The following is a 72,089-nucleotide window of genomic DNA, read 5'->3' as shown; positions in this document are numbered from 1 at the left end:
GTGAAGCAACATTTGCAGCTGACTCATTGGAAACTGGGTTGATCGTAGGAGGTGGAGGTGATGGATAAGACGAGAAATATTCGTCTGGTTGGGAGGTAGGTGTCGGTGGCGAGGTAGGTTGACGAAATGGAAAGAAGTGTTCATTAAAGCGGACATGACGAGCAATATAGAAAAGTTCAGACTCTTGGTCAAAACACCGATACCCGTGATGGGAGGTGCTATACCCCAAGAATGTGCAAGGAGTAGACCGGAAATCCATTTTGTGTGGATTATAGGGTCGTAGATGGGGAAAACATTGACAACCAAAAACACAAAGAAAAGTGTAATTGGGTGTCCGTTTGAACAAAAACTCGAAGGGAGAGGTGAGTGATGTGTTTGAAGAGGGCATGCGATTGATAAGGTAGACTGCAGTGTCAAAAGCAAAGTGCCAGAATTTAGATGGGACACCGGATTGAGAAAGAAGAGTGAGACCAGTTTCAACGACATGTCGGTGTCGTCTTTCAACAAGGCCATTTTGTTCACTTGTGTGAGGACAAGAGAATCTGTGGATGATTCCTAGATTTGAGAAAAAAGGAGACAATTTGCGAAATTCACCCCCACCATCGGTTTGGACTGATTTCAGTTTTGTTTTAAATTGACGTTCTGCCATAGCAACAAATTGAGTAAATATATGATAAACATCAGATTTACGTTTCAAGAGAAAGAACCACATGTAACGTGAAAAGGCATCAACACACAACAAAAAATAAGAATGACTATCAAAAGAAGGGACGGGTGAAGGACCCCAAACATCACAATAAAGAAGATCAAGAATATTCGAAGCTTTATTTCGAGATAATGGTAAATGCAGTTTGGAAAACTTGCCAATAGAGGAAGCAGTACAATGACTTAAAGAACTATTACTAGAAAGTGGTAAATTAAATCTTGATAACATAGAAGAAAATAATTTTGAATGAGGGTGACCTAGTCTTTGATGCCACACGTCCGGAGAGACTCGAACAGTAGTGAACACAGATTTTTGGATAGGTTGGTAGCTCGGTAAACAAAATGAGTAGAGACCTCCATTACTTGGACCAGTGAGGAGGGTGGAACGGGTGACTTTGTCCTTCACAGAAAAGAAAGTTGCATGAAATTCAAAAAACACATTGTTGTCTAAGCAAAACTTTTGAACAGAAAGAAGATTTTGTTTAATTTCAGGGACATGAAGGATATCTCGTAAAGAAAGTCTTTTATTGGGTGAATAAAACGTTGAAGAGCCGATATGTAAAATAGGAAGACCCTTAACGTGTCAAAATTAGAAAGATTAGGAGTAACATGGAAATTAAAACCTGAGTCAGGAAGCCATGAAGTTGATGCATGAAAGCGAGAATTAGCAGCATAGTTCGTCTGAGCAAAGTTAGCATACGGCTGCCTATTACGCATTGTAGAGGGGTCCCGATTTGGGCATTGTGACGGGAGATGACTAATTCCATACTTGTTACAAGTACCATATATAGTGTTTTGATTAGTTGCCCAAGAAAATAGATTTCGATTACCTCCACCGCGATTTTGGGAATTCTGATAATTTCCGCGGCCTCTACGGTTGTTTTGATTGTTGCCTCGGTTATTGTTCAACCTATTTGTATAAAAAGCTTGTGGCGATTGGTTGGATGATGGCTGAAGTTGAAAACCAAGACGAGCAACTAGTTGTTGAAGGGCTTCCATAGTATCACTGGGAAGCGAAGATGAATTTCCACTAGTGCTCGAAGATTGTGGCAATGTAGCAGTCGGGAAAGTTTGAGCGGGTGTTAAATCGGCCACAGGTTTCTTCACCATGTAGTCAAGATCTAAGAGAAGCCCGTGCAGTTCGGAAAATGCCAAGGGGGTCGGCCGGCCAAGTATTGTTGATTTCAAGTTGTTGTAATCATCAGGAAGACCTGTAATAACATGCATCACAAGATCTTTGTCTTTCACTGGTTCGCCAATATTTGCAAGGGCATCAGCATACTCTTGTGCTCGAGTAAGATAATTAGACGTTGATTCACCTTCCTTTATCTGAAGTCAAAGAAGTTGAGATTTAAGGGTATATTCCCGAGACGAGGTTTGTGGGGCATATGCGCGAGCAAGGGATAACCATAGTTCACGTGAAGTACTTCCTTGTACATGTTGGAATGATACTTCAGACACAGTAGACATAATGAGCATACGTATATGGGCATCATTAGATAACCAAATCGGATGATTCGGGTTTGGTTGTGAAGTGGAAGCAACGTCTTTGTCTTTGTCATTGTCTTTTTCTTGTATTGTTGGAGACGGACACGGAATTGTGCCATTTATGTACTCAAAAAGACCATGTGTGGTGAAGAAAGCTTCAAGCATGGATTTTCAATATCCATAATTAGTTGGAGATAGTTTGAAGGCAAATTTGTGGGAATTGTGAATTGCTTTGTCTTGTGTGGAGATAGGATTTAGCATTGCCATTATAAAATCAAGTTAATTTTCTGTTTTTTTTTTTTATAAAAAAATTAGGGTTCCGGCGTGGCGGTCAACTGCGGCAGCGGTGGTCAACGGCGGCGGCGGTGGTCAACGGCGGCGGAAGTGAAATTAAAAAGGTGGGTTTTGTCCGGAATTCGTCTAGGATAACAATGGTGGTGGAGGTGTACTCTGACGCGCTGAAAAAACGAGCCAATTGGCCGGATTTTGAATTTTCCGGCGAGTATGAAGGCGGTGCGTGGCGGCGCGTGGAGGCTCCGGGGGTCACGAAATTTTGGGGTTTTCTTCGGAAATTTATTCCGGGTATATTGGTAGTAGAGGTGTCGTTTAATTCGAAGATATAAAAGGTTAATTGAAGATGGCCGGATTTTGGTTGATTTGTAGGGTTATTGGTCGGAATTTTGTGGCCGGAAATTATGTCCGGATTTATGGCTCTGATACCATGAAAAACCTTATAGGTTATTGTATTTGATTGTGATTAATGAGGCTTACAATAGGTTGTATTTATAGAGTCTATTAACCTAATACATGGAAACTAATAATATGTAAACTAACTAATATGGAAACTAATACTATCTTAATACCCGACACACATTAATACAAGCTAAAGATATAAATTTTTTGGACCAATACTAGAATAAATGTTTAAATGAAAAAAATATAAGTGAATAGAACCCTCTTTTTTAGGAGAAAGTAAATATGAGGTTGTCTCACATCCAATTTGGGTGAAAATCTCCCCGCGTGATGATTTTTTATTCCATTAAAATCAGGAGGCCCATCATTTATTTATTAATATTAAAATATCATGATGTGTGAGGTTTTTTACCTAAGTTGGGTGGTGTTGTCTCACACCTTCACTTTTCCCTTTTTTTTTAATCCCATGTATCGTTTTGATATTTAGAATATTAGAATAAGTGGGTAGGAATAAATGTTTAAGTGGGTAGGAACCATTTGACCGCATATGTAATTGTTTGACCAATACCAGTATAAATGTTTAAGTGAAAAAAAAAAGTGGATAGGAATCATTTGAACCCATGTATCGTTTTGATATTTACAGCGTATATCGTCATAGAACTCATGTTTAGTGAAGCATTATACTCGTACATAAATTAACAAGATATAATTTCCCAATTTGACTTTGACAAATTTCGAACATGTGACTTGCAACATGCGGGTCCATATAATCACACGGTAACATTGGTTCCCGTTTGGTATAAATGTTCAAATATAAAATAAAACTTGTGACATATAATACATAAAACTTGGCTATTATAAAACAAATACTTTCTCCATCCCACTAAATGTGTCATATTCTGAATATTCAAAGTCAATCTTTATAAACTTTGACTTTAAATATTTAAATTTGTGTTATATATTATTTGATAAAACTTATACCAATAAATTATACATTTACAACTCAATCATATATAACTTTTATCAAATATTATATAACCTAAATTAAAATATTTAAGGTCAAAGGTTATAAATGAAGACTTTGAAAATTCAAAACATGACACATTTAAGTGAGACGGAGAGAATATTACATTAAAATAAATATGATAATAACATCATCTTATATACAGTTTATCTATATTTTATTTTAATTTATATCTGATCTTAAAAAAAATTATGTCAAAATTCATTGATTAATTAACGAGTAATGATAAATCTTCTTAATTTATCCTCTTAATAATTTTTTTAATACATCAAATTTATGACAAATGGAATCTATTAATTTTCCTTAAGTAATACATAGATTGTTATTTTATATCAGTAAAACCAAATATTTAACGGTTCATTGAGTTGATTATATTCTTTCACCTCATATTTTCATATCATTTTTTTTCCCACCAACCAAAAAAAAAAAAAAACAACCCACCCAAATGAAATATGGAAACCGAGGTGGAATAAAATTAAGAAACGGATAAGAATTACAAAAAAGAGAAAGAAGTTTCTAGACTATTTGTCACCAACATTTTTCACTTCCTCAAATAGAAATAAAAAGATTTGTTGGATCGCCTACCTACTTTTTAGACATCGTCGTTTTTCCCCTAATTTCACTCACCAGCACTGAAGGCAAAGAAGGGGGCTTTCGGTCATAATTTCACAGCAGCTGATTCCGTTGCTGACGTCCAAATCCGCATAACCGAGGACCGCAAATTAGACATTTTCCGCAATGCTCTTTTTTCTGTTAGGGGTCTCTTTCTTTTTCTTTTAACAGCAAACATCCCTTATCTTCTAATTAATTTTACTTACATTCCATTTTGGGTTTATAATTATTGCCTAGCTAGATTTCTCCTATGATTTCTCCCTTTATCTAGTACATTTAGTTATTAAATAGTTGCCTTTCAAAAAAAAAAAAATGTTATCAAATAGTTATTAATCTTAACCTTTTTCCAAATTTATTTTTCCTTTCCTAAGTTATTATTGGTACTAGTACATTTGGTTATTAAATAGTTACCTTTCAAAAAAAGCAAAATAATAAATTATCAAATAGTACGTTTTGGTAACGAAAAGTGGTTTCTAAAGTTTTACTGATCTTGTTTGTAAGTTCAATTCAAATCAAAATTACCCAAGAGTTTTAGCTAGGCAATAATTAAACCCTTTTTTATTTTTTTGTTTCTTTGCTGGTTACTTTGTGTCTATATTATATTTAACAAGCATAATACCCGCACGTTGTGGCGGAATTTTGTTTTAAGAATGAGATAGATTCGGGGGTAGTTTAGTCCAACTGTAGAGGTGGGTATAGAAAGATGTTTTAAGGTGAGGGGCATTTTAGACTTATCAGGTTTTTATGACTTAAAACTAGTTTGCTTTATAAGGGAGTATAGATATATTTATATTTGTATTTGTACTAGACTTAATACCAATTTGACCCAATTTTTTATATGTTATTATGTTGACTGAACTTTATTATAATTCTATATGGTTTGTTGAATAACATTGATTCTACTTGTTTTAAGAAAACTAGCTTTATATCCGTGCGATACGATGACCACAAACAACTTCCCATTTTTATTGATATATGTGGACCTTTTTGAATTTGTTGATACTACTAATCTTCTATGAGTTGGTAAAATTGAAATTTATATAAGTTTAATGTACTTTTAGTTTGTTCTACATTCACAATTTGCGTATATATAAAAAAATTAATGATTATTTAAAATAAACTTGATGTATAATATGTTTATTTTGAGTTTGTTTATGTATGTCATTTCCATTCTTGAACTTTAAGTAATTTTCATAGACTCCATTAACCTGTTCAATTTTAAATAAACTAAAGAAATACCCGCGTGATACGGAGGCAGTGGGTGGTGGCGGCGTAGGTGGCACTAGTGGTGTTGTTATTTTAAGCGTTGTTGATGTAAAAAGGGTATTGTACTTATTTTAAGCGTTGGGAAATGTATGTCGTAAATAATTTCATTAAGGATGTTACATGTATATTAGATGAAGATTTTTTTTAAATTAGATAATAAAGAAGAGATGTAGTTTAGGTTTAGGTAGATCAAGTTTTTTTTTTCCGAGAAGATGAGGGGGGTCATATGCTTTATAAGGTAAGTATTGATATTGATATTGTTTACTATCATTTTTAATGGCAGCTTGTTGGTTTGTGTTGATAATTAGGTATATGATGAACTAGTATCACCTGTATCCATTTTAACCATTTAACCAGGCAAATTTTTATGGCCGTTTAAACTCTAGTCTGAGTGGTGTCACACGGAAACAACCCTTCATCTTTTTCTTGGTTTTCATACGGCTGCTATGATTTCGTTCCATGTTGCCGTTTGGTGGTCTCCTTAATTGGCATGTATACTGGTTTAGTGGCTCTGAAGTTTAATCTGGTTGTACAAACAGACATCTTTAACATTTGGGATAGTAGAAACTGTATTTTGTTTGAAAATCTTACTACCCGAAACGAACTACTCATCAACATCAAGATTGCTTCTTAAATTTGGATCGGCAGTAGACATCCCTCTAGTAAAATGGATTGAGACAATTGGATTTTAAATCCTAATTCTAATTCAACTTGTAACTTGTAGCTTGTAACTTTTTAGCGTCCTGTTAATTAGATGGTTGATTTAAGGTATAATGATTGTGTTGCTGTTAAAAATAAACAACTAAAACCTTAAACTTACAATACATATCAATCAAGTTGTTGAAAGTCTGTAATCTGAATTATATGTCATTTGTTTTTACCGAACCTGTTCATATTTTTACCTCCTGAAGTCGTAGTCCTTCGTGGATCTCCCAATCTTCATAGATTGGTGTTCTTAATTTCCCAGAGCATACTTTATATAATAATAAATGGTGCAATTTTTTGAAAATTTCAGACAAGGTTAACCGTTACACAGCAACCAGGAAACTCACGTGGACACTTAATTGGCTGGAAAGTGATCGTAAGATACCTCCACTCAATACCCCACCCTTATTCAGATTCCTAAATATATCTCAATCATTCTTGCACAAACCCTGCACTCCGTGGGTTGTGAAGGAGAAGGCTGAAGCTGTGTGCCTAACCCGAAAGATGTCTGAATGCTGTGACAAGGGTGTGGAAATCTCAGTTGAAAAGCACACTCCCTATAAACCAGTTAATTATGTACTTGGCTATTCAGAAGGTGTGTTCTTTATTATAAAAATATATCTTTGTTAATTTGTTTCATTATAAGTAGTATCATTTATGAGTACACATTACTTATTATCTTTATTATGAGTTACACTTTGTACAGAACTCAATTTTTTGTCTTGTCGTCTATACGAAAAGATGCTGCTTCCGTCTGCTGATCTGGTTGTCGAACTCAAAGGACAGAAAAAAACACAGATAATGAAGATCGGGTTACCTGGTAAAATGTACAAGACAGATGATATCAATATTGAGGTCAAGGATGGACTCTTAGAAGTAACTATACCCAAGGTGAAAGTGAAGAGGGTTGATGATTTCGAGGTCATGTTTGCCTCATATAATAATCAGTCTTAAATGAAATCGATCAATTGCAATGGTGAATAAAGTGAGCAGGTCTGTTGATTTCCAATTTTAAACAGATGGTTTAGCCTTTCTTTGTAAGATGTTTCATCATTTGGATTTCGAATTTGAACCTGCTATTTTCCAGGCATCCATAGGTTAATATTTAGCGTTGGTTACATTTTGGTGGCACCGAGTAACAAGTTTAGTGAAATCTGTTATGTATTCAATGAAGTCTCATCGTCCAAGCATTAAAAAATTTGTGGTAGATTCGTATGAATAACTTTATTTGCAATAAGTAGGATTAGTAGTCTGTATTGAAGTTGGAATTCTTAAGGAATTGAAAGCTAAGTTATATGGTTACTAAGCTAAGGTAAATGCAATGACAAGTGAGAGTTAAATGGAGATTATTTTTTTTGTGTACATGCTATGATTCAAAAGGATCTGATTTAAAAAACTGGATGATTTAGAAATGGGTATGTTTGCACCATCGAGTTTACCAGTTGCTAGTTGCGATGATGATCGTGGCCTTAGATAGGAAAGTGGATTTCTCAAGCTTGCTTTACCCATGTTCAATACCCAAAGTAAGACATCTGTAGGAACTAGAAATAGTCTAAGAACGTTTTTTCCAAAAATCATTTTAAGATCGACCAAAAGTTAGAGGTAGATAATAAGATAAAGCAGGTAAAGCCATCGGCAACACGATTTTGAAGAAGCCAAAGTTCAATGTCATTAGGTAAGCTAGTCAATTCCAACAGGTAAGCTAGGTTGTCGAAACGAATATAATGGATGATGTTGATCATTTTCATACATTCTCGAGCATTGATTCAAGAAAACCTATAGTTCACAGTGTGTTTTGCCATGGAGTTTAACGCAATTTTCTTATGCTTCGATCAACAAGGCAATGGAATTGTAAATCATGACCTCGCGTTTGGTACGAGTGAATCGTAGATAATGGAATTGTAATGGAGAATGGAAATGGTGTGAATGAGAATGAATCCAAAAAAATATTTCAATTCAATTGTTTGGTGTAAACAAGAATAAGAATGAAAAACAAACCACTAGAAATGAAAAACCGATGAATAACCATGATAAATGTCAATGATCAGCAAAAAACTAAAATATATTATACCAAATTTTGTTCTACTAGCCGCCATTGAAAAACCTTAATTACTGTATATTTTATAATTACAGCAAAGACATATACTTTACAAAATTGATTTACACCAAAGCGAAAGAGGTGCAGCAGCTTCAATCCAAGATTTGATGGGTTTTCGAAATGTGGATCAAATTTCATGGGATCCAATAAAAAGAATATAAAAAATAAATAAATAAATTTGGATGCAAAGGCGAATATTAATGCTCAACAGAGAAAAAGAAAATAAGTTATAAAGATTTATCTTAAATTTGATAAAAATATGAAAAGAAGGTACTTTTGTTATATATGTATCTCCTTTTTGAATGAACATTTTTTCATTCGTAGCAAAGTTTGTTACCAAAGTTTTCTTAACTTTTGCCACACTAATTTCATTTATTTTTCGGCTTAATGTTTTTTAACTTTTGTCACTAAAGTTTTGCTTTTTTTCCCGGGGCAACGCACGGGTAAAAATACTAGTTAAATCTAAAAGTTAATTGGATATGTTCTATGTCGTTTTAAGTTCAATACTTACATTGGAGTTTCATCTAAGAACTTATATAAAATTCTATCAACGAAGTTTTTGTTCATATGTCATGATGAATAGTGAATTCATTAAAGAGATGGAATGTTACGATTTCAGATACAATTTACCCATACACACCTACCAAGAATCTGAGGTGGTCACTGAACATGATGAATCATTTGCAGTCACCATCACGCCATAAATCTCGTCTAGGGTTTATCGAATTTTTCCTCGTTGGCAGTGGGTGGAATGTAACCGAGACAGCTAAGACCCTGCGCATTTTCCGAGACATGCGTGGACTCGGGCAGGATGTTAAGGTCTGGGTTGAAGAAGGCACTAAATTCACAGAGTATGAAGATGTCTGGGTCGAAAATGGCAACTACGTTAGCAAAGAGGGGGGTCATCCCCTCTAAAAATATTTTCATTTTTAATACACTATTTTTCTAATTTACCGTTCGCTTATGATAAGTGTTCAAGTTGCGTTTAATAACACATATAAAAGACCTTGTCCAAATTCGGCCAATTAGACCACCCATTAATGAATGATAAACTGCACTTAAGAACTTTGTTTACAGCTGTGGGTAAGTTAGTAATTTAAGTTTTGCTGCGCGGAGAAAAAAAAGTTTTTGTTAGTTATTAACTTTAATTTGTTTCTTTGTATAATACGAGTAATTATCTTATCAGGAAGGAATGTTTATGGGACTTGGTCATTTGTGCCTGTATTCCTAAATCCATCTGTGACTCCCTTCATGAAACCAGAAGAATTAAAGAGATCAGAAGTGTGAATGAGTGTAAATGAATTTCTATTTGGTGAGAATGATGAGGGACGTAAAAAGTATTACTATGGTCACGTTACCGTAAGATACCCTGAGGTACCTTATCCATCAGTGTCTCTCTTTATCAAACATGAAAGAAAAAAAGGGATATGAAGGCAAGGATTGTTGTCAACCGTACACCGTGAGGATTGGATTGCTTGGTAATGTCTATAAGACGGACAATATCAAGATAGAGGTGAAAAAAGAAGAGTTGAAGGTAATTGTTCCCAAGATGACTGTGAAGAGGGTAGGTAATCTCAAGTGCACCATTGAATGAATTGGGTATGGCATAGCTAGCATCAATAATATATATAGTGAGCAGTTGTCCTCACTTTCCTTATTAATTGAAAGATGTTTTTCTGTAAAAGACCTTCCAAACTCAAATTTGGATTCTAGTTATTTAACTTTGATCTGCTAAGCATTCGTTGTTTTGAACAGAGTTGAGGTTTAGAGATTGGATGAAAATCTCATTTCTTTTGACTGCAACATCTTAATATTGCTATATATCACAATTTTATTAATATTTTTCATCATCTATAGTTTACAAACTCAACGCTACTATTATCAGAGTACATGTGGCTTGTTTGAGTGATCGCCAGTGTTTCTACAATAGATGATAAAATTGTTAGAATATGAACACCTAAACAAACATAATCACAAGAATACGCAACGGAAGAAATCGAAACATATATGCAATCAACAAAGACTAAAATTGAGTTGTGTACCTTCTGCAAGCTCCAATAAAGATAATAATAATAATAAGATTATTATTAATGCTTAGGGTTTAAAGCGAAACCCCTCTACGATCGCACACTAGACACCCCGAATAACGTATGCTAGTACTCGATCACAAACCAAACAAACCTTTTGCTTGAACCTTCAACTTCAAAGTCGAAACCCCTCTTAGAAGAAGGAATTTCGGCCACTTCAAAGCAAGGAAGAAAAAGGAGAGAATTTACTTATGTGAAAAAGTATGTCTAACAACCAAAACCTAGAATTAAGCCCTCTATATATAGGGGTTAATTAGGTTAAACAATCTTGGAAAACAAGTTAGACAAAGGCTTACAAGGCCTTTGTCATGGCCGGCCCCTTTAGTTTTAGGGCCCAAATCCATTTTTCAATTTTCACATTTTAATCCTCCTTTTTAACTAATTAAATATAATTAACCCTTTAATTATGTTTAATTAATCATTTCGTGATCAAACTAATTAATATATTACTTTAATATATCAATTAATATTATCAAGTTACCGTGTCATTTCGTGTGACCCCGTAGGCTTAAATTATTCCCGGACATGCGATTTATAATAAAATGATCACACTCCAACAAACATATCGTTTGTTTTAATGGGATTAGATGAAACAAATATTCTCCCTTATCACTTTTTTATTGGGGCTTTTCTTTTTCTGGTTTTGCAAAAGTTATCATACCTTATATTCTTATAATACCATTGTATTTGAATCTACGAATATTCAAATAGGACATTTTCGGTTTGGCGGATTCTGGTCTCTCGGTTGAAAATCTTCAAGTTTGACTTGACTAGTTGACCCAGAAAAATTTTTTACTTTTGATCCCTAAACTTTAAAAATTACAATTTTGACCCTAAAGTTGGCCAATTTTTTCAATAATCTTCCTTTGGCCTTACGACGTTAAAAAATGGTCGTTAACGTACGCACGTGCTAGACACGTGAGGGCACTAATGTCATTTCACCTTACATCGAGGGACAAAAAATGAAAAAATAGCTACTTGAAGTACGAAAAGTGAAAAAATAGCTACTTGAAGGACGAAAAGTGAAAAAATAGCTACTTGAAGGACGAAAAGTGAAAAAATAGCTACTTGAAGGACGAAAAATGAAAATCATACAAATAAATTTATTTTTCCATTCTTTCTTTTCCGATGAAATTTTCCGACTAGACATTTATATTCTCTTTACCCCCGAGCCTCTCCAATCACCACCACCAACAACCTCGCTACCAGCCACCGCCGTTTATAACCACCACGAGCAACTGCCACCCACAGCCACCGCCGCCTATAATTACCACCAGCCACCGCCACTACAATCACCACCAGCCACCACCGCCTATAATCACCACCAGCCACCACCGCCTACAATCACCACCAGCCACCACCGCTTACAATTACCACCAAACACCGCCATCTACAGTCACCTCCAACCACCGCCGTCTACATTCACCACCAACCAACCGTCGCCACCTAGAATCACCACCATCCACCGTCTTCCTTTCAATTAAAATCAAAATTTAGAAGAAAAAAAAAAAGATGACTGACATGTTTGAATTATAATTTGTTTGATTGGTTGTGTTTTGAATGTCATGAATTTGAGTAAATGATTTTGTTTGTGGTATAGATTTGGATTCAAAGTCGGAAAATTCCATCAGTAAAAATGATCAGAAAAGATGACCGGAAAAGAAAGAATGAAAGAATAAGTTTATTTGTATGATTTTTATTTTTCGTCCCTCAAGTAGCTATTTTTTCACTTTTCGTCCCTTTAGTAACTATTTTTTCACTTTTCATCCCTCGGTGTAAGGTGAAATGACATTATTGCCCTCACGTGTCTAGCACGTGCGTACGTTAACGGCTATTTTTTAACGCCGTAAGGCCAAAGGACGATTATTGAAAAAATTGACCAACTTTACGGTCAAAATTGTAATTTTTAAAGTTTAGGGATAAAAAGTGAAAAACGTGTCAACTTCATAAACGAAAAGTATAATTTACTCTAACTAAAATGTACACACTCCAACTCCTCATTACTCACCAGTCATCGCTACCCTTAACCGGTCTGCTTCATCGCCTGCCGCCGTACAACACCACCCTTCGCCGGTTTGATTTTTTTTCTTTCCTTTTAGTTATTTCTTTTCAACTGTTTTTTTTTTTTTTCTCATTTTCGTATTTTTAATTTATGTTGCAGGAATATTTTGAGAATTTTTGATTAAATGAATTTATTAAATTATTGAATTACTGTTTACCATTTTTAGACCCTTTTCATTATTTTGAAGCCTTTTTTTTATATTAAAATAAAAAGATTTGCTTTAGTTCCACACACATTGTATCTATTTGATGTTCCTTAGAATTATAAATTATATTTGTGCTCTTTTTTTGTGTAAAAAAAATTGGCTAAAATTGATGGACTTTGTTAGGGTATGAAGATAAGCCCTTAATGGTCGGCTTATCGAATCGAAACTCAAATAGGCTATTAAGCTTCCAAATAAGCTAACTAAACACCCCCCCTTTAATAAATTTGAGGTAGAACTTGTGTGTATAGAGCATTTTATGTTTTCGTGATTTGTCGTTAAAATGTCGCAGAAATTGTGCTATACATTTGTGATTTAGTTTGTTAATTATTGCGTTAAAATGTTAAGGAACTTGTGTTATACGTTGTTTGTGATTTAGTTGTAGATGGAAAATAACGATAATCGACACAATGTGTCAATGAGGCTATCAGATCGGGAAAATCTTAAGTACGGGTAGAAATGGAAATAATTTGCGTAAGGAGGTTTGGGTAAAGTTAAAAAAGAAGAAATATTTGACAAGAATTTGACTCAAAGAAATGAAAGTTTCTTTTGATACTCTCAACCTAAAATATACCGGCGGGTGCTATATATTTGAGAAACATAATGGAAGAAAATTCTTCCGAAGAGGTGAAAATGTTCGACCCCTTTTCTGACTAGTTTATTATTTTCTTTGTATCCGAATTTATGACTATGATGATAAAAAAATGTAGCACATTAGTAATACGAAACATTTCTCATTAGCTTGTGTTACAGGGACGTTGTTCTCATCTCTGTTCAGGTTACCAGAGATTATGGCTTTCTCTCTTGTTCTAAAGAAGCTTATTGCATCTAATTTACTGCAAGACCCGTCGTTACATCCCCTCGAACTGTGGCTCATAATCTGCTCATGAGATCAGGTGTTCAGAGCATTCATACCTCTTCTTACACTCGGGTCTGTACTTCCAAACTTCTCACATGCAGATCCCTTGTTCCGTTCCTGTCACCAACGTCAGCAGCAGTTTCTAGTTCGGTGATTTCACGTTTTATCCTTAGAAGGGATTTACAAGTTGATGTCTCTCATGAAAATTCTGGTAAAAATCTTAATTGTATTAGTTGTGGTTTTCGTAATTTTCTATCGTGTAAAGTTTGTAGATAATGTGTCATTCAAAACTAGTAATTCATCGCCCTGTTTAATATAGTGGTTGTATTCAGTTTTATATGTTTACAACTTTACAATACCGACTTTAACAGTGATGGGACGCATCTGCCGTTTGCTGGATCCTCGTGGCTGGTGGTCTATGGTGTTCAAGTATGAGGACAATTTAGTTAAGGTTAACAAAGAAAAGGTGTTATTTTCATTTCAACATCTAAAACTGATGAAGGCCTCGCTTTAAAGATACAAATGCATGGAGTTCAAAGTCGTAACTTGAAGGTGTCCGTTGAAGACCATACTTTGTTTTGCAGTTTCATCAAGGCGTATGAGAACATCACCATTACCTTCACAATGAACCTACCAAATAAGAAGACATATCAACCTAGTGACGTGAAAGCGAAGATGAAGAATGGCGTATTACTGGTAACTTTTACTAACTTGACTATAGATGATGTAGATTAGATTTACCAACACTCAGTCTGGTAAATATTTTGTTAATTGTTATGAAATAGAAGCAAGCAATTTTGTAAATGAAATGATCTGAGATTCATTATGTTCAGTGGCTGTAAAACGAAGTCGTAAATCCACGTACTATGGTCTATAGTTGCCATTGAGGCCCTTTGGTCTTCTTGATTATTCAGCTCCCGTTACTGTTTTGGTTAACTTCACCAAGAGGATACTTGCCACCAATCCATAATATAATAATTTCAATTCATTACTGATTTGTGGAGAAATGGGATTGTTTCCTGAAACAATTTGTAAACCTGATAGTCAACAAAAAGATTTGCAGAACCGGTATGTGCAGGTTTGAAAAACCCAGACTATGTCTGCATCCATACTCCCACTGTGAATCACGGATTATTCCTTTAATGTTGGAAAGGTGATTGTTGAAGTCTGGATTTTAGAAACCCTGACTATGCCTGCATGTCTGCAACCATACTCCCACTTTGTTCAGATTATCAGACTATGGTACGCAGCCAATAGATTTTTGGGACGTGTGCTAGAGGACAGATTATTCACAAGTCCTGGTTCTGGAAACCTGGACTACTCAAATATGTAAGATGTACAAGTGTATTATGTAAACTGCTTGAATATATAGCAGCAATATATAGCATATGGGTATTTGAAACCCAGATTTCAACATGTCACCTTTCCTATGTTAAAGACATATACGGAGTATAATCTGTGATTTACAAAAGGGGGAGTCATAGGCATATAGTCCTGAGGTTTTCAAACCTGGACATGCCGATTCTACAAATCTTTTTGTTTACTATCGACCGGCTTTATGACTTGTTTATGAAAATGTTCCATTTCTAGAAAAAGAAACTTTTCATTACTGACATGGATGTTACAAAGAAAACCTCTCCAGAACCAATTTTATTAGTAGAATGCCAAACCTGTAGGGAGTCTATGACATTGTGATTATTGTGATACGATTAAGGGTCTCGCAAACTTACCATTTGATTGTAGGCTTTATTACCTAAAATAACAATCGACACTTACCATTTGATTGTAGGCTTTATTACCTAAAATAACAATCGACGTACCTTTCCAATTGACTCACTCGACACAATGTACGTTTTCAAGTGACCCAATTTACATCTTGAAACATTTTACATTAATTTCAACAATTTCTTTTTGATCGTTGCATTAGTCTCATGAATTATTTTACAATCCACCAGCTGTTTTTTGCAAAAAAAAGCCTGACTAAATTAAACAGGAGAAACATATTAAAAGTGGGTTGACTTGAAATCCATTAATTCCATTCATAGAACCATATTAATTTTAAGTACGTTAACAACGTGTTTATAGAGCAACAAGTGGAAAATAGCTTATTAACATGCTTTAAGAGATTAAGGTAATTAGCATGTTAAACTTATTTAATTGCAGGCATACAGGACTAAAATCAATGTAGAAAATTTGGCTTCCTTCATCCTTTCGACAGAATCAGCCAAGGTCTTCTCCAATGGCATATAGTTCCATCCAAGATTCAGTAACTTCTCACATGTGTAATTCAGTTGTTCATTTGAAACAGGGAGACTGTCATAAAAAGTCATAAACGTAATATCAGCACAAGTAATCAACGTTTTAATGGTTTAATAGAGAGATTGAATAGGAAAAACAGAGAAAGACATACTTGGAAGGATAATTGTAATGCGGAAACAGTCGCTTCAGCATCTCTATTAAAGCAGTTATCTTCAAACAATGTGAAGAACAAAGATACCGCCCCTCTGCTTCTGGCTTTTCGTAGGCGAGGAGCAACGCTTTAGCACAATCACGAACATCCACGATAGGAACAAATATATCTTCTTCAGCTCTGTCAAACTCAATGAGATTGAATGAATTTTCACCTTTAAAGAAGTTCTGCAGAATAATGTTAGTGGTACATAATGTTGATTGAAGCATTGGCCCAAATACTACAGAAGGACAAATTGACACAACGTTTAGGTTGTTCATCTTTCCGAATTCTAGAGCTTCGCGCTCAGATATAGCCTTGCTAGCAGAATACCACTTTTCGGCTTTCATGCAATAATCAGCATCAGTCCAACAGTTTTCATCCATTGTTTGATCCTTTGGCCAACTAGGATTTGCTGATATAGCAAGGATTGATGAAACTACCACAACTTTTTTCACTTTACTCTCCAAACACGCATTCATTACATTTCGAGTTCCTGTTATCGCAGGTTTAAGCATGTCTGCCTGTTTATACACGAGTCAAACGCGGTAAATTAATTTAGCCACTCACATTTTCCTACACTTCAGTTTACTATACTCCTAGAGTAGACTAGACATATTACATTGAGTTTTGCTTTTTTTGTTTTTCTTATTTATCTGTTAAAAATAAGGATTATATATAAAACCATTCTCTTTACTAAAAGATGATTATTCATATATATTTCGAACTCATAACCTTTAAGATTTCATGCTATAGAACTCAAATACTATTGGGCCACAAGTAGCTTTCCTACACAATAATATTTTAATTACTTATTTATTTGAGTTGTGATTTCATATATACTGGATTTAGGGCCTATTTTTTTTCTTAATATGTCTGTATGAATTAAGTCAATACAGTTATTTAAAATAAAATCCATCGGGCCAATGGTTTTATTTAAAATAAAAAAAAAATATTAAAATATTTGAATATAAGGAGTTCTCCATCTATGGTTAATAGAGGATTAACCTCATATTCATTTTTCCATTTATATATACACGTATGTTTATGTTTATATATTTTGAAACATATATTTTGTACAAAGGATATCAACGTAATATTCTTTCTAGGCATGTTTATAGATGGACATGTAAAGTACTCGTAGTTAACATTACTAGCCTGAGGATCAGCTACTTTTCCAGCAGGAACTGGTGTGGCGACATGGATAACCCCGGTGCATCCGCTGATGGCGGTGCAAAGACTGTCATAGTCTAGCAAGTCTGCCTTGAAGAGATGAAGCCTCTCCTTAGCATGCTCCAGCTTCTTCAGGTGACCATTCTTCTTCTTGTCATCTGATGAGACGTACGACTCAGTATAGAAAATTTTGAAGGTGACTAGCTACTTTTTTTAAAAAAGGTATATGTAAATTAAATATGTGAGACTAAAATTAAGTAATGTTAGACGTACATACCAGGGTCTCTTACAGTTCCATGAACAACATAACCTTTAGCCAGCAACTCCTTTACTGCCCATGAAGCTACAAAACCGCCAGCACCTGTTACACATACGATCTCCATCTCTCTCTCTCTCTCTCTCTTATATTCTCTATTAATTTTATATACACCTATGATTCACAAGTTGAATTACGTATATATTAATTAGTGGCGATCGATGCCCCGTGAGGTTAAGATGTAGACAGACCTTACTATAAAATCTATCATATTTTTAGTGGCTGTGATGATATCCGTACGATTCACAAGTTCGATTATGTATATGCTCTCTCCGTACGTCTTAATTTAATTTTTTAAACTTGACTTAATGAGTTTTTTTTCTTTACAACTTTGATTATAATTAATTTTATTTAATTATATCTAAAACTCAATCTATCTGAATATTTTACATTAAGTATTGTAAAAGACAAAAGTTGTGTAAAGGAAAACTTCAGAAATGAAAATATCACATTTAATAGAGACTATTGGAATAGTATTAATCAGTGGAAAAGAAAATGTCCCGTTAACTGGACTTCTAAGAGACTTAATTAATTAGTTCAATAATATAAGCACGTTTCTTAATTACTGATTGAGTTTAATGAGAATACAAAGTATTTGTAATTAGTTGGATAAGGATCAAATAGTATAAAGACCATTCGTAACCGTTTATTCTTAATTTTAATTTACATTTTTTCATGTCACATCAGTTTTACTTTTTATTTTTCTCTTAACCATTTATCTATTATTTTGTCCCCGTCTTTTTTTAATTAAAAACATACATTTAAAGTAAGATATAATATAAGATATAATGTTCATGTAATATGTATTTTGATGTCTATAAATGTTCACGTAATTTTTAAGTAGTAAATTTTAAAAAATTAAAATAAATTTATAAAAATCTCAAACTTGACCATGTAATAAATCTACACCAAATATAGATACAAAACCAATAATGTAAAGGAATCTTGCACACAGAAAATTGTACGTAAAGAATTTTTTTTTTTCAACATTAAAATACATAAAGAATTAATAAATTAGAAAAGGAAGAAATGGAAGTCGGTGATATACAGTGTTTCATCACCTGTCTTATCATCTTTTTCACTTGCCTTGTTAACCTACTGCTACAATTGGTCTAAGTGGATGAGTTGGCGATTACAAGTTGCTGTTTAACTTGTTTTTAAGACGATGTATTTTGCGAAATAAAAAACAACATTTTCCAAGCACTTCACAAAATATCTATCTCAAGATTGAGAAAAGATTTTATAGACGTTTTATTGTTCGACAATAGTAGTGCTTTTTTCCTGAAGGCCTGACAAACTATTCACTGATAATGAAAGTAGAGTAAAGATTTTTGGACTCTGAGCTCAAAAGTCGTCCATATATATTTGCTGTTACATTTGTGTCTAATATTGGTATTACCTTTATCACATTGTTATAAAATTTAAATCATTTAGTTAAAAAATTAGAAAAAGCAGAGTTTGAAAATGATTAATTTAACCCTCTTTTTTTAACAGCTTATAGAAAAATTACTTAATTGCTCTTAGTGATCAAGTAATTTTACAGCATAAACCATTATTTTTAAAAATATCTCCACCATATGCGAAATGCGATGGCTAGCTTAGTAGCCAAGTTCGTGTGGGTTTGTCGACAAATATTGGTGCGGTTGAGGGACTTTTGGAAATTTAACATGCTTCATTTCTATATTAATTTAAGTTAAATGGCCTAACTATTCCGAGTCAATATATCTATACGTTCTAAAATTCTAGTCATGCTATTTTGGTTGAAGTATTGTATCTCTGTTTATACCCAAAAAAAAAAAATGAAAAAAGTCGTATCATTTAAACACGCACTTAATTACATATAGATATATACATATGCATATCGCACCAAGGGCGTAGCTACATAGGAGCCGGGAGGGGCGTCCGATCTCCCGAAATTTTTTTGGCGATGTAGGGATATATTGTTTTCGTGTAAAAAAATTTTGATAAACTCGGTTTCGACCCCATCTTAATTGTGAATTTTTTTTATATACTAAGCAATACAATTGATCCATTACATTTTACATAAGCCAACAAAATTACTTAGCCCAAACTAAAACTCATTACTTAAATAAAAACTTAGCCCACTGAATTCAAGGTTCTTAAAGGTCGAAAGACTGAACTCTAATTTTTTCAGTGAATCGAACCAGGTACCAACCGTTTGTCTCATTTTTAATGTTTGCTTGTCTTGGACAAATGTTTAGTTTTGCCGTGTTTGAAACTTTTTTTTATAATAATAGTATCTAATTTTTTACCGATCCAAATCGAATCACTGACCCAAACATATTACCTGAAAAATAACGTTAGGAAAAAAAATTTAGATCCTGACCCCCCACTCAAAAATTTCTAGCTTCGCCATTGTATCGCACACATTTGATAATGCCAAAAGCTTAAAAATTAATGATTTCTACCTTTAAAATATATACATGGTAACAAGAGTACGTACCTAAGACAGCATGGCCCATGGGACGTGAAACATACTCGATCTGGTACACCACTAAACAAATCGTAAGGGTGGGGGGAGAGCTTGCCCACTCCTCCCCTCCCCGATTTTTCTTCTCCTCCCCTCCCCTCCCCTTTTGCTAGGAGCATCTCGCCACCCCTCCCCTCCCCTTTTGTCTTCTAACTTCATCCTTAATTACCTAGGAACAAGAACATATCCTATGCAACCAAAGATTTTAATATCTTCCACATTTGGTTTTATCCCAGACCAGGCTTCTTCAGGTGTTCTATCATTTAGAGCAGTAGTATAACACCTATTTAGAATATAACATGCCCAATTCGCAGCCTCTGTCCAAAACCATTTGGGCATTCCCTTTTCAATCAAGAAACACTTTACCATGTTCATCAGTGTCTTATTTCTACGCTCTGCCACCCCATTTTGTTGGGGAGTGTAGGGGGTCGTGAGTTGTCTTCTAATACCATGTATTTCAAGAAAAGCTTTGGATACAAACTCACCACCCCTGTCACTCCTCAGACCTTTAATTTTAACTCCCGTCTCATTTTCTATCATGAATTTAAATTTCTTAAACATATCAAACCCTTCAGACTTGTTACTCAAGAAGTAAACCCACCCCTTTCTAGAAAAATCATCAATGAGAACCATTACATACCTTTTTCCACTAGGCGAGGTGGGTGAGATCGGTCCACACAAGTCTGTGTGGATCAGTTGTAACTTCTCTGTTGCTCTCCAATTGCTTCTTCTAGGAAATGGCTCTCTTTGTTGTTTCCCAAACTGGCATGCTTCACATACTTTCTTCAGCTCAACGATGTGTGGTAGGCCTCTGACTAGCTGCCGATACTGCATTGTTTTTAGAGCCTTCATGTTTGTATGACCAAGTCTTTTGTGCCACACTTCAGATCTTGTCTCTTCTTCAACCTTCATGCATTGACTAACAAATGGTTTCATAACAGCATCCACCAAAGACATCCTATTTTGTGTCATGGTTGAGTTCACAACCAGACCTCTTTCTGGATGATAAATTTTACAGGTTCCATTCTTAATGACTACTGTCAGATCCTTCTCTTGCAGCTGGCCCAAACTAAGTAAACTTGATGTTAGAGCACGAACATAATACACCTTAGTAATAACTTGGGTAATACCTTCCACTTCAATCCTTATATCACCTATCCCTTCTACTTGCAACCTCGAGTCATTTCCTAGTTTAACCGAGTGCTTAAAGTTTTCATCCAAACTTACAAACCACTCTCGTATTCCTGTCATGTGGTTTGAACAAGCAGAATCAAGAAACCAAATGCCTCCTTTCCGCTCTTTGACAATGTCAACGTGAGCCATTAAGATCAGATCTTCCCCTTCGTCAAACTCAGCATAGCTTGCAGCTCTCTCACCTTGTGAACATTCATACTGAAAATGTCCAGTCTTGTGGCATCTGTAACATTCAATCGAAGATTTATCAAAATCTGGGCGACCTTTTCCACGCCCTCGTCCTCTTCCTTTGAACGGAGATCCTCTCCCTCTTCCTCTTCCACGTCCAGAATAGTTGTCATTCTCCATCTTCAACACCTGATCATCGTGCGGATTTCTCTTCAATTTTTGTTCCTGAACCAGCAAAGAGCTTTGCAGCTCATCCACAGACAACTCATCAATGTCTTTGGACTCTTCTAAGGTACATACCACGTAATTGAAACTTTCTGTTAACGACCTTAGTATCTTTTCAACCACCTTTACCTCATCCAGAACCTCGCCATAGTTTCTCATGATATTTGCCACTGTCATCACTCGTCCGAAATAGTCATTAACGCCTTCTCCGTCTTTCATCTCGAGGAGCTCCCAATCCTTTCTCAACCTCTGAAGTTGAGCCCTTTTGACCCGACTATTTCCCTGATATTTTTTTCTGCATTGCTTCCCAGATTTGCTTTGTCGTTTCCTTCTGAGTCATTGTCTTCAGTATCTGTTTATCAATTGATTGAAACAGATAATTCTTTGCCTTCAAATCCTTGAGCCTCAAAGAATCCAAAGAGGATTTTTGAGCCTCAGTCTGTTTCTCTCCTGCCTGGAGTTCAGCAAAGCCTGGATCAATTACCATCCAGTAATCTTTTGATCGTAGCAAGGTTTCCATCACCATGCTCCAGTGATCAAAATCTCCATCGAACTTTGGCACACTTGGTACTTGAAAGTGTGATGTTTCTTCTCCCATGTCAAAACACTCTTTTGATCTGAATTTTCCTCCCAGTATTCGCTCTGATACCACTTGTAAAGAACAAAAGGTATCGAGATGCAAATATGAATAAAACACTCGTGATAATCTTTATTGAAACAAGAACCTGCCTTTTATAGGCATACATCCACTAACGTTCAACTGCACTAGTAAACATGCACAACTAACTCCTAAAGACTCGATTACATAGACGAATTCAAAACTAATGCATAAAAATAGGAACAACTAACGTAACCCTAAAGACTTAGTAAATCCCACGTGCAAAGCTGCAAGTATGGACTTGATCAATCTGGGCTGGACTTCTTTATTTGAATGGACCCAACAACTAAACAAAAAAACCCAACAATAGAATTGGTAAATTTGAACGGAAGAGGGGTGGTGGGCTGTGGTGGAGCTCCGCCGTTAGGTTTGGATCTAAAGAGTCTTCTCATTTATGTGTTATGGAGCTCTGCCGTTAGGTTTGGATCTAAAGAGTATTCTCATTTATGTGTTATGACACTCAATTGGTAAATATATTTATATTTATATCTATATATAATTCATTAAATTTCTTTTAAAGAATATAAAATGGAAAAAGATAAGAATGAACTTTTAACTAGAGATTAAGGACTTCATCGTTCCCTTTGATAAAGTTTGATCAACGGTTTATAAACTATATATTGAAGAATTAAGTTTGAAACACATCTATAATTAGCCAAGGAATAGTCACTCATTTTTCATATCCACCAATAAATTTCAACACAAAGATCAACACGCAAACACCTTACCATTTGATTGTACCGAAGGCTTTATTATCTAAAACTAGATATACCGTGCACTAAGCGCGCGATAACAATGGTGATAATGATGGTGGTGTGATGGCGAAAGTTATTTTAAAAGTTTAATATTGTGATTTATTTCACTAGTTTTAGTAATGCATGTTTGTTAAATGTTACCTCTGTTGATTGTATGGAAACAATTAGGTACAAGGAAGACGCAGACTGAATAAAGATAAATAACTGAATCTGTTGATTATACGTATACCCAAAAACAATTCGTCTAAATTTTCATTGATTCAAATTGAATACCGAAATATTAGGAATTTTTACTCCAAAACACACTCATGTGTCTGTAGGAAAAAAATGAAATTTAGATATATGATAAACTGAATAACTGATTATTTCCCCAAGTTTACATATATATAAATAGATAACAAAATTTCGAATGGCCCCAAAGACAAGTGGGCCGAAAGTTATTACAAAAACAAAGTCAAAAAAACACTAAAAAACTAATAAAAAGTCCCATAACTCATGGAAAATGGCGTTTTCGGATCCGAAGATTGACGGCGGTTTGCATCCTGATACTCCTCTTTCCAACGGTTGTTTTGACTGGACATACGTCGAAATCAGAGCACTGTAGCAAAAGTTATGGCCATTTTAATGAATACCTTTTTTTCAACATGTCCGGACCTTCTAAATACAAAAGGGTTTGGGCTTCGATAATTGGGCCTACGTCAAAGGGTTATCATTCAGAAATAGGGGATGAGTCATTTGCTTTATATAGATAACAATCTACTTCTTCATCTGGCTCACTCGACACAATTCACGTTTTTAGTTGTTCGAATTTCCAACATATTAAAACATGTCAATCAATTTCAACATTTTCTTATTAAATCCAGCCAGTTGTTTTCTTTTGTTAAAAGCTGCTTATAAACCGGAAGGCATATTCAAAGTGGATTGGCTCGAAATGCATTCCATTCATCATAGATCACCATAAGGTGTTCTTGGAGATTAATAGCAAGTTTACCAACAAGGGGATATAACTAATTAACATGCTTTAAGACATTAAGGTAATTAGCATGTTAAACTTATTTAATTGTAGACATACATGACTAGAATTAATGTAGAAAACCAGTTTCCTTCATCCTTTTGACAGAGTCAGCCAATGTCTTCTCAAGTGGCATATAATTCCATCCAAGATTCCTTATCTTCTCACATGTGTAATTCATTTGTTCATTATTTAAAGCAGCTGGGAGCCTGTCATAAAAGTCATAAACATAATATTAACCCCAGTAATCAGGATGTTTAATGGTTTAATAGAGAGATTCAATAGAAAAAAACATACTTGGTAGGATGTTTGTAATGCGGAAACAATCCCTTTAGCATTTTTATTAAAGCAGATATCTTCAAACAATGTGAAGAACAAATGTACCGCCCCTCTGCTTCTGGCTTTTCATAGGCAAGGAGCAACGCTTTGGCACAATCACGAACATCCACGATAGGAACAAATATATCTTCTTCTGCTCTGTCAAGCTCAACGAGATTGAATGTATTTTCGCCTTTAAAGAGGTTCAGCTGGATCATGTTAGTGGTACATAATTTTGGTTGAAGCATTGGCCCAAATACTACAGATGGACAAATTGACACAACATTAAGGTTGTTCATCTTTCCGAATTCTAGTGCTTCACGCTCTGATATAGCCTTGCTAGCACAATACCACTTTTCGGCTTTCATGCAATAATCAGCATCAGTCCAACAATTTTCATCCATTGCTTGATCCTTTGGCCAACCAGGGTTTCCTATCACAGCAGCTATAGATGAAACTACCACAACTTTTTTCACTTTACTCTCAAAACATGCATTCATTACGTTTCGCGTTCCTGTTATGGCAGGTCTAAGCATGTCTTCCTGCTTATAAACATGTCAAATGTGCGAAATTAGCTTAGCAATTCACATTTTAATACACTTCAGTTTTCTAACGAAAAGATAATATGCACGTACGTAGTGGCGGAGCTACATGGAGATCAATTGATCAAAGGTGTCAGTGACAAAGAGTTGGTGCAGGCTCAAGGCTTGTCTCCAGCAAACTCATGTTGGGGTTTCTTTTAGGAAAAAGAAGCCTTGGAGGGGACAATGAGTAGGCATCAAAATGATACGCATGCAGATTAGAGGGTTGTTGCAACTTTACCTTTCATATATATTATTTGATTGTTCATAATTGTTTTATATGATTTATTACAGCACACTAAACAAAGAGTTCTATGGGGAGTCACCGGACTGTAAGGTACCTATTTAATTGGTACATGGGACCAGAGGGTTCCCACCCATTTACCCTCCCCCCTCTCACTACACTAAACATGCATAGATCGAACTATAGACTTATGTTTTTATAACGAGAGAGACTTTAATTTATTGTGTGCAACTACGCAAATATACGTAAAATGATTAACATCACTAGCCTGAGGATCAGCTACTTTTCCAGCAGGAACGGGTGTAGCAACATGGATAACCCCAGTGCATCCACTGATGGCGGTACAGAGACTATCGTAGTCTAGCAAGTCTGCCTTGAAGAGATGAAGCCTCTCCTTAGCATGCTCCAGCTTCTTCAGGTGACCATTCTTCTTCTCGTCATCTGAGACGATACAAAATTTGTGAGAGTAAAATTAAGTAATTATTCATGTTATAATCAATCACATTATATATGTATGCTTGGATATATATTTCCACAAGGCTAGCTAGCTAGAAACCGGATTAAATCAAGTAAATGGATTGAAAGAATACGTAAGTAGACGTACATACCGGGGTCTCTTACAGTTCCATGAACAACATAACCTTTCGCCAATAGCTCCTTAACTGCCCATGAAGCTACAAAGCCTCCGGCGCCTGTTACACATACGATTTCCATCTCTCGATCGCGCTCTCTCTCTCTCTCTCTCTTATATTCTTTATGATGATGATTTTAAATTTAATGAGAATACAAAATATTACGATCAGTAGTTAGTAGGATATGTACGAATCAAAACATACGTACCTAGGGTACCTATTTATAGTCAAGTAGATACATGACTTTGGCGTTTACAAATGGCTGTTTAAGTAGCATGTAAACCAATGTGTTTAGCCTAACTACAAAGTAAGAAATTAAAACACATTTTTCTAATTAAAAGGAAAATGGTATATGTCTTTTAATTAAAAAAATCAGCCTAATGATCCTTTTAGCAGTTTAATCATGACAATAAGTAAAATCAAATATGAATTTAAAAGAAAAAGATCAATGGATTCGTCATGTTGTTAATAAAAGGAAAAAAGGATAAATATACTCTAAACCCTTTTACACTTCTAGAGAAAACATATATTAATGGTATTTAGCAGCACGATTTGTCATTTTGTTTCACTCTTTTTAGAAGACAATAATATAGTCTAGTTGTAACACCATTAATTTGACTTTATTTTCTAGTTGTAAACACTATTTATATTCTTAAGTTGGTAATCAAAAGGATATCTAGCGTTAAAATTGAAATCAGAGTTATATAATTTAAAAGTAAATTTTAAGTCATAACCCTTAATATAAATCATAAGGATTGAAATTTTTTCAACATAATCCGATTATAATACCCATAAATTCTAAGAGAAATATTATGTTAAAAATTAAAGAGTTAATTGCAAAATTGACGACATTCACTAACGTTCTGTTAGAATGGGACCAATCTTGTAAAAAATTCTCAAAACAAGGACCCCCATTACAACGATACTTAAAAAAGGACCTCATTGCTAAAGTAAATCACAGGTACTAATTTTGCAATTAACTCAAAATTAAATTAAATAATATAATATATACTATCCATACTACTATATAAAAATTATAGCCTTATGTTGAAAGTTTACATAAATGGAACATGCGAATTGACCAAAATACCCTTAATGAAATAAATCACCATCAACCCTTAATATTAAATTACACCATTAGTCAATTATATTATAAAATATCTCTACTAACCCCTTTAAATCAAATACCAATAAATGCCGCCACTACCGTTATCGCCGACTCACCGCCGCATTGCGCGGATACCATGCTCGTATAAAAGTTAACTTTTCAATAACTTTACCATACAAATTAAACATACCACTGCCTTTGACCAAAGCAAGGCAACATATATTTATATGTTATTTATTATTTATCTTTATTTAACTATAGAACAAATTGCTTTTTTTTTAAAATTTTTTTATTTTTAAAATGACAAAAATATCTTTACTAATATAACTAACATTATCCATTAATCTATTTAATACTCAATATACCTTTAAAATAATTGATTTACACTATCTAGTATCTACCCATGAGTTTGAAACATGAGAAAACTTATAAAGGAATTCAACTATAAAAGAGGGAACAAAGTTTTATCCCAATTAAATGGCATGCCTTTGGGCTCCTCCTACTAGGTATTAGAGATGAGGGGCTCTATAGCGCGGACCCAGTTAAAACAACGCATGCGACCCTCCGCTGAGAGTAATCCACACATTTCAATAACTGTTGTCACCATCGCCGTCGCATCGTGTGGCTATTCGTCTAATATATTGATATACAAGTAATACATGGGATAAATTCCCCCATCATAAGACCACATTTCAATGCTAAAATGAGTTAATATTCCAGAACTATTGGTACTTAATGGATTTGATATAAATGCAGGTTCATAGAAGATGCGAGTGAGGGTAAATGACATCAATCAACTCAACATGAAGGTCTATGCAGTTACCAGATACAAGGAGGCAATTCGGAAGTCGAACGAAGCAAATCGGAGTGCAACAGAAGCTGCCAGCACCGCTGGCCCAACATCAGCAGGCCCCAGTGCTGTTGGGCCCATCCCCAGCGCCGCTAGGCGACCTAGTTCAACAACCGACTTCAGCCTATTTATATACGAAGAGACCCTCAAAACCCGAGGAGAGGGCCAATTCAGCAGTCCTAGCCGCCACATAAAAACCCTAGGTCGACTTTGCATATTCCAAGGAGGCTTTGGAGCTTCTAACATCTTCCGATCTTCATCATCTACCTAGATCTATTTCTTTTATTTCAGTTGGTAAACAATGTCGTTCATTTTTTCAGACTTTGTTATTCTTTTAATAATGTCAAGCTAGTATGTTGAATACTTGTTTGGATCGATGCAATCACGTAGACGTTTATTTATTTTACTTTATTTCTTAGATCTATTGGACTGTGTTTACTATTTATCGTAGATCCATGGTTAATGAGTTGTACATATTGTTATTGGTTCCATATCTGAGTGTGTTAGTATAATTCTGATGATCGGTCTATAATCATACACTAGGCTTAATACATAAAGATGGAAACACCAGTCGGTCTATAACTAGATGTAAAAGTTGATTCACTTATAACAAAGGGATTCAGAACCATAATAATTAGAATAAGTTGAACATGATGCTTAACAATGTCAAATGCGATCCAGTGACATGGAAACATGCACTGTGGTCACCGAAGGGACTTATTATCTACTTATTGCTTTAGAGCCGGATATATTAAAAGATGGATTAGTAACAGAGACTTATGTGATTAAAGCTTAAACAATGAGTCTAACGATAATCTGTTTAAGGAGAGTGTGAGTCTAGGGACATTACTAGTTACTTAGGAAAAGTGAATCTAACGAGAATCTGAGCCGAATTAAGTTTTCCATTAGTCTAGCAATTGGGTAGGATAAGTATCCTGGTCGTACCATAAGATCGGAGATGCCAAACAAGTATTTTAATTTTATTACTGTTATTTGCTTTCATTTCAACTTTTCAGATTAAGTCTCTCGCTGAATAAGCGGTTTCGGCTTCTATTTTACTTTTCTGTATTATTAGTTTTAATACGAAATCGTGACAACCCTCAACCACAAAAATTACACACATTATTAGACTATGTAGTGCTACCACAACATTTACTTTCTATCGGGTCCACTACTCGTTAGTTTGCGTTTGTTGAGGTATTTTTGTACAACATTTTATAAATTTAAAATAGTGTTTTCATAATTAAAATACGAAACACAACACTTACTTAATTTGAAAACACCTCTTTTAAAAAGACCAATAAGATAAATATCAGTCACTTATTTTCCTTTCTTCTCTCCTTTTTAAAAAGACCAATAAGATAAACACCTCTTTAAAAACACCTCTTTTATGTTTATTCTCATTTTTAAATTCTTTTTAAATAAAAATCCTTTACAAAAATTTCTTTTCTCGAGTTATTACGGTACGGGTTAGCTGTTACGGGTATTAATAAGGAGTAGCTAGTGGGGGTAATAGGTTATAAAGGGTGATAAGGGTGATCGGTGATAATGTGATCTACCTAATGGCATTCGCCCTATAAAATTATAAAGAAAAATACAAAAGGAAAGAGGGAAGAAGAAATTGAAGAGAAGGAAAATGAGTGGCTCAAATTCATCACGTTGTAATTTTTGGAAGGAGTATGCTCAAATTATATTATTTTTTGAATGACGGATGGGAAGGTCGTTCCATCGAACTGAGCAGTGACATCCAAACGGGCAGTATGCTCAGGGTTCGAGGTGCTTTACACCGCTAGTACTCCCAAAGGGAACCCATTTTACGCTAAAGATGTAAATGCCAAAGGTCAATGGGGAATACAAGATTCGATCCCATGACTTCCAAGCCAACATCCCATCTCGCCAAGATACCCAAAAGGTACCTCGGTTGGCCACCGTGCCAGAAGCTTGGTAGTTGCTTAAATTATCTTTTCTTATACAACTGTACAACATATATTTGTATTTTATATGGATTTTGCTAAATAAAGTTTTTACATCTATATTAGAGGTATATTAAATAGTTATACATTTAACATAAAATTTACGGATAGATTTTGATATGAAAAGTAAAAATCTAAAGGATGTATTTAACATTTTTATTTCTAATATAGACTAACCTCTCCAACGTGTATTACGTTTTGTATTGTAATATTTTATTTATGTTTAATATAATATTTTTATTTTATTTACAAGTATATGTTGGAACGTGGATTCAATATATAGATGAATGGCTATTGACGTCACACATCAACACTTCGCAAAAAAAAATTATGAGCGAGCCATCAGCTAGTATGAGTTAGTATGAGTTAAGATAGGTTCAATGACGCGTCATCTAAAGTGTCAAAAGGGTCACATGATTGATATCTGAGAGGTCATGTGACCTACTTAATCAAATAATAAAATTTATGCATAGAAATTCTTTAAAGTTAAAGTAACTTTATAGATAACATTAAAAGAATCTTAATCATTGGATTGAAATCAATGGTTAAGATTCAAAGATGACTTTTTAATCTTAACCATTGATTTTAATCTAATGGTTGAAATCTCTCAACTTTACCTATAAAATTTGAACTTTAGAAGATCTTAATCCAAAATTTATTTCAATGTTATCAAACAATAAAATTTACTAGATTTCTTTGTCAGATTTTTACTTTACTTTTAATTTTACTTTTTAAATTTTTTATAACTTCTTATAAAATATATTGACATCTCCTAATTTAGAAATTCAATACTTTTTTATACCTAAAATACTCTTATTTATTTAATCCTATTTCCCTATACACCTAATCTATACTTTTATACTATTTAATAAATAAATGAATCATCTTTTAGAAAGTTATTAAATAATTATCTAAAATACTATTAATGATTAAATTGCAATATTAGTCATTTATCCAAAATATCCTCATTAACCTTTTACAACAATTATTTACACCACCCGACGCCGCCTCCACCACCAACAATGGCCCACACCACCATATTGTTACCGCCACAACCATCGCCGCATTGCACGGGTATGGTGCTAGTTTGTTATCAAACGTACCTTGACACAAAAAAAAATATGGATCATTTATACTATATTAATAAACAAACTACCATCCCTCTTTTTAACTCTTTACCTTTAAAATACCCAAAATACCTTTAATTTTCAACACATTATTAACTCACACACTAAATTTACCTAATATACCCCTAAAATATTTTTCAACCATATTTATCCAAACTATATATCTTTTTTATTCATTAATTTAAATATTTCCATCTAATATCTCTATAATACTCTTAATAAAGTTATTTACAAAAGATACATTCCTTGACCATAAAATAACTACATTACCATTACATCGATCAATCATCACTTTTAGATTAATAACCACATTGTTATCATCATCCCCACCAACACCACCCATTACCGTCACCGCTGACGTATTGTGCGGGTACCTATCTCGTATATTAAAATGTGTACTTGTGTACTTGTGTAGACTTTGAAGAATAAAAGCCAATGTGGTCCAACTACAACCACACGTTTTTTGGTTTTTCTTAATAAGAAATTAAGAGTAACTATAACTATTTATTACATACTTAAATTAAAATTTAGAATGTTTTGCCTTGAACATTAAAATCCAGTGTAGCCCAACCGCAACCAGATTAATTTTTTTGGTTTTTCTTAATAACACTAACTAAGTAACTATTTGGTAGGAATATATATTAGAATTAGAATTGGCAAACCTGAAGCCACATGTGGTTTTAGTATAATGATAATTATTCCTGCATTTGATGCGTCCTATCTTAATTCGATTCCAAGCAATGCCGTTTTTCTTCCTCATACATTGCATTCCATCACTTATTATGCATTCGCAATGTAGTAATTTTATAATGAAAAATGATATGGTATCGATGTTTTGTCATAATTTATCAAAATCAACACTAAGTGCTTATGTAGTAATGTAGTATAGTATAAATTTATACGGTATAATAAATGAATTTGAAAAATGATACCAATATCACCTTTTTTTTTTGATAATGTGTAGTTATGACCTCTTCCAGAGATTAGTTTGACACATTTCACCCTCACACTTTCATGAGTAAACGTGTATTTTCAAAAGTTCAATGTTTTCATTTTAAATGGAAAATTAAGTGTTCCTTAATTAAAGAACTGTTAATGTAATTTTAAAGACATTTGATCAACTAAAACTTTTGTTGAATGAAATATTAAAACCTTTTAACATGCTTATAATAACTCTTTTACGAAAAAATATTTTTATATATTAGCACTGTACCCGCGCAATGCGTCGACAGTGGTAACTATAGTGGTTTGATGGTGGTGGCGAAGATTGATGGCGATAGCGGAGCCGCAGAGGTTGAAAGATGTAGGTTGATATAAATGTAATTCATGTAAAGTTAGTGGTGAAAATATTTTAAAATATATTGATTTAGGATATAAATTAATAAACTAAAGGTTTAGTGTAAAAATTAATTCATCAAGAAAAATAAAAATTTTTTCTTTACAATTGAGACATTTCAATATGGTGTATTGGGGTGGATAATAATTTTATATAGTAGTATCATACATATTCACGCAAAAAAAAAAAAAAAAAAAATCATGAATTATGGGCAACAAACTTAGTAGTTACAAGGGATAGGACTTGAGAGTAACAGAATGGACCTGCTTGAAAGTTGCATACATACGGGCTGGCCCATATGCTACATTGGTTTATTGATGATCGTTATGATATGCATATATATGGTAGAAAAAGTTCTAAAATATATCGGTTTACAAGATACAAATTTCAAAATCAACCCAGCCCAATATATAAGAAAATCGATTATCAAATTTTAGATCTCCCTTCGAATAATCTTAATATATAATATAAGACCGTTGAACTAATGTTTTATTGACTAATCAAATCGCTCAATTTCATCAAATTAACTTTCGCTTATGTCATCAAGTAGTAGATTAACTATAAGTTAAAAATCCTAATAATCATTATCCAAATCTATTATTATATTAGTATTTATATCAATTAGTATAAAAAGTCTCATTAATTTACATTTTTTTTGTTTTCAATCAATATTTTACGTTTTTTAGCCCTAAATACTTAATTTGTATTTATATTTAGCCATCAATTTGAGATGATTCTTTTAAATTTTTTAAAAAATTTACAAAAATTTATTTATGTTTAATTTTTTAAAGTTCAATTGTCACTCAAATCAGGTTCAAATTGTTATTAAAAAATATGAAAACAATCCTAATTGTTATCTAATTATCATATGACAAGTATTGAAAAAATAAACCTAATCATGTTATGGGCCCACATCGTAATCAAATATATATAATATATATCATGTTATGAGTATAACTGGTTTTAAAAAAAATTCTATAATAGAGAAATTGTTATAGCATGTACCTTTTAGAATGACTACGACAAACAATTCTATTAATATGTCTTAGCTAATAATGACAGTAACGAATTTGTAATTATTGTACAACAACTTGCAAATTACAACACTTAGAACCGTATATCTTCAAAATTATAAGCTTTTATGAATTAAAATGTATGAAGATCTAATATTAATAATATCGTAAACCCGTATCCAGTATTGGACACGGGTCTAAAATATAGTAATTTAACTAATTCCATAAAATAAAAACTCCAAACATATAAAATCTTCTACATTATATGCATGTATATGCCTATATATAAAGTCTTCGATTCCTTCTTGTATTTTCCAAAATAATTTGGCTTCCTCCTCTCTTGTTCTTGCAAATTTCAGAAAATCAGCTGCTGGTAGCAGCTACCTAACCAAATTAAACATTCTTTTACGTCGATCATCGTCTAGTTATAGGAAGACGTCGTTAGGTACATTTATCAGTCAATCTCCTTCTTCTGTTCGTAACTTTCACACCACTTCTAGCATTCAATACGGCCGCCGCACTTCAAAAATATTACTAACCAGGTCCATGCTTCCGTACCTCCGGCCACCGGCAGCCGGTGGTGGTGCATCCATGATGTCACGTTTTATCAACACCAAGGATTTCCAAGTTCATGTCTCTCGTGATAATCAATCCGGTAACATTCCTGTTAAACTTTTGTAATAGATGGTCGATTTATTTTATTTATTTAATTTTTAATTGATTTAATTTCATTACATAGAGAGATATCATATCTTTGACTCCTGTGTTTTCAATGTTCGTTAAATAGATAACGAACCATCTTTGATATCATATTATTAAAATTCCCTATGAAGGACAGAGTTTGAGTTATATATTGAAAGTGAAAGGACCAAACATGGTTATATAGAAAAGACACAAACCTATTCTATATTACAAATTTACCCTTACCAGTTTATATATATATATATATATAGGAAAGTTATTTGTAGTACATGTACTTTTTATAGTACATGTGTAACTTAACTTACACACTTCTTATTTCTTCTTCCTTTCATCTCCGACCACCACCACCATGATCATCTCCAACCACCACCATGATCCTCCGGTAACGGCGACCATCTCCGGCGAGACTTACACATGTGTAACTAATTTACACATGTGTAAGTACAACTTTTTTTTAGCATTTTAGCGTATAAAATTTCTAGGTTTTTTCCTTCGCGAGATAACCACCACCAGCCACCATCATCTCCGACCACCCAGCGAAGACGCCTGTGCCGGCAGCAAGGGCGGAGCCCGTACCGTAGCATACCGACACCATCTCTTGGATCGCCGCCCATCAAATCCATACGATTCCCATATGCGTCCCTTGACGGTTAAGTTTAGAACGGATAAGGGCCTCTGGCTCGTATCGTAAACACCCGAAAACGAACCTGATTCTCGTCGGAAAGTTAACTTACACATGTGTAAGTTGTACTTACACATGTGTAAGTTTCGCCGGAGATAGTCGCCGTCGCCAGAGTATCATGGTGGTGGTCGGAGATGGAAGGAAGAAGGAAGAAGAAGTGTGTAAGTTAAGTTACACATGTTACACATGTACTATAAAAAGTACATGTACTACAAATAACCCACCCCTATATATATATATATATAGGTTTTAGATAAAATAAAATAAGTATTAAAGTAAAACAAATAAACAATATGTTTCTCTTCATTAAAAATCATCGTGCATCATTAAAATCATTGTGTATCATTTGTTTCGTGAATCTTCGTGCATCAATTTAACCATGATACAAGGGTCAAAATCTTGTCTTATTTGTTTTACATTAATACTTGTTTTACAATACCCAACCCCTATATATATATATATATAGGGATGGTAATATAAGGCTGTCGGGTATCTAAGCTTAGGTGTGGAACACTCACATACTAAATTTTTAAACCATAAATATCATGGGGGCCCAAACATTTATTCTTTAACAAAAAATAATAAAATATTGGTATGTGAGGGGTTCCACACCTAATCTTATGTGCCAGATAACCTTATATTCCCTTTATATATGCAATCAAATGAGAACCAACTTAAGATGAGAACACTTAAAAACTACATTTTGATGCTTTAAAAGTCCATAAAGCTGACATAGTGCATAACTAATTATGATTATTTAAGTGTTTAACAATACATGGATCCGTCAAAATCGAAAAAAATCACATTTTTGGTCGGATGCATCATTTTGATAATATGCATCCAAGATGGATGCACAAAACTAAAAACGTGATTTTATTATCAAGTGGTGACAGTAGCATTGTGATTATTAATGTGAAAATAATTGATGTAAAAAAGGTATAATTTAGCCATTTTAAAAGTTGAGCATTTGTTTTATTATCAAGTAAATATAAATGACGAAAAGTGGAAAGGAGCTAATCAAGGACAATTATTTGTAGCTCAGTCGAACTGGAGTTGGATTTCGAATTGGTAATAAGTAGAGTTCGAGCTTGACTGACTTAGTTCAATTACACCTCTAGCTAGTGATTTATAATCATGAGTATCCATGGTGCTACACCCTGTGCAAAGCATGTTAGGAAAATGATTAATCCTCCTATTTAACTTATCATCATAAAAATCACTTTAACAATATGATCATGACATATAGTATAATTAAAAGATGGGATTAAGAGAAATTTAACGGATTATACTTAACATGAAATGAAGACATTAGGAGGATATAAAATAATTTGTCTTTCATCAACATGATAAACATATCACCCTCTTTTTAATTATATTGTTGGTAAGTGATTAACTAATGAGGTTGTTATTTGGTTTTCAGATCCGGAAAATCTGATGACAGATGTGATGAAACGCCTACGTACGTAATGCGATAAATCCTTGTATGTGGCCTTATTTGAAGTTTACAATCCATAAGGACCATTCACCACATGTAGCTGTAGATCATAAGCGCATATTAGTAATAGGAGAAGAAGACACCGATGAAGGCTATCGTTACAAAATTCAAATGGATAAAGGCGCCAAATGGCAAAATTTGAAAGTTTTTGTTAAAGACAATAGTTTGATCTGTGAAGGCTTCGGGACAGATGGGGAAACACTCTACGTGGACATTGATCTACCAGAAGAGATATATCATTTGATCGAAGGCTTCCCTGTAAAAACGGAAACACTGTACGTGAAATTTGATCTACCAAAAAAGACATATCAGGTGAGTGATGTAAAAGCGAAGTTGGAAGGCGTGATGTTATATATACCATTTTCCAATTTGACACCGGAGGATTTTGATGAAACGGGCGGTTATATACTAGCTAGTGGAAATAAAAATGAAAATGAAAAAGAAAAATAATAGGTTAGATTGTTGAAATTGGTTGATGTTTTTGAGAGTTGTTTTAATTAATGATAGGTTAGATTGTTGGAATTATTTGATGTTTTTTGAATTGTTTTAATTGTTGTTAATGACTTATTTCTATGATCGAAATGTTCTTGCAAAGATTTGCCGGATCAATCTCGATCAGCTTGTTGGGTTCCAAACTTTTATAAATGTTATAGTCTTTCTAATATACAATCAAAGTATGAGGTGTTGGAACCACGTTAGTGTGACTGTCACTGATCATCTATCATTCCTGATATGATAATTGACGATAACTGAAATCCCTATGTCTAGGTAAATATATGATGGACGTATTTACTCTTAGAGACGTAGTATAGGATTTCTCATTAGGTGATTGTAACTGAGAGGACTAATGATACACACATTAAACACCAGAAGGGTTGAATGTGTAAATACTAAAGGGTTGAATGTGTAATTACTCTCATTATAAATAGAGGGTAATTAACCTTAAGTTAAGGTTAATCACACACACATAATCCCACACAAATTCGTGTGTTTACTCCTCTCTAATTCGTGCATCATGTTTCAGCCGAATTTATCATCCCATTATTACTCAATCACCTTGTTATGGGAACTCGAAATCAATAGCAATTATGGTTTATGTTCTTACAGGTTCCACAGGACAATTGGGGATGTTTTATCACTCGAATCGAATCATGTTTATTCCAACATGTGGTATCAGAGCCTCGTTACGAGCTATAAGTCATGATTTGGTTCAAATTTGATGAATTTCGCGATCTTAAAAACTGCAGAAGACGAACTTCTTGCTGACGTCACACGAACTTCGTGCTGACGTCATCACGGACTAAAGCCTACTTCACACTGACGTCATCCTCGCGCTGACGTCATCTTCTTGCTGACGTCATCACAGACTAATGTTCACTTCGCGCTGACGTCATCCTCGCGCTGACGTCATCTTCGTGCTGACGTCATCATGCTTTCTGCTCATCTTCGCGCGTACGTCATCATCGCACTTACGTCACCTTCGCGCTTTTGTCTCCACGAACTTCAGCTTAATTTCATACACGAACTAATGACAACCTCGTGCTTACATCATCACGATTTTATGACACTTTCGTGCTGACATCATCACGAATTTATGATATCTTCTTGCTTACGTGTTCTTTGTGCTTACGTGTTCACGACTTAGATGATGTTTTCGTGCCTATGTCATCACGACTTACTGATGTCCTCGTGTTTACATTATCATGAACTATTAGATGACTTCGTGCTTATGTTATCACGAGTTATTACTTAAGTTCGTGTTATATTAAAGAAGATCTTAGCTGATGAATATGTTCGTGCTTACTATTTTACCCTATAATTTTGTGGCTGAATTTGTCTCTAATTTTTCAAAAATAATTTTTTCTGAGACATTTTTCAAAAATAATTTTTACCCCCGTAATGTGTGGGGGCTTCGCACTAATGTACATGGTTTCATCATTTGTGCCCAAAGGTCAAATATGATTCTCATGGTGCGTTCTTTTCCTTTTGGACAATGAACACTAAGTATATTGATTCTGCCCAAAGGTGATTTAATACACTTTGTGTGCTAAAAGGAATATTTTTTCATGCATAAGATACACGATTCTTAATTTTGTGCCCAAAGGTCAAAAGATAAGTGTTGTGCCGCATGACCCTAATGCTCATGTGTACTTAGATATTAGTTACTTCTGCCCAAAGGTGATGTAAATCTAAGTAGAGCCTTATGTCAACTTATTGTTTTGGTGTTTACAATAGGTTACCTATCACTGGCTTCAATAGTATAATGGTCTTAGTCTCATTACTTTAAGGAACATTACTTTAGCCTCTTACGTATTTAGGCATTACGTTAGTTCCATTACTTTTAGAGACATTATTTAATAAGCCTTAGATATCTAATTATGTTATTATAATGAACATTATTATTAGCCCTTAGTTAAGTTTAGGCATTACTTTAGTTCCATTAGTTTTATAGATATTGCTTAGTCTGCCTTAGATAGCTAATTATGTCACTATAATCTTATTGCCTTTAGTTTTAGGCATTACTTCAATAATCTTCTATTACTTGTATCATAAATTGATATCCTCCTTATTTCCACTCTAGTACCTAACTTAGGCATTAAGTCGCATATTGATACAAACTTTGCTTTATGAAAGGATTAATTACCTCTAACTCTGGAGATGCTAGACCTTGACTATGTCATTCGCCATAATGAACCCACTGCTATTACTGCTAACTTTTCCGCAGCTCATAAAGCGAATTTTTAAGAAAGTGGGAAAGGCAAATCACTTGTCACTAATGATGGTCTGGAACTTCATCAATCATAGTATCTGAGGGAATTTATAAGGCGTATGCAAGTAGCTTAAATACAAAGGAAATAACAGTATTTGTGAACACAAAATGAATATGACTGACATGACTCATAAGTTTAAGAGTTCTAAAATGGAATTCTCTGACAATTTTCTTATGCATTTTATAATGACCTCATTGCTTGCTTATTCCGACACCTTCAAAAAATTAGATATAATGCTATGAAGGATAAATGGTTGATGAGTGAACGAATAGCAATGTGTGTGCAAGAAAATGGTCGCCTTAAGTTGGGCCAACCTATATTTGTTTACCTTACTACCACTACTAATTCCATTAAGAGGAAAGATATAACAGTAATAAGACTGCAAATTAAAGTTCAAAAGGCTAATCATGGTGCTTTTACCTCTAGTTTTAAGTCCTTGATGAGCAATCCTAACTGCAAATTCTCATTGTGCTCAAATTGTCTTAATTTCAAGGAATTGCTAGCTAAGAAAGGTAACTTATTTCATGTAATATTTGATTCTTTTATGTTTAATGTATCTTCTAATACATGTGTGAGTGACTTTAGTTCTATGGTTCATGTGATTAACTCAACATAAGGATTCCATACAATTCAGAAGCTATCACATGACCAAAGAAAGCTTAGAGTTGGAAGGATTGATCTCTTATATGTCGAAACCATGGAGACTTATGATTTACATATAAACACTTGAAAGTGTATTAGACTAGTGGATACCTTATGTGTACCGAGAATTTCTCGGAAACTTTGTATCTATTTCTCTAGTTTAAGACCTTGAAAGTTATGTAATAATTCATGGTTACGACGAGATTGCCATTACTCATAATAATGAATTCCTTGGTCCTAGTTTCTTGAATGAATTGTTGTATAAGTTAGAACTAGATCATAATTTCTCACAGTCTTTGTTGTCTCCTAATATTGATGACATAACTAAAACAAAGACAAAATCACCTAACTAATTAAGAGAATTACTCCATGTAGTGGCATAAATACCTTAGCCACATCTCACGAGTTTACATGATACGACTCATAGAGCATGGAATATTACATTCTCTTGACTTTTGTGATTTTGAAACATGTATTCAATGGCTTAAGGGATAAAGAAAGGAGCTAATAGAAGTTCCAACTTGTTGGAAATAATTCACTCTGATGTTAGTAGCCCCTATCCCGCAACCATCTCGGAACATACATCACTTATTACATTCATTAATGATTATTCATGTTATATGCACCTATATCTGATCTGAACCCTTAGAGACTTTTATTGATCTTGTAACTTTGGTTTTAAACCAACTTGATCATAAAATAAAAGTTGTGAGATCAGATAAAGGAGGTGAGTATTATGGTTGACATATTGATATTGGTTAAGCTTTTAATCCTTTCCATAACTTTTGAAAGGAACAAGACATAAGTAACCAATATACCATGTTTGGTTCTCCTTAACGAAAGTCTGTTGCTAAAAGGAGAAATAGAACCTTAATAGACATGGTGAAAAGTATGTTTGTCAACACTAACTTACCTACTTTCCTTTGGACTAAGGCCTTACGCACAGCTGTTCATATACTCAATAAGAGTTCCATTAGAATCTGTCCTTAAGACTCATGGACAGAAAGGAAACTGAGTCTGAGTTATATGAACGTATGAGGTTGTACTGCCAAAGCATAACTCTATAACCCTAACTTAAAGAAACTGAATCTTAAATCCTTTACCCGTTTCTTTATCGGTTATTAGTTTTATTGTCTTTCCTACACTACTAGCATTATTGACAAGTAGCATGTCACATTTCTTGAGAACTAAGAGATCAGTGGGAGCACGACAAATCATAACTTAAGATTTGCAGGAAGTACAAGAAGCGGGGGGAACCACTCGTCGGTTATTATTACTCCTCCGATAACTCCTCTTGTACCCAACGCTGCTCCTAATATCACTGATCCACCTTCTCTATCAGAATTCTAAACCTCCTAATTAGAATACTACTAATGTTAAAGCATATTATTAATAATGCTAAAGCAAAGCATCTTACTACTAATGCTAAAGCATCTTCCTTATTGAACCTGAAAATCAACTCAGGAGATCATCTCGGTCACTCATGACCATAACTTTGATGATTTCATAACTTACTGAAGTTGAGGGCATTGAAAAGCTTACTAATCCTATTCCTTATTAAGAAGCCATTAATAGCGATCAGGTCACTTAGTGGAATGAAGCCATGATTTAATAGCTTAATTCTGTGTAGCATAATGACGTTTGGGACTTGGTTGAATTTCTTGAAGAATTCAAATCTATAAGTTGTAAGTGGATCTTCAAAACCAAATTAGACCCGAATAGAAATGTCAAACGCTATAAGGCCATAACCATTTGCGAAGGGCTTTACTCAAAAGGAAGGAATCGATTATCAAGAGACCTTATCTCCTGTCTCATAAAGATTCCTTAAGGATCATCATGGCATTCGTATCTCATTATGATTTAGAGTTACATTAGATGGATGTCAAGACCACTTTCCTAAATGCAAACTTGCATTAAGAAGGATACATGTGCACCTGAAGTTCCATAAAGTAAATAGCACATGATCAGCAAGTTGAATAAGTCCATATACAGGTTGAAACAAGCATCACTAAAATGGTACGTTAAGTTTAATGAAGTCATAAGAGGACAAGACTTTCTAAGAAAATCAAGTGGATTAATGCACCTATCTCAAGATCAGTGGGAGTAAATTTACAATCCTTGTTTTGCACGTGGATGATATACTTGCAAATAACAACTTGGATATGTTGCATGAGTTGAAGCGTTTACTTTTCGCAGAATTGAAGGACCACGAATGCACTGCTTGTGTTTTAATTAACTAACTTGTAATGTAAAGACGAAGTAACAAGAACAGAGATGAGATGTAAACAACTTCGTTTAGTTATATGAATTTCAACTAAACGATGAAAACATGGATGGTTGTTTGATAACAACAACAATGAACAATAAACAGAAAAATATGTTAAGTTTTTGAACACACAAAAACTTAACAAATTACTTAGAGAAAATAAGATATACTATGGAACACACCAACAGTTTTGTGGCTAGGTCAAGTGATTCCTTTTATAGGCAGATAAGGAATCACATGACTACCTTAGTAGATGTTGACACATGATGGTTATCAACTATCTATTGGTGGATCATTCAGATCTGCAGAAGCCTCTTTCTTTTATCTTGTTTGTTTCCAAAAACGGTATGAAAGAGAAACTTCACTGCACTGAAATAGTACAAGGTCACCTGTCTTCATCTTGATCTTTCAACACGTGTCCTTAGGACCATTATTCTAATCTTCAAATTCCCGCTCATATTTGACCAACAAATACTGGACGGTGAGTCATTGAACATATCCTTTAGACTTCGAAGATAGATTATGCTTGCAAATGTATGAGCTCGCTGATTGAGCCACTCGCTGAGTTCTTCAGCGAATCCCTGATCCAACAAGAATGTCGACATAAAAGATCTCGGTGATGCCTTTAATGTCACAGGTATCGAAATACATCGGGATAGGCGTAATGATGTTCTAGTTCTTTCTCAAAAGGCTTATATTGAACATATCTTAGAACGCCATAACATGCAACACTACACACCCACTATAAATTTATTAGTAAAAGGAAACGTATGTGATTTGTTTCCAAAGTCTGAACATTGAGATTAAAGAAAGAGCAAATGAGGATGATACCTTACTCGTAAGTAGTTAAGAGCATTACGTACACTCAGGTCTGTACTCGTCCAGATATCGCTTATATTGACGGTATGCTTGGGATTTAAGTATATCATCCCGGATTAGCATATTGGAAAATGGCTAAAAAGGTTCTACGATATCTACAAATGACCAAAGACTACATAATGACTTATAGGAGAGGTGACAACTTAGAAGTAGTGGGATGTTCTAATTCCAATAAGAAATCTACTTCTGAATCTATATTTATGATTAGCTGGCAAACCTATCTTTTGACGGAGTCATAAGTAGAAACTGACTGCAACGTCTACCATGATGTCTGAACGTTCATAATTTCATGTCATGAGATGTTGAAAAAGAACCTGGTCAATGGACTCGAAAGTCGTCAACTTTATTGTTAGACCATTGAAGTTTTACTGTGATAACTCAGCTACCGTAACTTGCTTGAACAGTAACAGTTCAACTGGCGCTGAGATGTATCTCGATACAAAGTATCTGTTTTATGTGAACGGATTGAGGAAAATGTTCTTTGTATTGAGTACATAAGTACACATAATATGTTACTGGATCCAATGACCGAAGGTCTTCCTCCTAAAATCTTCGTAGGATACGTATCGAAGATGAGGCTTACTTAAAGACATATTATGATAGCATGTTGTACTTATTGGTCATTATTATTATGTTAATTAAAATTTTCCTCCTTATTCAGATTTTGTTTGTCTATTAGTTACACTTCGAGCTCATAATAGTGTAAAGACATTATGTTACAAAATTTGTCTTAGTCAATTGATCATTGCTTATTAGTTTTAAATTTGAGTCATAGTTTGACTAGTGGGGGTCCTGAGTTGATGTTCTTCTCTACGACTGTACTTATTGGCTATGATTTCGGTTTAAAACAAAATGAGTATTATTTCGGAACTTATTTGAATACTCATAGATAAATGATCGCTCAGTCAAGTGGGAGAATGTTGGAACCACGTTAGTGTGACCGTCACTGATCATCTATCATTCCTGATATGATAATTGACGATAACTGAAATCCTATGTCTAGGTAAATATATGATGGGCGTATTTACTCTTAGAGATGTAGTATAGGGTTTCCTATTAGGTGATTGTAACTAAGAGGACTAATGATACACACATTAAACACCAGAAGGGTTGAATGTGTAAATACTAAAGGGTTGAATGTGTAATTACTCTCATTATAAATAGAGGGTAATTAACCCTAAGTTAAGGTTAATCACACACACATAATCCCACATAAATTCGTGTGTTTACTCCCCTCTAATTCGTGCATCATGTTTCAGCCGAATTTATCATCCCATTATTACTCAATAACCTTGTTATGGGAACCCGAAATCAATAGCAATTATGCTTTATGTTCTTACAGGTTTCACAAGACGATTGGGGATGTTTTATCACTTGAATCGAATCATGTTTATTCTAACATGAGGCCCATCAGTCAACAGGCCCATGTTACTTAGCAAAGATTTGGATAAAGATCCTCTAGAATTGACTCCATTTGGATTAGTTGATATTGAGGTCTTGAGGATGTAGAGAAAAAGAGTACCCAACGTTATAAGTCGTTTTGATGTTTGTTTCTAATTCAAAATTTTGATAGTACTACTTTTGTGGGGGTTCATAATCAAAATTAAAAATAATCGGTCATGTTTGAATCAAAAGGACGTGAACAAAAAAGACAAGGCTAAAGACAAGGCTAAAGACGGGGCCGGCCATGGCCATCTCTAGATCCCAGACCCGTCCATTACCAAATGAAGACTCGGTTTTAATAAAGACCAAATCAACAACATTCTTCCGCCTAGATTTCTTCCTCTTTGTTTTCTGTCACAAGAAATAATGGCTTCTTCCTCCCTTATTCTCAAAAAGCTCCGCCAAACATCGTGCTCCAATTACCTTACCATATCGAGCTTTCTATCCCCGCCAACAGCATTGTTTGGTACTTCAAGAATACCCACGAGATCCATTGTTCCGTACTTCCAGCCACCAGTATGTGGTGGTCGTGGTGCGTCAATAATGTCATGTTTTATCAACGCCAAGGAATTCCATGTTCACGTATCTCGTGATGATTCTGGTATATTTTCATATATCGGCCTTATTATTTCTTTACAAAGTTAAGCCAAAAAATACTAACATATTTTTCGATTCGTCTGATGCGTTATTGCGTTCACTTAATGATACATCAAGTTAATTTGGTTATATATATATTTTTGTTAAATTTCAGTGAGAGTGAATGCGATGACACGCATATGGGATACGTTAAATCCTCGCGGCTGGTCGTTTGTGCGGTTATATTTAGACGAGGAAGATTTACCACAAGTTGAAGTAGATAGGTTGCTATTCAGAATTAGAGCCGAGGAAACTAATGAAGGTGTATGTGTTAAGATAATAATGCATAGAGTCAAATGCCACAATTTGAAGGTGTTTGTCGAAGACAACTCTTTGATGTGCCAAGGATTGAAGGCTCGGGGGAAAACACACGACATCGAGTTCCCGTTACCGGAGAGGACGTATCAATTGAGCGATGTGAAAGCAAAGTTGGAAAATGGTGTGTTAATGATAACGATTGCAAATTTGACAAGGGAGGAACTTTATAAAAAGCGCTTTTCAATCACTAGTGATAATTGATTTTTGATGAGAAAAATCAGAGGAATGAATTAGGTGAAGAAGTATTAAACGAAATTATATGTATTAATTGTACCATTTAGGTTGTAGGGCCTTTTCTACCATTTAGGTAGAAACTGAAAGCAGCCTCTCTACTTAGGTAGAGGTAAGGTCTGCCTACATCTTAACCTCCCCATACACCGTCGAGGTATTAGGGCTCAAAACTCACGAAAGGCGACACTGAGCAGTTACTTACTTACTTATATGTATTAATTGTATGTTCACGATAGGATTATCATGTTCAAATAGGATGTTGTGTTAGGGAGTTGGCATTATTGGTCATGGCTTAATTAACATCGCGGTTTGGCCTAGGCCACGCTGTAATACTGTCATCAAGGTTTGGTTTTGGCACCTTGACGAAAGTTCTTACGTATGTTGTTTTTGTGTTTGGGGGATTGAAAATTCATAGCTACGGAATCATCATATTTGGTTTCATGATTAAATATAAGAAAAATAAATAAATGAACGAATGATAATAAAAATATATTTTAAAACTAATTAAATTTGAAAGATTCAGAATCTTTATATATAATTAAAAAGGATTGTTTTTTAGATGTATTTTTAGAAATATTATTATGTTGTGTTAAAAGCACAAAATTTTTAAAAATATTTTTATTTCATTTATGATGTCATATTTAAAAAAAAGGATTTTTCTATCATTTTTGTATAGTATTAAGCTTTCAACTGTACATAATGTTTATTTAAATTTTTAATCTTTTCTTTGAAACAAAGAACTTTTTTAATTCTTTTATATAATATTATGAAATGTCCTTTTATTAACGTAATAGGTATTTTTATTTTATGTATCATTATGTTAGACAATTCACTATTTACATATCAAGTTATAACTTATCAATAACATAAATTACATATATTCTTTTACATTTGTTTTTTACAAATTTAATTAAAAGGCCCGGATTGAACCGGGTTGATTAGCTAGTATATAGAAAAGGTCATAATTGATAAAACTTAATTAAGTAACGTGTATAAAAACAGAAAAAAGGAAAAAAACAGAAAAAAGCTTAATTATATTTAAAATTAAAAATTGATTGTTTAATTAGATGACACATAGACAATTAAATGTTTTTAAATAGATAGGAAGTTTTTTTGGCTTATCATAGATTCATGGTATGAAAGAAGAATATTATTTGTAATTTTTATATGTACTTCCTAATAAAGCAAATCCTCTTCTTCCCTCTATTAAATATTTCTGTCTTTGAAATACCTTATTTGTCTTTGGACTTTTTTGTTTTTTTTCCTTACGTAACTACCAAAAATCCCGAATAAAACAGACCGTCTTTTCACATGGGTCGTTTTAGCTAATTATTTAGGCAATAAATTAATTAAGATACACTAAATTAAATTTAAATTAATTAATTTAAAATACAAACAATTGACACAAACATTCCTAAATATTAGTAGATTTGATAATGACCGTGTAATTACTAAAAAAATAAAGATAGGATCAAACAATTAAAAAGTTGGGATTTGTTACTTTCTTCAGACTAGTTACCATTTTCTCCGGAAAAAATGGTTTCCTCTATTATTCTCAGAGAAGTGCGTCAACCGGTGGTTTCCAGCTACCTCGTTCCGTCAGGCCCTCTGTTTCGTCCGGCGATAACTTCTACGCCTGTTACAAACCCTACCACTCAATTCCGTCAAACAACATCGTTCTTCGGTACTTCCCGACTCCTGATGACCCGATCCATTGTTCCGTACCGGTAACTTGAACTTCTATGGTTTCATGTTTTATCAACGTCAAGGAGTTCCATGTTCACACTTATTTGTCTGTTTTTGACCAATTCTTTATGTGTCACCAGATTCTAATCTAAATCTTTAGATCACAACTAAATTTTGTTAATTTTTGTTTTAACATAGTATCAACCTTTAGCGTATACAAACGCAGTGATTTATTTGTTGCATTCAGGAGAGGCAGCATTGTCACAATTTGAGTAGTAAATTTTAATTAACAATCAATACACATCCAACTTCAAACTAAACTTTTAATTTTCATAAAAATTTCCACTAAAACACATTATTAAAGATGAAAAAATTTCTTCAAATCAGTTTTGTAATCCTGAGAAATCTCTCTTCGTGATCAAAAGCTCAGTGCTCTTTTGGTACTTTCGGATCTCTCGTAAATCGTAATGCCACTGTTCCCGGCCTAGACCTGTGTGGCTTCTTCACTCCCCCGGTTGCCGGTGCTGATATTAGAGCCGCTTTTGTTGCCAATTGCTTTTTGGGTGCTTTCCCTCCTGTCGATTTTCGGGCTGTTTGCTTTGTTCTTGCCATTTTTTCTATTATTTGGTTTTTTCTTTTTTTTTTTAACAGATTGTTTTGGTATTTGATTTGGAAATGTGATTGAATTGTATATATGTGGTTTAAATAGGGGCGATGGGTGTGTTTATTTATAAGGGTTTTGGTGAATTTTGAAAATTTTGGAGGGATATGTGTAATTTTTGGCGGTGGTGAAATGTTGGTCTTAGGATTATTAACAAAACAAAGGACGGTTTAGATCAGATTTTTAGATTGATTTCGGATCGCAATCCGTGTGCTTTTGGGTTTTTTTTATCTATTGTGCTTTTTCAGGTACATATTTTATTGTAAGAAATGAAATGATATTATACTACAGTACATTTTTATTGATACACTTAGAAAATATGTTATGATTAATACGAATACTTCTTTAAAAGAGCTAGATCGTATTATATGTTATTGGGTTGATAGTGCAAGCCTTTCAATGAATATTTGTTTTTGAAAAAATTCTCTATCATGGACCCGATTAAAACAAAATAATCTAACCTACTCGCTATATTAATGTTCAATCTGCACCCGTAAAAAACAATATCGTATTACATGCATTATTGGTTTACTAACGAATTGAAAAGTTTTATTTGGGGAAATTTTTAGGTTATTCCTAGCTCTTAACATCTTTTACTTATACTTACCTACGTCACGTTAGCAAATTTATATCTTTATTTCATCATCCGTAGTTTACAAGTTCAACGCTACTACTAGCAGTAGCAACACAGTTAACATAGTTGTTACACTCTTATGAGTTACGAGACGAGTCAGTTTATACCAAAAAACGACGTGACTCGCTAGGTGACTCTCTTTTCTCCTAACTCTTACGAGTCGCGATGTGAATTGGAAACAAGTTAACATGAGCCGCAAACTTATGATTGTTGTAGTTTGATAATATGATTATATATCATATATCATATTTATGCTTACACTGTTTTATATGTTATATATGTATTTTTTTTTATCATTTTGGTACGAATTTGGTGATAAACTATAAGGTTATGACTCAAAGTACCGAATATGTAATATTTTAGTAATGTATTAAGATAATCATCTTAAGTTTTGTTTATAAATACGTTACATATATATAGTTATACAATATTATGTAGTATATAAAAATGTTCTGACTTTTACGAGATGAGTCACGCACGTTTCAAGTCACGAGTTAAAAACCATGTTTTTGAGTCGAGTCAAAAGTTACAAGTCGACAACTACGTTAGCAGGGTACAGGTGAATGAATGAATGAGTGTTTGGTGATGTTTCCATTGCATCATCATTTTTTAGTTACATATTATCAAATGTATTTCAAGTTGCGGATGTTATTTTAAATGCAGTGAAATATATTGTATGGTCAAGTACCGCTAAGAAAATGATAATATGCGGATCACCTTCCAAAATTAGTGATGAGATATCTATTCTTAAAATACGATTAGTGAGAAACAAATCATGTTCACTTTCATCATTTTTATTATATATTTCTTTTATAGACATATATATTATACCTTTTACATTACCAATGAAATGGAGTACTAAAAACCATAAGATATTACTTTAAAACAAGGGATAAAACTAGTTCCAAAAATACGGTACTTATTTAGTCCATACCACAAAACAGAAAGCCCTTGAGAGAACATTATGGATAACTTGACGTCTTGACCGATAGAGCAACAAAGGAGTGGGAAATTAACGACTTTACTTCCTGACCACAAAAAAACTGACCAAATAATATGATCATTGTCCATGATGACCAAAAGATCATGGGTGTGTATATACATATATAAACTTGAAAAATACCCCGCGCGTGGCCGTGGGATTTTTTTCGGAAATTGAATTTTCCGCTGAGTTTTGGTTGCTGAAGTTGAAAAACTTAAAGTTATGTGGTAAAAAGTTAAGAAAACGAAACTTTGTTGACAAAGGGAAAAAAAAAATCTATAAATTATGTGGTGAAAAGTAAGAAAAATGAAACTATCGTGACAAAAGTTACAAATCAGACAAGTGGCACATCCATATGGTTGCCACGTATATATGTTTTCTTACATACAATAAACATTTTTTAAAGTCGTTTACATACAATACACAAAACTTTAGTTGTTTCCTATTATAGACATTCGTCCAAAGTTTGTTATATTCGAGTATATTATATCAGCACGAGGATGTGAAAATAATAGTCAAGATTAAAATATTTATGATAACTTTTCCATCTTAAAATTGGAAGATATTCATAAATTGTAAGTTGATCATACCGAAAAGATATCCACCCACTTACCCTTTCTATAGGACTGAAAAGAAAAGTATTTATTTGGTCTCGTCCTAATTTATATCTATATTGGCATAGAGGTTCTCATGTCCAAGGATGTTCTCATAATCTGCTTGTATCTTGGCCTCATAATCTGCTACGGATTAGGTTTGGACATCTTAAAATCCTCGACCGCCAGCTCCTTTCGTTGTTGCACGGATAAAAACAAGTTAAGGGGTCACCCTGTCAAAACTATGTTACCAATGTCCATATAAGTATGGAGCTTTCTAAACAAAGTATACCATACTAATGATTGTATAGTGATGTCCGTTAAAGTTTATATTTTCTCTACGTACGTTTAGATTCAAGGATGTTGGTCTCGTCCCTTACTATGTAAATTATTCCGTTTTCGACATAGAGCGTCAACTCTTTCTTGTTTATATCCGTGCTAAAACAAAAAAAAAAAGCGGATGGTCGGGATACAAGCAGATTATAACTTGTGGATTTATGAGTGGGGACTTTTTCTTCTGGATTGATCAGTGACCAATAAGCGTTATAGGTTTCTAGCTAGTTTTCATATCCATGAACACCAAACAGTCTCAGGTTTTGTAGAAAACTTATTTGAAATTGATTTGATGTTTGGCGTCGACATAGTCTTTTGTTTAAGTGGATAGTATATGGACACTCTATGTGTGATCTGAAAAGGATCTTATGCAAAAGAGTATCCAGTGATTATAAGTTAAAAGAAAGCCATATTGAGATCATTTATAGTTAATATTAGCTTTACTAGTATATTTGATGATCCTAATTAATCATTAAATTAAACTCAAGAGTTAAAATTCTATAATAGTTGCTTAATTCCATCTTCAGATTTTAATCCAAATATCTTCAATTTTACTAGTAGAGGTGACACTAACTTTATAAATATCTCATCTCATCCATAATTATAATAAGTTTTTCCACAACCAAAATAACTCCCGTTATTGTAATTGATTTTTTTTAGCAACCTTTTAAAATGTTGTTAAAATATATATATAATATTAAGGTTGTGAAGAAGAAAATTACTCAATGATTATAACTGATTAGAAAAAAATCTCTTAAGACAACATATAACATTTTAGACACCGACGAGCAAAACCAATCATAAACCACAAAAGCCAAAAAAAAAAAAAAAAACCAAACTACAAACCTGCCTCAAAATGAAAAACCGATTTTACGGTTTTTTATTTAAAAATACCAAATTAATGGTTTGGTTTTTGATCCATATAAAAACCCAAATAAAAAAAAAACCATAATACCATATTATACATTACCCAATAAAGTTAGACATTAGTAGTATTTAATATTCTCTGGTGACAATAGATTTTTAATTTGAGCATGAAAATTTTGATTTCGATTAAGAAGTTGAGTTTGAGTATTTTAAATTTATACGTGCATAATTAGTTAAAAGTCTTCCATTTTAAATTACTTTTTCATTGAATGATAATTTAGTTAGACTTATGCTATGCGAAATTCTTTTTGTTATGATATGATTTTAAGAAAAACGAGTCTCACATATATGAAACAAAAAAAAAAAAAAAATCAAAGAACCAACCTAATAAACCGAAAAACCAAATCGTTATAAACCAAACACAAATAGTTTGATTCTTTAAAAACCCAAATGATTGATTTGGTTTTTGGTTTTAATCAAATACCGAACCAATCCGATTCATACTTACCCCTGATATTTGAAACAATTTTTGTAAAAATTATATTTTTTGGGCTTATATCCTAAAATGAAAAACAATTTATATCCTAAAATGAAAAACAATATATTTGTAAGAAAAATAAATTTAAGCTTATATATGGAAACCAAATTTTGATAATCCCATTAAATAATTCTAGGCTTCTAGCTTTTCTTGTTTTGTTTTTTACTATTCTTTAAAAATTCTTTAAAAGATTAAACTACAAAAGTATGAGACAAAAATTCCTAAATAGAAAATAGTCATAGTCAAAAACTGGTAAATGTAAAAAATAAAGCAACCCAGACACACAGGAGTAAACCCGGGTAAGAAATCAATCCCGTAAAAGCACTTTTCTGACACAACCTAGTTAGCGTTTTTCTGGAAAAAATGGCTTCCTCTGTTATTCTCAAAAAAGTGGGTCAAACTGTGGTTTCCGGCTGCCGCATTCCGTCAGGCCTTCTGTTTCGTCCGATGATTACTTCTACGCCTGTTACTAACCTAACCACTCAATTCCGTCAAACGACGTCGATCGGTACTTCCCAACTCCTGATGACCCGATCTGTTGTTCCGTACCGGTCACTGGTAACTACTTCAATGTTGATGGTTTCACGTTTTATCAACGTCAAGGAGTTCCATGTTCATATCTCTCAAGAAGATTCTGGTAATTCTATACATTTTATATTTTTATATATACTATCATAGGGTAAATTCTTTTGTGCCTTTCCTTGTTATTGACGAGAGCAAGTACTCGCGCGTTGCGGCGGTGAGAAGGTGGGGTGATAGGTCCTAGAGTGTGATAGCCAAATGACTTAGCCGTACGAGTTTCGCCATCGGATTTAAAAATTCATCGAAAGTATATTGAATGACATGTTTAATGAAAGAGCATGAAATTTTAAAAACACCCATATAATTTTTATAATTTATCGATGTACGGCTTTTGAGATAAAAGATTTTGAATGAATTGGAGGAAAGAGAAAAAAATGATTGGTTGAGATTTGAGGAGAGAGAAAACGTGTTAGACTATTGGGAGCAAGGCTTTTTGAGGAAGCCCCTCATAGGGGCATCCCTTGACAAGTGGCAATCCACTCATCAAGGGGTTTCCCTTTATTTTACTTTGGAGCAAGGCTTCTCAAAGGAAGCCCTTCTTGTGGGCCAAACTTGTATTTTTTATTTTTTTTGTTTTATGTTTTGTTTAATAAAACTTTGTTTTTTACAATTCTTTACCTTTAGTTTTTACATTTGTAAAAAAAATCTTTAAAATTGAGAATGTCCAAAATATTCACTAAACTAGTTTTATTGTGATACCCATTAAATGAATTTGTTATTACAAGGTTGTAAGCCATTTCACAATATAAAGTCAATGCAACAACAAATGGATCATATGTTATTTTGATTGGGGTTGATTTCATTGTTGATTGTCATTTCATCTTAGAACAGATACTCCTTGGAGCAGAATTCCAACTTCGCATAGTAAAAAAAATTGGCATAGAATTTTGGGACTTTTTGCATAACATTGTATGTTCTTCATATCACCTCCATATCTGTCAATGTATGCAATGCCCTTCAAAACTATACGAATCCTTTTTATATATTTTGTTAAATTCCAGTTGCAGGTGATATGAAGAACGTATGGAGGAGCTACTACAATAAAAATCCACAAATGCCATATATCACATTCCCATTATAAGAAAATAGAGTCCATATATCACAAATGCCATAACCACTGTCGGACTTAAACAAGAAACCAAGAATAGCAACTTAAACAAGAATAGCAACTTGAACAAGAAACTTAAAAACAGAGTCCATAACACATTCCCATCAGAATCCATAAACAAGAAACTAAAACTAATAAAACGACTAATCATACCAGTTTATGTTTTTCGCGGATCCTTTGCTTCATAGTCTCCACAGCCACCCTATCGACTTCATTAAGTCGTGACGTGTCCATTGCCAACCTTGCCATATCTTTGTTATATTGTTCATCTTCTTTCATCTTGATTTTTTGTAGTTCATACTCAACCCGTTTCTTCCCCAATTCAACCCGCTCCTTGCCAATTCCAATCAAACCCTCTAACTTCTCCCCTATTTGAGCAAACTCCTCTGAATACACAACCTTACCAGATGAACTAGATGAACCGCCACGCGAAGCTTTTTTGGCTGCATCTGGACCACATGGACAGTTATATCGACGCCCCCCCAAGGTCTCACCCTCTTCCTCTGTCGTGTTTAGATTGATTTCAACTCGCGCATCGGACCCTTGACTTTGGGGCTCAGCCAAATCAGACGTCGTCTTTGACCTCTTCGTACTCGGCTCACCAAAAGTAGCCTTTGGATTCCAATTTTTTATCAATTCAAACTTGGAGCTATGTCTTAAATAATCCCACTCATCAACATAGGCAAATTTCGGATGAAATTCTTTATACTTCCGAAGTGCTTGTTTTATGATGTCGATATCACTTGAACCGCTTGGGGGATTAAGGTTGAGACGATTGTATACTTCATTGAATTTTTGGATATTCTTGCGCATTTTACCCCACTTCCCACTCAACGAATCTGGTCCCCTATATGGTGCTCTCTTGAGAATTTCATGGAAGATTTGACCGATTTTTTTCCAATCAATCTTCATCTTTTGATAGTTTCCTTTAAAAACAAATATATGTTAGCTAACAAGGAGGCAAATCTATAACATTAAGTATATTCTATAACATAATTATAAACGAGTTAACAAGTAAAAAGTTAATGATTATACCGGTAGGTGCCAAACCCGAAATAATTTCTTCAAGAATAGGGGATGATTCAAACACATTGATGTCGTTGTGCGACCCGCATTGCCCAAAGTACGCATTCCAAAACCATAGATCATTCGAGGCAACCGCTTGTAGTACCAACGACGGTCTACCTACATGTCCGCTAGTGTGAGTACCTCGCCACGCGTTGGGACACATCTCCTACGCCCAATGCATACAATCAATACTACCAATCATGCCGGGAAAACCATGAACTTGCTCATGTATGTCATATACACGTCGAAGATCACTAAAAGTGGGTCTACGTAGATACGCACTTCCATACAACTCCCTTATACCTTAAAATTATATAAACGAATATAATTTATTAAAACATTCATATATATACACTTTATTACACTAATCTCCATTTAAAGAGACGAAAATAGAAGTAAAAGAATCTACTTAAAAGTTAGTAAACCACTGGCCTGGTTGACCTTTTGGGTCGGAGGCAACAAAGTCCAACTATGTATTTGGTCTCAACAAAGTCCATTTCGGAGGCAACAAAGTCCAACTATGTATTCGGTCTCAACAAAGTCCATTTAAATGAAGGTTTTTATATCACTATGATTTCTAAATAAGGTTTTCTAAATTTGACAACTTCTTTGGGTTATGAACCGATCCGTTTTGTGATTGATAGCCAAGTCAAACTTGAATAACTCAACTATTTATATGTCCAATTTCTAGAAATAATAACCAAGTCTCCCGATGCATGTATTTAGTGTAGGAACTAAGCTGCTTATAACTCAACTTATAAATACTTCATAAGGTCACCAACTACGTATATAAGGAGAAGATGAACACTATAAGCTGCTTGTCTAGTACTTGAATTACATGCAATTAACCATATATATATAATACATATAAAGTTTTTAGTAAAATACCTATACAAAAATGTTGGGTGACTCTCTTGAAGTTCTTTCCGACATGTGCAAATACTCGTCTAGTTGGTCGCTAGCCAAACCTTATGCGAGTTGTCGTATTGCGGACGTACATTTTTGTATCGCGGTGAATCCAAGCTTCCCGGCACCATTATATCTTTTTTGAAAGTACCTATACTCCCTCTCCAAGTCACCGGTAATCCTTAAAATCAAAGGTTTATGCATACGAAAACGACGCCTAAATTGCCTCGGGTTGAATGTTGGTGCATCAACAAAATAGTCTTGCATCAAACGTTGTTCGGCCTCCTCCCGTCGCCTATCAATAACAACCCTACGATGAAATCCCCTCGGTGGTGGTTCTTCATCATCATTTTCGGCCACAACATGTGTAACTAAGTTAATGGCTAAAACTACCGCACTTTCGACGGCGTCATCGTATTCGTTCGAGCCCATAGAATTAATAGAAGAAGATGATGATGAAGATGAGGAAGAAATATCATTATCCATAGATGAAAGGATGAATAATTGTAAATGGAATAAAAATTTGGAAGATAGATGCTCCTATCTTAATTTTACACACAATGGAGCATGAAAATGTTTTGATAATTGTAGTATTACCTTCTGCTAGTGGAATATGTGTATATATATAAGAAATAGGGGGTAAAGTAGAAAAAAAAATATTAAAAAACATTTGTAGATAGCGCCAACCAAAGTGATTCTCCAACGTCTATTTCTTCTCAAATTGAAGCCTTCAATTCTATCACGCCCACCAAAGTGATTTGACCAATAACGTCCCACAGGGCAATGTTCATGGCGTCTCACGGCTTTCGAGGGCGTTTCGGAAGGAAAAAGTGGAAAAATAGCGCCGTTTGGCGCCTTGTTCCTTTTAGCCTTAGGTAAATATAGAATTAATATATGGACATTTTGGGAAAGTAAATGTTGAAACTTAAAATTTAAACAATGGAGATCTGCTTTATAATATATATATATATATGATGTGCCAAATCGAGCTTTAATATTTGTAAACTAAAACTACCAAAGAACTAACTATTACGCACTCACGGGCAGTGGACCCGATCGTTTGTAATATAGCAAAGAGGTAAGTCTGAGTTCGTTCTCAGGGACTGTGAAATGATTAATTGCTTGTTAAATGGTTTGGAAAACAGGTGTTGCTCGAAATTCCCTTTGACAATTAAACAAATTGATTTGCCAATTGATTGCATAAAATTAAAAAAAGATTCAGACAAAATAATTAAAAGTCATCCACCTTGACTTCCCTTGACTTCAAATGTGATTGCATTTGATGAGGAACAAATTCTTAAGAGTTTGAAAAGTAGTCGTGACAAGATTAAACTATTCACGTGGTACCACCATCCATGAATAATTTATCGATCCACCTGACTAGTCTAATTACCCAAGCCGGTACCACCAAGACCAAGACAATTCTTCTAACGATAGTTTTTATCTACTTATCAAATTATCAATTGAACCTATGTGACCATAACGTGGTACCACCAACCGATATCAATCACGTTGACAAATTTAATCTTTACTTAAAATGATATTCACTATCATACCATGAACTAGTGATAATTACTTATAGACAAGTAACCGTTTTAAAATCACATACACATTCGACTGGTACCACCAACGAAGAATCATATGCAACCAATATCGATTTTAATTAAATGAAAAGAATTAAAACCATCAAGATCACGGAACAACGATAATTAAATAAACCCTTTTAAATTAAAAATATAGCAATCACATTATCCGTCTAGTTTCATCAAGGTGGACGATTAAACAGTTAGCCACTCATGATCAATCCACAATAATCAAAGAAACGGAAAAGAAACATGAGGTACCAATTGTTTGAAGAAAATATTTGCAAGACAATAATGTAGATACGATCTAGATGGGTGCCCGTAATATCTTCAATGAGTCCGCCTAAGTGAAACACTTGATTGGAGAAGGAAGAATCCTGATAGAGCAGCTCCTAGAAAGAGTTTGAATGCCTCGAAATTCGTGCCTAGGGTTTATATTTATACCTCTTGAAAAATAAGGCTTTAAGTCGGCCGTTGACTTTTGTTGACCAGCCTCCCACTGCGGCGCAGTGGTCATGTGAAGGCCTCCACTGCGTCGCAGCCAAATATCACTGGAATTCCCTTCGTATGCAACATGGATGACTGCGGCGCAGTGGGATCGTGCATGCCATCCACTGCGGCGCAGCCAAATATCTCTGCCAAATCTTCGCGTGCAAAAGGGGTGACTGCGGCGCAGTGGGCTCGTACACACCCACCACTGCGGCGCAGTCGTGCCCTACGACTTGTCTCTGTTGACTTGCTTGATCACTGCGCCGCAGTGATCCTCGATTACGACCACTGCTGCGCAGCCAAATCTCACTGGACAAAAGTCACTCGTGCATGAATAACCACTGCGGCGCAGTGGGCAAATGTGCATTTCCACTGCGTCGCAGTGGACACAAAAACTTCGACCACCTCGTTTTCAACTCGCCACTTTCATCATTTCTTTTGCATAAATCAACTCTCGACTTCATGAATTATTGTATTAGCCAATAGTCTTCCAAATGTGAGCCAAATGACTACGTAACCTACTAAGCGCCTGAAACTACTAACAAACACCATAAACGCGCCAAATGCACACAAAGTAGACTTAAAACATATAAATAAATGGCCAATGATGATGTGGGTAATGGGTATAAATTAGTCACATCAATATATATGATATAGATATGACATTGAAGTAATTTCACTTTTTCAATAATGTAATAATTTTGGGTGGGTTGTTAGAAGTTGGTTTAGGGACTAGACCGATACAAGATTTTGTGATTTTCGGGATCGGTATCATTGGTATCGGGACTATCACTATGCGTCTTTGCCCCATGTATCAATTAGTCCTAGTCCCAATTAGCGCCATATTAATCCTTCCGCCACTAACCCACCACTAATCTATCCTAATAACACAAAATCCTTTCATAAACTCAGTATCCCAACAGCAAATCTCCCAATAACATGCTGACCACGGGTGATAAAAGAAGTTATCTTACCCTTCTGTATCATTATCCCGATGTTATTCAAATTACTAAAGTTTATATAGTTTAAGTGATATATGTTGTAAATTCCACCTCTTTTTACCCGTTCAAGTGATTCATGTTTTTTAAGGTAAGAAGTATCAATGTATTCTATGAACTTAGAGAAGAAACCATAGTATATAACTATATATGTTTGGGAAACCACAAGGACAGTCTTTGTAACTTTGTCTAAGTTATTTCTCTGGTTTCTTCTTGATTGTTTTATGCACTTCTCGAACTGATGTTAAGTTTCCTATCTATATTGTAAGGCTGTAAGCTTCACATTATAAAAAGTTTATTTTGTTTAATTTCATGTAATCGTGCGCTGTGCTTAGTGGTGTATAATCGAGTCAAGCCAACCGATGATTTACTTTAAGTAGACTTAACATATATTTTGAATCAAACTATGTTTAAGTCGAGCTCAAGCTTCATTATCCTATTATCTAATCATTTGGGTCAATACAAGATCAAGAAGTCTGGACTCAAATAGCCAAACTAATCAGGTTTATGTACACTATCTTTAATAATCTAATGACCGTAAGAATTTTAGTTTTGATAGCCTGTCTAAGCGAAGCTCAAACTTTGACACTGACTTGTTTCAACTCGGCTCTAATACACCCTTGTCGTGGTTGTGCTCCATATAGTTGTTATAACTCTTCCTCCTAGCTAGTCGTATGGAGGTTGTTATTGATAACGTGTGGTTTTATCAAAATATAATTCATCAACCTGTTAATGTTTATTAGTAGTAACGAAATATCATAATAAACACTTAGCTCGTATATATCATTTTGATTGATTTCTAAGTTTTAATCAAATTAATGTAGTTGTAATTCCATTTTCAGCTTTGGTGACTTTGTTCACATGAGTCATAGAAGCATTAGATCCTCGAGGTTGGTGGTACTTATATTTCAAGACTGATGACGATTCTAGGAGGCTTGGAGTAAAACATGTGTTCTTACGAACACGACTAAGAGAGACTGATGAAGGCCTCTGTTTACGCATGATAATGCATAAAGCTGATAAACGCAACGTCAAGCTTTCTATTGAAGACAATAATTTATTCCTTGAAGGCCTAATGTTACATGGGACACAACAAGACTTACATTTTGTGTTGCCATTTAAGAAGTATCAGCCTGAGGATGTGAAAGCAAAAGTGAAGAATGGTGAATTGATGATTACTTTTGCCAACTTGAAAATGGATGATATCCATAAATTGTGGGCTGATCATAGTGAAAAGGATTTACAATAGGTAAATTCTGATGAATAGTTATTTTTCTATTAAGAAAATCTTTGATCATTAGTAGAATTATGTATCTGGAGTAGTTCTGGACTGTTGCATTAATTAGTTCATCTTTTGGAAACTTTGTGATTATATTTTAAAAGTGATGGAAACAGATTATATGCTAAAAAAACCAGTTAATTCCGACTGTTTTTATATCCAAGTAGAGGAGAATATGGAGCAATTCAAATAATACCAAATACGTTCAGAAATAAAGAACAAGAAGATAAACGACTGAGCGTAGATATGGGTCTGAAAAGAAAGTTATCTATGAAAGTATCAATACATAAATGGAGAGAGATCCTGTTTAGTCTATCCGGGAACAGTTGAACCTTTGGCGTTGGTATATGCAACCTAACGTCCTAACCATTGTTTTGAGTTAATTCCCAAAATGTGCTTGTCTTATAAAAGATGGATGTATGCCTTTTTTCAACTAGTGTTCCCAGTATATGCTTTTCTATATTATTATTATTTATTATTTTTTTATTTATTTTTTTTACATTACTTTCACCATGTATTTTAATGATTGATCTTTCTCATTTTTAGTAAATATATTACACTCTCATTATTCCAGATTAAGTTTTAAGTAATAACTTACAATCAATCATGCAAATTAACCAATTTGTTAAAAAAAAAAAAAAAAGCTTTTTTGATTTTATTTTTTAACACAAACATATTGCTTTCGAAAACTTAATCTTACACTTCGTGGGGTTTACTTTTAGTTTCATCACTTGGTAGTAGTCCAAGAATACAAGGCGACCCATGAGGTGATGGTGAAGTGAGTGAGGGCACCGATTGGGCGTGGCATACATTATTCCAGCCTGCTTTCATCCATGACGACTGTATGCGGTTGAAAACCCTTATTAGGAAAACCTCCTCGTGATCGACCTTGACCACGAAATTGTGCCTGACCCGGCTGTGAGTCAGAGACAGCAGCAGTGGGCGGTGGTGGTTGAGCAACAGTAGCTGTTGTTTTGTGGCATTCTTTCGAGCCTCCTCCTCCGATATTAATTTGGAGCGAGCATCTGGAGTAGTGGTTTGTTGTAAGAAAGTGGCAACACCAGAATTAACCTTTGCATCGACATCATCAGCAGCCAGTTGTTAATATGCAGAGATATTATTAGTATTATTTGTGTTTGAGAGTTTTTGTGAGGGGGGTTTACTATGATGATAGTCAATGAAGACAGTTTCGAGGGCTTTCCAAGCTTCCGTAGCAGTATATGTTGAAATAGTTTTCGGATAATGAATCATTTATCAATGGGAAGTGATAAACTTACCATAAAATTTGATTCATTTACTAAAAGTACAAGTTTTATAACCAACTTTATAAGTCACTAATGCATATTGGTGGTAGATATATCAAATTTTGTGGTACAGATATCACCTCCTTTATCAATGGGGTGGTCCGGATGATTTACCGGTTGCTGCTAAATTATAAAGGAGCTAAAAAGTAGTGAAATGTGAAAAAATAATGTAAAATATAAAAGCTTGGAAAGTATGAGTAATATAAAAAGGCATATAATGGGAACACTATTAGAAAAGAGGCATATAGTTATCCATATTTTAAAAAACAGACACATTTTGGGAATTAACTCCGTTGTTGTTGTAAGTGGGTCAAAATTGTCACATGGTCAATAGGTTGGGTAGACCCAAGACATATTTTTATTGTGTTACTGAAAACATTATTTTTGCATAATCAGCTATTTAGGAGGTTGTGTATGTTAAAGTAGGCTAATTGTGAAATTTGGTACCAATTAATTCTATAACTTAAAGAAATAACCAGATGTCAAACAACTGTTACAGTCTTAAACAATTGTCAAATACGCCACTGAAATGCTGTATCTCACATTATTTTTTTATTATTATCATTTTATTTTTTTGGTGGAACAGCTTGATGACTGTAGGTATGGCTTTGGCAAAACATTTTTCAAGCCTAATCCCTGCGTTACTCGAGATGCCAGAATTGTTCACGTAACTTTAATATTTCTCAAAGTCTCAACCACAGAACAAAGTATCTCCCTTAATTCTAGCTAAACTGTTCTTTTTTCTTTTCAGATGTGAAAACAGACAGTACGGCAGTGCTCATACATTTTGTTCAGAACATATCAAGAGAGGTACTGCTAATGCTTATAGTAACTAATGATAATGATAATACTGTCACTACACATAATTAAGAAAGACTATGAGGCAAATTTTCCAAATTTTTTAATAACACAAATAACTTGATAGCCTAGTAATTAATACCGATACCAATTCCAGAATTTATTGCTTGCCTGACTTTTTTTGTATTAATTGAACTTCACTGGGTACCAGATAGGTCGTGCTACCCCTCTTGTGTGTGCAAGAGGAAAGGAGATCTGCAAATCACCTCCATCCACGATGTCAGCAGTTATCTTGTCATGATCGTAGTTCAAAGCAGGTATTTTGATGAGATGCTTCATCCTTGTGGCAGGCGGAGAGTCTTCAGCAGAGGCGGCCACGAGAAGCAAATCATCATAGATAAGGCCCGTGAGGTCTTTTTATCCGAGTCCGTTTACACTGACAAAAACATGGAGGCCCTCATTGTCAAACCTATAGATGTAGTTGCCCTCCTCTTGTAGTATGTGAGATTCCAGCTTATCTTTGGTCCTCCTTACCTTGGTTGCATTGAAAAAGGCTTTTCCCGTGGACAAACAGAGAATCACTAGAAGATGTGAAGAAGAAACTCAGAACAATATAGGGACATCACATATATTAGTCCTAAAAAACAGCACAAGCGGGACCTGGTGCCATATGTCATATGTGGTACGCAGAAAGCAGCAGTAAACGAGGCCACTTAGTAAACTCGGATAACCTTGCATTATAAAGACTAGCTACCATCGCATCTGCATAAGAAGTAAAGTTTTAACTTAACTCAAGGAAAAAGATACTTGGAAAAACAAGAATTTGAAGGAGAAATTAAACCTCTCTCTGCTTTCTTATCGATGATGAACTTTAGATCACCAAGTGTTGGCTTTGTTCATCTTGACTAAGCTTCATCTCAGCTTGTTTTGCCTCCATATCAAAAAATCCATTCCCTTTCTCCTTGGTGGTATTGAAAAAACCCAAAACCATCGATGCTCTGAAAAAAACTGAATTCAATATTATGACAAGATTCAGCAAAACTCCATTCAAGCAACAACTCTCTAAAGATATATTAAAATGAGGCTGTCTCAAAACTTAAGTAGTCCAGCCCTATTGGACTTTCCAACTCTTGGAATTTTTTGTGATTTTGGAACTTTTCCAGATACTGGGTCTGTAAATAATTACTAACAGCTAAAGTGTTTCCAGGAATACGACTATGTTCATTAGATTCAGCTTCAACTGCTGCTGTGTCCCCCTTCCTCTTTAATGGCTAAGACACAATTTAGCGCATATATCACATTCACAATCATCAACTTTGTTAAAGTTTATAGCATCATTAATGAATATATCTCTGTATTAGCTAGTGCTGCAAACATATAACAATTGACCATCTAAACAGTGAAGGTGAATGAGCAGATTAAGCATCAGCATATTACAAAGGGATAAGTACCCGATAATGTAATGAACTATGCACGAATGTTTATGTTGTGTAATGAACTACTTGGGTGTTTATTGTATGTAATGAATTTTCAAATGCTGGTTATTGGATGTACCCGGGTATATGTGGCAACCGTATAAGCTGTCACTTGTAAGTTTTTGATTGGTTTGATACATCCAATAACCTGGATTTGAAAGTTCAATACATAGAATAAAGAGCAAATCAGTTTTAAAGGTATTTAACTTGTTCAGTTTTGCTATTAAAAGTATAAACCAAAAACTCCTTCTATCATAATACTACCATGTGTAAATTCCGTCTAATATGATGATCAAAACCACTATCCGGTATATCAAATCTAACGTGGGGGTGGTTTTGTGTGTGTTTTTGCAATCTCATTATATTGACTGTTGACTTTTTAGCCAAGTTGTCATGAAACGTATTAAAAAGATTAATATTTTAAATTTTGATTTATTTTAACAAATACATATAATTTTCTTGATCATGATTTTTATCTAATATATGCATACTACACAATACACATAAAAACAAAGAACACCACCACCGCATCTGATATATATTTGGGGAAGAAATATGAGGCTGTTAGGTACCCAAGTTGGGTGAAAAACCTCTCACATACCTTTTTTTAAAAGGTAAAAATCATGAGGAACAATGTATTTATTTAAAATATTAAAATATTAGTATGTGAGGGGTTATTCACCCAAGTTGGATACGGCTTCATGCTCACTTTTCCCAATATATTTATATATATATATACTACTATACCTACAAAAGTCACCACCACCAATCCACGACAGATCTAAAGCAGCTGCCAAAACATACACATAAATCACTACCAGAACCACCTGCTCAATTTTCCGATGACGAAGGTATAGCAGAAGCAGAAAGGATCGCCGGAGGAACGTGAAGAGTGGCCTGTGGTTTGCTATCACTTTTTCTTCTCCTGAATCATCCTCTCATATTATTAGGTATAGATGATTATAATTTCGAATTAAAAGAAATTGATGATGATGCTAAAAATATGGGTTTTGTTGACAAACCCTAACCTAGTCGCACACCTCTAAAAAAATGTAAGATTGAGATTGTGATACATCCACTCCATCGCTGCCATCATAGAGATCCGGCAATCTCACCATCAAGATTCCGACGACGGCGAAATCAGCAGTGGCGGAAGAAACAACAATGGTGGCAGATCTGGGTAATGTGTTTTTTCTCATTATCGGATGAGTATTCATGGTCACGAGTCTGGTGCTATGTAAACGAATAGGGTAAACCTAGTGTTAAACAATCATGTCGTTATTTTTGTTTTTTCATTAATTTATTGCTTTTTTTTTCAGTTGTTTGAGGTTTTGTTGATTGGAACTTCGTGAAAGTTAAATGGAAGTTGGCTACTTTAGGTTTCATATGAGATTGTATAATCTATTCTTACATTAAGTTTGGTTTAAAAAAAAGCAAAAGATAATATGGGCTGTGATTCTGTGAATTGTGATAGTGATGATCATCATCATCATCTAGACTTTTGATTTTGAACATGGTTATGAATTTTTGTTAATTGGTCAAATTTTTTGAGTCCATGTGGCAAGCCATTTAAGATAAAACAGCCAAACGTGGAGGGTGGTATTTCCCATCCCTTACTTAGCATAAATTTACACCGTTAAAGATTATATTAGAGGGTTTTTTTGGTTTATACCAGTAAAAATTGACAAAGTAATATACTTTTATAACTAATTTGCCCTAGAATAAACATCCAAGTATTTCATTACATAACATAAACATTTGTGCATAGTTTATTACATTCCTAGGTCCTTATCCCTATTACAAATTCCGACTATGATAAGCAATCTGAAGCATATGTATATATGGCTAGCGCAAAACCTATTACTTTTTGCAGGTTGCTTAAAGTATTTTCTTCGACTTTACCCAGATTCCTGTCATAATATAGTGCATTGCCACCATCTTTGTCCCTACCAATCGTATACCCCGTCACCAACACCAGTGCTGCTAGTAGTTGATATTCTGGCTTTGATGATTTCTTCCCTTGTTTATAGTTTAACTTCTTAGCCTATACAAAATTTTAAGAAAAACATGATTGAAACTATGATACGAATTCCGTCCATGCCACCGAAAAAAAGAAGCTGCCACTCTCTTATTCACAAAGGTTGTGATTTACAAGTCTTTTCCTTTTCTAATATGACATGGAGTAAAAAGGAAGCAGTCGTTAACAAGCTTAAATTTCATTTCAAAGAGCTCAGTATCGAATTAGGAGTTTGATGAATGAGAAGAAGAGTGATGGAACTTTACAAGCAGGAAGTTGACTAATGCATTTGAAGTTGTGACCGCACAAGCAGATCACTCTTATCATGCATAAACAGAACAAACTAATTGACATAGCCCTGCAAGGAATAGTTTTACTTCAGATTAAGTCTTACAATATGTTTCTTTCAGGACTAATTGACATAGCATTTGTTAATAGTCAAAACCAAATTCAAGTTTTTACAGAAAACTAGTTGACATAGCCCTGCAAGGAACCACATTTCAAAAAAGTACAACCATGTAAAATTTATCTGAGATATAATATGCACATTTTAGGTTTACAATTAAAATATTTTTCTTGTGCATCCAACCATCCAGAAATAGTTGGAATTTGCAGGGTGGCACAATTTTCAAAGACCAGTGGCACATTTCAAAGGATAAAATGAACTTTTGCGTGGGTTGAGTTGATGCAGCCGGGGCTCCCCTGACATCTACTTGGATCCGCCACTGAAATGTTGTATGTTACTCTAAGACATCTGAACTATTTAATCTAACGTCGGTCTGTGGAAAAACAATAAAACTTAGCTGGAGCTTAAACCTTCATTTCATTGAACCCATGACAGTTTTTCAAGCCTAATCCCTGCGTTACTCGAGATGCTAGAATTGTTCACGTAACTTTAATATTTCTCAAAGTCTCAACCACAGAACAAAGTATCTCCCTTAATTCTAGCTAAACTATTCTTTTTTCTTTTCAAATGTGAAAACAGACAGCACGGCAGTGCTCATTCATTTTGTTTAGAACATATCAAGATAGGTACTGCTAATGTTTTCAGTAATACTATCACTACACATAATTAAGGTAGACTATGAGGCAAATTTTCCAAAATTTTAAAAAAAGGGTAATGGGGGCCGGGGAACCTAGCCCCGGTACCACAATTAGATGACCCACCCCGTATGAGCCATATGATGCAGGTAAAATACCTCAATAACACAAAATTAACTTGATAGCCTAGTAATTAATACTGATACCAATTCCAGAATTCATTGCTTGCCTGACTTTAATTTCTTTGAATTAATTGAGCTTCACTGGGAACCAGAAAGGTCGTGCTACCCCTCTTCTGTGTCGAAAAGGAAAGGAGATCTGCAAATCACCTCCATCTACGATGTCAAAACAGTTATCTTGTCATGATCATAGTTAAAAGCAGGTATTTTGATGTGATGCTTCATGCTCGTTGCAGGTGGAGAGTTGAATTCAATAGTAATAAAGATAAGGTCGAATTCAATAAAGACTAAATCAAAAAACAACTTGAAATAAGGTCGAATTCAATAAAGACTAAATCAAAATCGACTTAAAATAACGTCGAATTTAATAAAGATTAAATCAAAAAACAATTTATTTCATCGAATTCAATAAAGTCTAAATCAAAATCTTAATATAAGGTCTTATACAATAATGCAATAAGGTTGAATTCAATAAAAACTAAATCAAAAAACGACTTGAAATAAGGTCGAATTCAATAAATACTAAATCAAAATCGACTTAAAATAACGTCGAATTCAATAAAGACTAAATCAAAAAACAACTTATTTCATCGAATTCAATAAAGTCTAAATCAAAATCTTAATATAAGGTCTTATACAATAATGCAATAAGGTTGAATTCAATAAAAACTAAATCAAAAACGATTTTATATAGTCGAACTTGTTGAGTCTTGGATTCGCTGACAAGACTTGCTCGCTGACGTATGTCGTCAGCGAGTGTTCAGCGAGTCCAGTGACTCTCTTCAGCGGGTTAGATGCTGCCCAAATGTTTGTCATGGCGGGAAGAATTCAAACTAGATGAAGACAAGAGTCACATGGTGGTTCTTCCAACTGTAATTTGACTTGTATGGCTAAGGTACAGTTGGAACCAATTCAAGGGTTCTCTCTCATACCCGATTTGGTAAAGAAGACAAGGGCTCCTGCATGGAAGTACAAGGAGCAAATAGGATGTCGATAACCACCATCTATCGCCATCAAAGGAAGGCTGTGTTGCCATAATTCTTCCTTAATATGAAGCAACACAGCCACATTGTATCAAGTGTGTTTGTCACCTTTAAAGTGTGTGTCACGTGTAATTGTTCAAGTTTATAGTGTGTCTAGACTTAGCAATTACCTAGTTCATTTGTATTCTTGTAAGTCAAGTTTGTAATGTCGACCATGTATTCATCGTTTAATCAATAATACATATGATTATACTTGCATTGATTTATTACAATTGAATTCGTTATTGTTCTTGTTATTTATCTTCTTACTTACCTTCTTGTCTAGCTTAATTATAACACAAGTTGTGCATTCGTGGAAGGTCAGAACTGTTGATGATCGTTGAACTCACCCTTTAATGATGATGATGCCTTTTAATTTAATTCGGCCTTTTAGTTTGTCAATTTTATAATCAATCATGGACGATTTGATTTTATAGTCAATCATGACCGATTTGTATTATTAGTCCACCAAAGTAACAATCCAAAAAAAGTATATATATATAAAATGTTTTTAGATAGCGGCGGCTTCAAAGTAAAACAAAACAATTGTTTTTGTTTTTATTTTTCTAAATCAGTTTCCCTTTCTATTTATTTTTTTTTATTTGCTTTCAATTCAATATTCGTTCCAAACACATTCATGGAACAAAACAATACGAATTATGGATCAATAGAACCATTGGCTCATGATACCACATGTTGGAATAATTATGATTCGTATTATAAATATAATGAAAATATGATAATAATATAAGTATACTTGACGATCCAGAAGACCATGTGAGAGCAAGATATTTGTCATATGATTGTCGGTTCCCAAAACGAGATGATTGTTTGATGATGTGATTGAGAATTATGGGAGAGAATTACACACACAAAGAAGGGTAAAGATTAGGGTTGAAATTCTTGTAAATGGCTCTCTATTTATAAAGAGAGCATTTACACTTTAGACCCTGATGTTTAGTATGTGCGTTATAAGTCCCTTTATTTCCAATCATCTAATGTGAAACCCTATAACACGAGTAAATACGTCCATCGTATATTTACTAGACATAGGGATTTCAGTTATCGTAAATTAGCATATCACGAATGATAAACGATCAGTAACGGTCATATTTAAGGTGGTTCCAATAAGAATTAGCAAAACAATTTATTGTAATTTGCTCTAGGATTCATAAACTAGGTTTTGGAACGATTTCCGTGTTGGAAGATGGAAGTTGTCTTGTGTTTCCTTATCCACACTATATAAACATCTTAACGTTGAGAATTGATAGATGCCAATGTATAGTAACAGGGAAGGCTCCAGCTTCGGGGCAGCGGGGTCAGTTGCCTCACTCCAATTTTAGTACAATGTAATTTTTCAAAATTTAGATGGTATATTTGTAATTTCCTTGTAAAAGTAAGAAAAAATAAGTAGGAAATAAATATAAATGTTACCTTCGTTGTCAACTTGTCATAAACTTATTATTTGTATGTCATTGGTCATCAAATATTAATTTTAAGATAGATTTTTTCATTAAGAGATTAAAAAAACCTAAGTTATTTTGATTTTTAATATAAAGAATGAAGTATAGTTTAGAAAAAACTTTCATTGTTTGAGTATGTAAATGTGTAGATATTATAGTGGAATTGTTTATAGAAAATGTATTTTCTTTTAACTTATTATATATATTTATCACAAACAATTAATTATAATTATCATAATGTAGAGAATATATATATATATATACAAGCTAATTTCAGTATATCTAAAGAAGTATATTTTTTGGGTTTCTTGTATTATATGATTGAATACGTTTTCATTTAATAAGATCTTGTTTGATACGTGTGGTCATTATTTATTAAGAAAAACTAGTATTTTTAAATATGGGTATTAGACCTGGTGTAGATAACAAATTTTTTTGAGGGTCTATTTTCTATTTTCAAGCAAGGACTCTTTTTTTGTTTTGTTTTGTTTTTTTTTTATTTTCAGATACGACTGTTATAAATATGACAAATAACTTTTAACTTTGCCCCCTCGCAAAAAATATTCTGGCTCCGTCCCTATATAGTAAATCACCATTTATATTCATAATGCTAGTATAATAATAGGGTTTTTTTTTTGTTGTTTTTCTAGCGCTGTCCATATTTTTGCCCATGTATTCTTGAGAAGCACATAGCAACAAAGAAGAGATTTAAAACATCTGGAGCTGATGATGCATGTTTGCACATATGGTTAGTTTCAACTATCTAAAAAGGTTTGTCATAATTGGTAGTGCTAAACTAATATATATTTGGTATTCTCGAAGAGCTATCCTCGTGGGCTTCAATTATGTAAAAGACTAAAGGTAATCGATTTTCGTTGTATAGATTTTATTTACATTATCAAGTGTTAAGAGAACATCATCGTGGAGAAAATTTAGTTGAATAGCTAGCCTCCGTGATATATACTTATAGATTTAATAATATTTACAAATAATAATTTGGTTTCAAGTAAAAAGTAAACTATTTCACTAACCATGTGAATCATTGGAAGGTACTGTACATGATTATTAGTTTGTGGTTTATTTTGAATCTAGCTTGTTCCTTTTTTTTTTTTTTTTGCGCGTTACATACCGACATAAATTTCTAATAATTAGCCAAAAGATCGAAGCTCAATGCTCAACTATTCTCACAACTAGCATTAACTGATCCAACTATTCGTGATACCTTCTTTGCATCTTACGGAAAACGTACTAGATTATGAGAAGAACTCTATAGACAGATTGCTCGATGTTGTCTCTCTTGTAGCTGATAAATCTCTCACCTGTTGGACTATGTTATATTTAATTGAAAACATAATAATAATATAACGTCATTAATTGACTGCATCAGTAATTAAGTTACATCATAATTAAATATCAAACTAATAATAATGGAAAGACTAATTCAACACAATAAACAATGAGTTTTTAACTAAAATAGTGTATTTATAAAAATTATTTACCAAAATGGTATATTTTCAAAAATATTTACCAAATTAGTGTTTTTCATTTTATTTTATCTTTCAGTCAAAACCAAAACTGCTGATAAAGATTCCACATCCATCTTCCATTCTTTTTCTTTTTATCACTTACACACTTTTTGGGAAACCACTCAATCATCATATACACTAGATTCCATTCATCCTTATCATCCATAAACACCATCTACCATCATCCATAAAGATCATCACCCACGAGCCGCCGTCCACCACCGCCACCTGATCGCAACCATCAAGAGCCGCTGCATTTTTCTGGCCACATCCAAGTTCCAACTGTCATGATTATACGAAAGTACCTAATAATATGTATTGTAATATGTACGTAACTTTATTTTGTATCATGGAACAAGCTAGCTAATTAAACTATTAAATGATAATCCAACACTACTTTTCTTCGATCTCTTTAGTCATCCCTCAACTTTCGTTCATTAACTAACCTCAAAACCCAATTTGGTTTTCCCTTAATCAACATAACACATCCAAAACCTATTCCAAGTACAATACCCCATGCGTACCCCAATACAACAGATTGCCATGTAAATCCACTGAAAAACGTCGAGTCATCATCTTCTTGTAGCGGTGACAACGGTGGTCTTGTTGCTACTTCATTTTCTCGGCATCCTTTTGGCAATGGGTATCCACACAATGCAGGGTTTCCTTGATACGAATTTGTTTCATATGTATTAAATTGCCCCCCTTGTGGTATAGTACCAGAAAGTTGATTATTTGAAACATTGAACACGGCCATAAATGTTAGCCTAGTAAGCTCAGGAGGAATTTTTCCCGTGACTTGGTTTGACGATAGATCTAGCGATTCAAGTAGTGTCAAATTTCTAATCGTTTTAGGAATATGTCCGGATAGTTGGTTGTGAGATAGGTTGAGGTAACGAAGAGAGTTAAGCATTCGAATATTATCTGGAATCTCTCCTTCAAATTTGTTGTTCGAAAGGTCAATAGCTGTCAACACAGTTAAAATTCTGTCGATTTTCATTTCCTGTCCTTTAACAACAAGCTCAACACTCTCTTTATATATTTCGTTACCCATGTATCTTGGAACTCTTTCTTGTTGATTAATATCCATCATGGCCTTAAAGTTCTCGAAATAGTTGGATGGCAGATGACCAGTAAACAAGTTTCCAGAGATATCAAGGATTCGTAATCTAGGAAACGGGAGCAGACTTCTTGAAATGTTAACTGGTCCATGAAGTCTACCGGATTTCAAAACAAGAACTTCTAGTTGTGGAAGAGTGTCAAGCCATTGGGGAAAAACGTTGCTTATCATGTTTTTTCCAAGATCTAGAACTTGTAGACGACTGCAATTCTTTAGGCTTCGTGGCACTAGACCTTGTAATTGATTTTCATAGAGATTTAGGCTAGTCAATCTACTACCATTCTTGAAACAATCCGGGACTACACCACTGATCATATTATTCGACACATGAAAAAATACCAAAAAAGT

General features: G+C 34.1%; 4 protein-coding genes and 2 long non-coding RNA genes across 6 annotated transcripts in view; 2 read left to right on the top strand and 4 right to left on the bottom strand.

Moving 5' to 3' along the window:
- The first annotated feature begins 12,690 nt into the window (after positions 1 to 12,690).
- On the top strand, positions 12,691 to 14,657 carry LOC122586164. Its single transcript, XR_006321886.1, has 3 exons — positions 12,691 to 12,751; positions 13,696 to 14,012; positions 14,173 to 14,657. It is a non-coding gene; the product is annotated as an uncharacterized LOC122586164 (long non-coding RNA).
- Positions 14,658 to 15,816: 1,159 nt separating this feature from the next.
- On the bottom strand, positions 15,817 to 17,949 carry LOC122585855 (cinnamoyl-CoA reductase 1-like). The gene is made up of 4 exons (XM_043757974.1): positions 17,701 to 17,949; positions 17,409 to 17,581; positions 16,212 to 16,774; positions 15,817 to 16,114 (listed from the first exon to the last, which is right to left on the bottom strand). The coding sequence occupies exons 1-4, from the start codon at positions 17,804 to 17,806 to the stop codon at positions 15,955 to 15,957; spliced, it is 1,002 nt and encodes a 333-aa protein (XP_043613909.1). The 5' UTR covers positions 17,807 to 17,949; the 3' UTR covers positions 15,817 to 15,954.
- A 6,363-nt stretch (positions 17,950 to 24,312) lies between these two features.
- LOC122588442 (cinnamoyl-CoA reductase 1-like) lies at positions 24,313 to 26,099 on the bottom strand. Its single transcript, XM_043760562.1, has 4 exons — positions 25,994 to 26,099; positions 25,654 to 25,826; positions 24,540 to 25,102; positions 24,313 to 24,451 (listed from the first exon to the last, which is right to left on the bottom strand). Exons 1-4 carry the CDS (start codon positions 26,097 to 26,099, stop codon positions 24,313 to 24,315), a joined length of 981 nt encoding a protein of 326 aa, XP_043616497.1.
- Positions 26,100 to 44,670: 18,571 nt separating this feature from the next.
- On the top strand, positions 44,671 to 45,459 carry LOC122588435. Its single transcript, XM_043760549.1, has 2 exons — positions 44,671 to 44,905; positions 45,056 to 45,459. The coding sequence occupies exons 1-2, from the start codon at positions 44,671 to 44,673 to the stop codon at positions 45,457 to 45,459; spliced, it is 639 nt and encodes a 212-aa protein (XP_043616484.1).
- A 16,440-nt stretch (positions 45,460 to 61,899) lies between these two features.
- On the bottom strand, positions 61,900 to 62,864 carry LOC122583271. Its single transcript, XR_006321316.1, has 3 exons — positions 62,740 to 62,864; positions 62,559 to 62,660; positions 61,900 to 62,479 (listed from the first exon to the last, which is right to left on the bottom strand). It is a non-coding gene; the product is annotated as an uncharacterized LOC122583271 (long non-coding RNA).
- A 7,518-nt stretch (positions 62,865 to 70,382) lies between these two features.
- Positions 70,383 to 72,089, bottom strand: part of LOC122585999 (receptor-like protein 19) — a 2,196-nt gene continuing 489 nt past the window's right edge. The window contains exons 1-2 of the mRNA XM_043758114.1: positions 70,725 to 72,089; positions 70,383 to 70,414 (exon numbers count right to left, since the gene is read on the bottom strand). The exon at positions 70,725 to 72,089 is cut by the window's right edge and continues 489 nt beyond it. Coding sequence (XP_043614049.1) covers positions 71,034 to 72,089 — 1,056 coding nt within the window. The 3' untranslated portion in view covers positions 70,383 to 70,414; positions 70,725 to 71,033. The remainder of the gene's footprint in view (positions 70,415 to 70,724) is intronic.

This window comes from Erigeron canadensis, chromosome 1 (genome assembly GCF_010389155.1).
Source record: "Erigeron canadensis isolate Cc75 chromosome 1, C_canadensis_v1, whole genome shotgun sequence".
Lineage (NCBI taxonomy): Eukaryota > Viridiplantae > Streptophyta > Magnoliopsida > Asterales > Asteraceae > Erigeron > Erigeron canadensis.
Note: the sequence above shows the minus strand (reverse complement) of the source record. Positions and strands in the feature narration are given on the sequence as shown.

Coding starts and splice junctions, on each gene's coding strand:
- LOC122585855 (XM_043757974.1), bottom strand. CDS start 17,806: ATGGAGATCGTATGTGTAACAGGTGCTGGCGGTTTTGTAGCTTCATGG. Junction 17,582..17,700: donor TGGAACTGTAAGAGACCCTG/GTATGTACGTCT, acceptor ACGTCTCATCAG/ATGACAAGAAGAAGAATGGT. Junction 16,115..16,211: donor CATTACAATTATCCTTCCAA/GTATGTCTTTCT, acceptor TTTTTATGACAG/TCTCCCTGTTTCAAATGAAC.
- LOC122588442 (XM_043760562.1), bottom strand. CDS start 26,099: ATGGAAATCGTATGTGTAACAGGCGCCGGAGGCTTTGTAGCTTCATGG. Junction 25,827..25,993: donor TGGAACTGTAAGAGACCCCG/GTATGTACGTCT, acceptor GTATCGTCTCAG/ATGACGAGAAGAAGAATGGT. Junction 24,452..24,539: donor CATTACAAACATCCTACCAA/GTATGTTTTTTT, acceptor CTTTTATGACAG/GCTCCCAGCTGCTTTAAATA.
- LOC122588435 (XM_043760549.1), top strand. CDS start 44,671: ATGGCTTCTTCCTCCCTTATTCTCAAAAAGCTCCGCCAAACATCGTGC. Junction 44,906..45,055: donor CGTATCTCGTGATGATTCTG/GTATATTTTCAT, acceptor GTTAAATTTCAG/TGAGAGTGAATGCGATGACA.